Source organism: Lycium barbarum, chromosome 4 (genome assembly GCF_019175385.1).
Source record: "Lycium barbarum isolate Lr01 chromosome 4, ASM1917538v2, whole genome shotgun sequence".
Classification (NCBI taxonomy): domain Eukaryota; kingdom Viridiplantae; phylum Streptophyta; class Magnoliopsida; order Solanales; family Solanaceae; genus Lycium; species Lycium barbarum.
Genome location: NC_083340.1, coordinates 3,927,203 through 3,994,542, shown reverse-complemented (window position 1 = coordinate 3,994,542; position 67,340 = coordinate 3,927,203). Strand labels below are relative to the sequence as shown.

Here is a 67,340-nt window from a genome sequence, read left to right as displayed (position 1 = left end):
TGTTGTTTGGCCATGAGATGGGACTGTTTTGAATGATGTAAGGACTGTCCAAAGTTCCCTTAAGTCATGTTTAAACAAGTTCGGATTGGTACTTGAAAGTATGACTAGCAATGTTAGCTTGTAGCACTAGTTGGTTTGAATGCGAACGAAACGTCGTTTAAATGTTAGAAAGGGATTATTAACGTTAAAATACGTATTGAATTCCCTCGTAGACTAATCGTAGCTCTTGATATCTTGATATAGGATAAGTGTTTTTGGGCAGCAAGTACAAGTTATAATACGACTAAACGCTAAAGGTATGTAAAGCCTATTCCTTCTTTCTTTTGGCATGTCCTAGACGTAAGTATGAAACGATATGAACCTTGGGGTAAATTCTATTCTCTAGTTCCATGCATGACTTATGATTCTATATTTCCTTAATGCTATTGTCACAAGCCTACTATATGATTGACTAATGAATGATGTATAGAAGTTTCTACTCTTAAAGAATTGCACAAATAGAGGCATACTTGACTTTCAAAAGCTACACCATGTTAAGTTGGTACATGTACACGAAATCTGAAACGTTTCTTGTTATAGTTTGTTATGAGACTTAAAAAGAACTGAATATGAATATTATTTTGACACTTTAGAGCTGGTTAGTGCTTGTCCATTGAGTCTCAAAGAATTAATTGCATATATGTGGTTGCTATTTATTCTGCTCGTGCTTACCGCTATATCCTTCACTGAGTCCCGGGCCAGGACACGTTCTCGTGCGCATATTTACTATATTAATCACCGAGTCCCTCACTAGAGGGCCGGGACACGTTATATATATATATATATATATATATATATATATATATATATATATATATATATATATATATATATATATATATATATATATATGATATGATGATGTGATGATATGATGATATGGAGATGGTGGCCAGGAGGGCATATTCCCTATTACCGAGTTCCTTATTAAAGGGCCGGGACACGTCTATGTTTATGTTTATGATGCTATGATTTTAATTACCGAGCCCCTTATTAAAGGGCCGGGACACATTATATATGTTATATACAGAATGATTATGCAGCTTTGATTACAAAACTCTATAACGATATTGATATGAGATTTATACAGATGAAATATGTCCAAAGGCAAGTTTTATGAATTTCTGATTGTTGCATTGGGTCCTACATACTTTGTCTCCTTATGAGTCTATTACTACATTTCATGCTTTACATGCTCAGTACATATTCCGTACTGACCCCCTTTCTTCGGGGGGCTGCGTTCATGCCCGCAGGTACAGATGCTTATGTTGGTAACCCGCCAGCTTAGGAGTCCTATCCAGCTATCTTGGAGTGCTCCCTTGTCCTGGAGCCTAGCTTTTTGGTACAGATTCTCCTGTGGTATATATGTGGCTATTCAGGGGTACGGCGGGGCCCTGTCCTGTCATATGATACTGTTGTTATTCTTAGAGGTCTGTAGACATATGTGTGGGTTGTGTATCAATGTTGTTCAGTTGTGTCTATATTATGACTTATGTTTGGGGCGTACCCATTCGTGATGGCAGCCTTGTCGGCTTGCATATATATGTATGTTTGGTATGTTGCATATCGTGGCAGCCTTGTCGGCTTGCGTAGAAATATATATGTTGTTGTTTAAAAATTTTAACTCCTCAGGAGACAGGTGCCTACGACATACAAAATTTTGACAACTTTAAAACAACACCCTACCTTTTTATACAAATAAGTTCATGACATGCTAGTTATAAATGATTACAGTTAACAGGCACTATGAGTGTCCAACTCGGGCACTAGTCACGGCCTACGGGGTTGGGTCGTGACACAGAGTGTTGGGTTGTCTTAGAGAAAAACATGATACCGTCTTAAGCTCGGCTCTGTTGGTATAGCTGGTTATGTGGTTCTGTGATTTGCAGTGAGGCTTCTTTTTTTTTTTTTTTTTTTTTTTTTTTTGTGATGAAGTAAATGAAATAAGTCGGGGCTATTTACAGGGGAAAGATTAGCCCAACTAAAGAGGTTAACTAAACATCTGCCTTTTCAAGCTATGTTGCTCGGACTCTCCAAAATTGTTGCCGCACTCTTGTCGGATTCTCCAAAAATTTACTACTTTTGGGGGATCCCACATGCACCCGTTGACATTCCTAAAGAGTCCGAGTGACATAGCTTTCTAGCTATGTACGCCCAAAAATACAAGCAGGTACCATACTCCAGATTTTCTTGATGGCTTTGTCAACTTCTGAAACCCCAAGATTCATAGACCCTCCCTGACTTTAAAAGGCATAGACCAGTAAATAAAATGGTTAAGAACATGCATATTCCAGATGTCTGCTGCAACTGGACAGTGGATGGACTCTAAACTGGAATGACACATGACATCTGTTGACAAGCTGCATGTTCCTCCTGGAAAGGTTGTCTTGGGTTAAGCATGATCCATTTAAGACTGTCCAGCTAAAGGATACTACTTTTGTAGGGAGTTTGGTTCTCCAAATCAACTTCCAAGGCCACAAGTCTAGCAGTGCCTTGCTCGAGCTCATAGGCTATGTTGCCCGGACTCTCCAAAAATGCTGCCGCACCCGTGTCAGACACGCACCCATCGGCATTTTTGAAGAGTCCGAGCAACATAACTCATAAGTGCATAGGCTGCTTTGACCGAGTATAACCCGTCTCTAGAGCTGCCCCACTTCAGTCTATCTACAGTTTGAGTGCTCAATGAGTGATTCTCTAAGGATCTTAGAAGAGCCATAAGATCCTCAACTTCCCAGTCTTGAAAAAAATATGTAGGGGAAGGTTTCCTTAAGTGGGGAGTTCCCTCGCCATGTGTCCTTCCAAAACTTTATGTTAACCCCATTCCCCATTTGGAAAGATGTATTAGAGACAAATCCTCCCATAGGGCCCTGATACTCTTCCATAATCCAGTGCCATGAGGTGTTGTTACAGGTTTGGAACAGTGAGTTTTCCTCTCTAATCAATTTGAGAAACCACCTGGACATCTTGGATCAGTCTGGAATCTGGTATTACCCACTTCCCCTCTTCCGGCCATTTGATCCTTAAAGGGGATATTTAGAAACCGTTTATGTTTCCCCTTCTTTGCCGAAAGATCACATTTTTATTTTGATGTGCACTCTCTGTGCTTGGATATGTAAAATAAAATAATGGCGTTTATCAACTATGAAAATAACCTCTAATGTTTGAAAGATTGGTGTTTTCTTTTCTCTGGATAAGTGTATGAAAGTTGGTGCTTTTTTTAACTGTACATAGAGTAAGTTATCAATTGTTTTATTTGTTGCAGTGGTCTATGCTTTTTCTGATGTTATGTAACAATTGCTCACACAAAAAAGAAGAAGATTTTTATAGCTTTATTTTTCAAAAGATGTTCTACTAATACATGGGTCCTGATAATCTTCCATAATCCGTGTCATGAGGTGTTGTTTCAGGTTTGGAACTCCAGTGAGTTTTCCTTCTAACCAACTGTTGCATAAGGAGAGTGAAATGTAGAAAACTTTGATTAAAAAAAGACCAAAAACTTGAAACAAAATAAATAGAAACGAAAGCATGACTTCTCCTCCTCCCTCTCACTTCTTTCTCATTTCCTTTACATGCATGCTTATCAGTTTCTTCAAGAGAGTATTTAACATTGTTTATTCTGATATGTTAAACCAAACTGTTAATATTGTTAATGTGACAGCATCAACAGAAGCTCCAACAGTTCCCTCACCTCCTGTGCCCCCAACAAGATCAAATGCAAATACTCCTTCCCGACTTTTGACGAGCACATATGCTCCAGAGCTAGTTCCCCCACCTCATGTGCCACCAACAAGATCAAATGGAAGTACTCCTTTGCGAGTTTCGACGAGCACAAATGCTCCAGAGCTAGTTCCCCCACCTCCTATGCCACCATTGGGGTCAACCATTGACACACCTTTGCTAATTCCTTGTGATGAAGAGGAAGAAGAGAGAGAGAGAGAGACAAAGTTAAAGATAGATCCTTTATCAAGACTGAAAGTAGCAAAAGAAACACATACTAGTACAAAAGGATATTCTTTCCAAATGCATGAAAAATCGAAGAAAGTGATCACCGATGAAGTCAAGTCTGTGTTGGTGAAAGAGCTCACTTCTGGGACGATTACTAGCGTGGATGACATGGTTACTTTAGCCAATCGTTCTTTCGTCAAGTTGAAGTGGTTTGGTGCTGATTGTGGTTCATTCCACAAAGATGTCAAGGACTTCATTGCTTATAAATATGATATACTCACTGAAGAGAGAAAACTAGATATGTTGTCTGTTGTCTGTTGTCTGTTTTAGAATTGGAGAAAAAATATGAAGATGTTGTTCTTCATGCAGATGATCTTGAAGGGGAGATCGAAAATACTCTAGAAAAACAGAGTATGGTAAAGGAGAAAAAGGAACCTCTGAAGAGGCAAATAGAAGATGCAAGAGAGCTGATTCACAGATTGGAACGAGAGGTTGCTGATATTGAACAAGATGAGAAGTGCTTGAAAGATGAAGAGCAAAAACATAAAGCAGCCCATAAGATTGCACAAGCTGAGGTAGAAATGCTTGGTACACAAAAGGAGGCAGCTAGAGAGGTGCAGATGGAAATTGAGCGGCGCAGGAATGAAGCTCTCCAAGGGATTAAATCCGCCACACGACGCCTACTGTCTTATAAATAGCATTTGGATACCTCTATGATTTTGATGATTTCTATTAGTAGGGGAAAGTCCTTATCATATACAGATTGTTCGTTCATGTAATTATTTGCATGCATTGGATTCTCCTTAAATTTCTTGTTCAGCCTTTTAGCACATACAATTTGGATTTAAAGGAATCAGAATGTTGTTTTCTTACTTCAGTTTGATATCAACTTTTATTCTAATATGAGTATTGACTGTTTAAATTGTTTGATGGTAAGGCTTATTCATGCTCAGTTGCAATACTTTTACTGGTTGGGAGTATGGAAAAATCTGAACATCTAATCACTTAAAATTTTCTATACTGTAAAATGAGGTAAAAACAGCACTTGGGAGTAGTTCAATGAAACCATTGAGCCAATTAACATAGTTTCTGGTGACTCCCAATTGAAGAGTTTGATGTTAGCTCTGTGCTGTTATTTTAGAGCCTCATTCTACTGGTTTAAATTGATGTGAAGAAGAATTAATTTGTGGAAGTTCTAGTATGTGTGTTGGCTCTGCTTGTATTAGTGACCTTGTTCAAGATATCCAAGGTGGGCATAACTATGTGACTTCCAAATGTTGGAAGTTGGAACTGCACACAATGAAAACCTTATATGCAACTTAAGTCAACTGTTGTGAGTTCTACCAAAATTAGCAAAAAGCCAAAAAATAAATAAATAACCTACTTGAATTAATATCTCTAACTTTTTTCCATTCAATTATTTGTACTTTTGATAATTCATTGCTACTTGAATCTTGATCCTTGCTCATCGATCACTAATTTTTTTTTTCTTTTTTAAAAAAATTTGGAAAGATTAAAGAGAAAGAGAGTGGACGCACATTTTTCATTGGGACGAAAAGTCTCCCATAGACCAATTAATTCAAGGCACCCTGAAGTTATTGTATTACATACAAAATATGAAATTCAAATAATTATTAGTACTTCATGTTAGTGATTAACAAATCTTTTTAACTAGTTGTTATAAGCGTATCGTCAATCATTAACATTACACATGATTCTTACTTTATACTACATCACTACTTTTAGGGGCTTAGTTATAGATGAAAGTGCTGGATAATTAAGAATGCAATCAAATTTTTCTTCATACATCTGATTCAATGGAACTTATTAATTGAATCAACTCTGTTACCATCATTGGCTTAAAGTTTCTTCTTTCAAGGTCTCAGTAGACCCGCTTCAAGCTAATTAGATGGCGATACACAACAAATTGGATTTAAAAGTGACTGGAGAATTGTGCAAGTCAAAAAATTGAATTACTTTATTTAATATACTCAATTAAATACTCTCACCATTTACTTTTACTTGTCCAGTATTCTAAAAATAAATTTTTTCTTTTACTTGTCATTTTTAGCATATCAAGAAAAGACTATTTAGTTTTTTCTGTTTTACCCATAGTATTACATAGGGAAAAGGGTCAAACATATCCCTCTAGTTTAGTTTATTGGCTAACTTTGCCCTCTGTTAGCCAAAGTAGTTAAATATACCTCTCCCGTTACAAGTTGGTTGCAAAGTTTCAAAAAAAAAACCTTCATTTCTAACATATTTCAACATAAACAAGTTTAGTCATTGCAATTGGGTGACATGGGCGTCATATGACATATAAGTTATTCTATGTGGTGCTAATGTGGAAATTAAAAAAAACAAATCAGAAAAATTGATTTTTCTAATACCAAATTTGTTTAAAATGGCTTTTATTCAAAATCTGTTTTTTTTTTTAATTTTATAAAACCTGCTTCTTAAAAATTAATCTGGAAAATTGGATATTTTTATTAAAAAATCTGGAATTTTTTTTAAAAGTTTTTTAGTTTTTTTAAAATTAATCCAATTTAAAAAAAATTAGGACACTTTTTTTTAAAAAAATGCTTTATAGTTTCCCAGATTTAAAAATAATCATTTTCCAGAATTTTTAACTAGAATATCCAATTTTTGAGAATATATTTTAAAAAAGGGGATTTTATTAAAACAAAAAAAATTCAGATTTTTAATAAAAGCCATTTTTTTAGATTTGTTTTTAAAAAAATAATTTTCTAGATTGTTTTTAAAAAAATTGCCGTGTAGGCACCATATAGAATAAGTTAAATGTCATGTGGCGACTATGTCACCCAATTCCAATGACTAGACTTGCTTATGTGGGAATATTTAGAAATGAGGGGTATTTTTGAAACTTTGCTAACAGTAGGGGCATATTTAGCCCCAACTTGTAACGGGAGGGGTATATTTGACTACTTTGGCTAACGGAGGGCAAAGTCAGCCAATAAACTACAGTAGAGGGGTATATTTGATCCTTTTCCCTATTAAATAATCACTTCAAATAATTTTTCAAATTCAATAAAAATATGCACCAATTAATATGAGTATATTGGTAAATTATGCACTTCATTTATTATTTCTTAAATAACGTGAAAAGTCTAAAGTGGATAAGTAAAAGTGAACAGAGGGAGTAAAGGACTTCATTTAATTTCAAATGTCTTTATTGGCTATAAAATAATGTTAATAGTTGCTTCAGTTGGAACAAGTTTTTAGAATTTAATAAAATCTTAAAATCAACAACGTTTCAAGAAATATATATGTATGTTATTATAACTTGAACTCATTAGAAACTTTATATCCTTAATTTTAATTTTTCGTTTAGCATTCTATTTTAGTATACTTAGCTACAAAATTATACCTTTTATCACCTTGTAAAATGAAACATTATTAAAATAATATTTGTATAAGATTTTCAAAAAATTACAAAACGTAGCTACTGTATTCACGAAATGTAGCTATTAGCATTGATACAGTATGCTCTGGTACAACTCTTTCGCACGATTTCAGTTAATACAATGTGCGTTGATACAAATAATACGACTGATACCTGTCTGATACAATCATACAACTCTTTTGCTGATACAGTTGATATCCGCCTGATTTTGTCTTACATTTTGTAAATAGGCGAACCGAGTTGCGTTTCGTAATTACGCTCTAAGCTATAGTTATTTATGAAATTTTCTCATTATTATATGAGAGTTAAGTGTTATTTGTCCAAAATATTTAATACCCATATTATTAACACGTTTGATATGGGTAATCAAAGGTTAATGAACCATATTACTTACTTATACTTTCTCCATCGAATAATAAGTGCCACCTTAGCCAAATTTTTTATTTCATAATAAGTGTCACCTTAGGAAACCAAGACATAAATTGACTAGTTTTTTTCAATTTTACCCTTAGATAATAAACTAACACCTAAATGATGATTGAAAAAACCACATAGTAACTTGATATTGTTAGATTTCTAATATCAAAAGAACCCTCAGGGGTTGGCCTGGTGGCAATTGGCTTGAGCCTTGGGGTGCTCCCTTTCAAGGTCTCAAGTTCGAAACCCACTGGGTGCAAATAATTTCTGAGGGCCATCGGACTGGGTAAAACCTGAATTACCCGTGGTGCACTTGCGGGAAACTCCTTGCCGAGGGCCTGTGCACCGCCGGGATTAGTCGGGGCTCTAAGAGCCTCGGACACCCGGTGCTTAATCAAAAAAAAAAAAATATCAAAAGATTTACTTCTTGTGCATGCTCTACTCAAAAGGTAAAAGTAATTTATTTTTATTATATAAGAATAATTTGATAAATTTCATACTGAATTATTAATTTGTTAATATGAGTGTTTTTTTTTTTTTTTTGTATCTTTTAGTGTAAAAAATGGTTTCTCCTCTCTCTTCTTTCACTTAAATCCCAAAGAAGCAAAAGCTATTTCCTTTTTTCCTTCCCAATATCTGCATGTACTACCTGTGCAACATTTCTCTGTTATGAAATATAGTAAATATAGAGTATGGATGTCCACTACACAAATATAATGCCTCTTCCATTATCTTCCACCATTTTAATGGATCTTCCACCATCTTAATGGTTCTTCCATTATCTTCCACCATCTTAATGGTTCTTCCATTATCTCATATATTGAATGCATATGTAGCACTATAAATAGAGACATAAGTTTTCATATGGGATATACTTGAACACATTTGGATGAATAAGAAATCTCTCCTCTCTTGTCTCTCTATTTCTATTGTGTTCATCCTTTACTATTGTGACTCTTTTAGCTTCATTTTACAACACGTTATCAGCAAGAGTCTCTAACTTCATTACCGTCGCTCCAATCACTCCAAGTTGAATCTACTTTTTCATCTGGTATGCGTTTTTACCACCCTTCTAATATAAGTTATGCAAACAGAAAGTTAATTAGCTTCTAAGTCATCTGCCAATTCTATTTTTATGCAAATATTTTTGTACCATACATTTGGTCTGTCAATTGATATTCCGCTGCCAATTCGCTTTTAGTATTCTCATGAAATAATAAATCTTTATGTGCTATAGTAGTAAACATTTAACAGTTAACAACACTAATATGGTAATTTTTATAAAACAGTACTTTAAATATATATATTGGTTGGTGGTTGTGGATTAGTTGTTCTTTTAATAAGACCATGATTATATGTTACTGTTAATTTGATTGGGTTATATTGACTACAAGTTTGAGAGAAGAAACAGGTTGTTTTGTGAAAAAATAAAAAAAAAAGTATTGTTTGAAAAAAAAAAAATGTTTTTGTGAAAAAAAAAAGGAAGGTACTGTGTTTGTAAAAAGGTATTGTTTTGTGGAAATTAAACTTACTATTTTTGAGATTATGTTGTTTAACTGTATCTAACTCAAATATTTCTATGATAGTTTTGATCATCATGTCGAATTTGTCGAAGCTTGAGTTTGTGGCACTTGATATCTCGGGAAAGAATTACCTATCATGGGTACTTGATGCTGAAATTCACCTAGACGCCAAAGGTCTTGGTGCCACTATTACTCAGGATAATACAACATCAAGTCAGGACAAAGCGAAGGCAATGATTTTCCTTCGTCATCATCTGGATGAAGGATTGAAGGTTGAATACCTGACAGTGAAAGATCCACTTGAATTGTGGACTGGTTTGAAGGAAAGGTATGACCACATTAAGGTAACGGTATTGCCCAGGGCTCGTTATGAGTGGATTCACTTACGGTTACAAGATTTTAAAACTGTATGTGATTATAACTCTGCTGTCTATAGAATTACTTCCCAACTGAAATTATGTGGGGATAATATAACTGACGAGGATATGTTGGAAAAGACTCTTACGACTTTTCATGCCTCCAATTTGGTATTACAACAACAGTACCGTGAAAGGGGTTTTAAAAAGCATGTTGATTTGATATCATGTCTTCTTGTGGCTGAGCAGCACAATACCCTTTTATTGAAAAATCATGAAGCCCGTCCCACTGGAACTGCTCCATTCCCGGAAGCGAATGTGGTAGCAACACATGGCCCAACTGAAAGAAGACAAAATAATCGAGGCCATAATAATGAGCGTGGGCGTGGCAGGGGCAAGGGACGATATAATAATCGTCGTGGTGGTGGTCACCATAAAAGGGAGAACAATATGGGTTATCAAGGCAATCCTTCAAGGAACAACTGTCATCGTTGTGGTTTGAAAGGTCACTGGAAAAATGAATGCCGGGCGCCTGAACATTTTGTCAGGCTTTATCAAAATTCCTTCAAAAGAAAGGCAAATAGAGGTGGTGCCTCTTCTGCTAATGCCCGGGTGGAGTCACACATGACTTTTAAAAATAACGATGAGGCAGGGCCTTCACGAAAATATGATGATAATGTTGAAGCTAATTTGGCTTTGAAAGATGATGATTTTGATGGGCTTGATGATATTACTCATTTGGAAGTTGAAGACTTCTTTGGAGATCGAAATTGAGATTTGATCGTTTCACTGGGGAATGTGTTATGTTATTATTTTTATTTATGTGTTTTAAGTTGTCTTTATGTTGTTTTATTTTCGAGAAGTACTTAAATTCTCTATGTTGTTTTATCTTCTGGATTAGTAATTAAGTTTTATATTGTTAGTTTCCGTATTTCTTACGATGTATTTTTGTTTTTATGAAGATAAATAAAATTCCCCAGTCTTTAATTGGATCCAAGATGAGTAATAGAGATATGTGCCTTTTGGATAGTGCTACAACTCACACTATATTAAGAGAAAAGAAATATTTCTCTCATTTGGTTATGAAAAGGGCTTGTGTTAATACAATATCTGGTAGTACAAAATTAATTGAGGGCTCTGGAAAAGCGACCTTATTACTACCTGGAGGAACAATATTGGCCATTAGTGATGCACTATATTGCAGCAAGTCTCGAAGAAACTTATTAAGTTTCAAGGTTATTCGCCAAAATGGTTATCACATTGAGACTGCCAATGAAGGAAAAGTTGAGTGCCTTTATATTATTACAATGAAAGCTGGGGAAAAGTTTGTGCATGAAAAATTACCCGCACTTTCTTCCGGGTTGTACCATACAAGTATTGGTGCGGTTGAAACACATGTTGTAGTAAATAAAAGGTTTAATGATTCTAATGATTTTATCATTTGGCATGACCGGTTGGGCCATCCCGGTTCTAGTATGATGCGCAAAATAATTAAGAATTCACATGGGCATACTTTGAAGAACCAAAAGATTCTTCAATTTAAGGAATTCTCTTGTGCTGCTTGTTCTCAAGGAAAATTGATTATTAAACCATCAGCAACTAAGGTTGGGATTGAATCCCCCGCATTTCTGGAACGTATACAAGGTGATATATGTGGGCCAATTCACCCTTCATGTGGACCATTTAAATATTATATGGTCTTGATTGATGCATCTACAAGATGGTCACATGTGTGCTTATTATCAACTCGCAATATGGCTTTTGCGAGATTGTTGGCTCAAATAATAAGGTTAAGAGCACAATTTCCAGATAATGCGATAAAGAAAATTCGTCTTGATAATGCTGGTGAGTTTACATCTCAGGCCTTTAATGATTATTGTACGGTCACGGGAATAACAGTTGAACATTCGGTTGCTCATGTTCATTCTCAAAATGGTCTGGCAGAATCAATGATTAAACGCCTACAATTGATAGCTAGACCATTGCTAATGAGGACAAAACTTCCTGTTTCGGTATGGGGACATGCTATTTTGCATGCAGCAGCACTTGTGCGTATAAGGCCAACCAGTTATCATGAATTCTCCCCATTACAATTGGCTTTTGGTCAAGAGCCAAATATTTCCCATCTTCGAATTTTTGGATGTGCGGTATATGTTCCAATTGCTCCACCACAACGCACAAAGATGGGTCCCCAAAGAAGGTTGGGGATATATATTGGGTATGAATCTCCTTCAATTTTAAAATATTTAGAACCGATGACTGGAGATTTATTTACAGCAAGATTTGCCGATTGTCATTTTGATGAATCAGTATACCCAACATTAGGGGGAGAACATAAGCAGTTGGAAAAGGAGATAGATTGGAATGCATTATCACTATCTCATTTAGATCCTCGAACAAATCAATGTGAGCAAGAGGTTCAAAAGATGATTTATTTGCAAAATGTCGCAAATCAACTGCCAGATGCATTTACTAATCTTCCAAGAGTTACTAAATCTCATATTCTAGCTGCAAATACTCCAGTTCGAGTTGATGTCCCGGTAGGACAAACGGTTAATGCAAATGATTCCAGGCCACGTCTGAAACGTGGTAGACCAATCGGTTCCAAGGATAAAAATCCTCGAAAAAGAAAAGAAATAAATGATCAAGATGATCATCATGTGAGGGAAATTGCTCAAGAAGAGGCCCGAGACATAATAAATGATAAGCCCACAGAGAAGGTCCAGATACTTCAAAATAATGATAGTGAAGAGATCTCGATAAGTTATGTCTCGGCGGGGAAAAGGTGGAACCGAAATGATATTGTGGTCGACAATACTTTTGCATATAATGTTGCTGTTGAGATAATGCAACAAGATGAGGATCTTGAGCCAAAATCTGTTGATGAATGTAGACAGAGAAATGATTGGCCAAAATGGAAGGACGCAATTCAAGAAGAATTGACTTCACTTGAAAAACGTGAAGTTTTCGGACCAATAGTCCGAACACCTGAAGATGTCAAGCCAGTGGGGTACAAATGGGTGTTTGTGCGAAAACGAAATGAGAAAGGTGAAGTCGTAAGATATAAAGCACGACTTGTGGCACAAGGATTTTCGCAAAGGCCTGGCATTGATTATGTGGAGACATATTCTCCTGTGGTGGATGCAATTACCTTTAGGTATCTAATAAATCTGGCAGTTCGTGAAAAGCTTGATATGCAACTGATGGATGTTATCACAGCCTATTTATATGGCTCATTGGACCAAGAAATTCTTATGAAAATCCCTGAAGGATTCAAAGTGCCCGAAGCATACAAAAGTTCGCAGGAAACCTGTTCAATAAAACTTCAGAAATCTTTATATGGATTGAAACAATCAGGGCGGATGTGGTACAATCGTCTTAGTGAATATTTGCTAAAGGAAGGATATAAAAATGATCCTATTTGTCCTTGTGTTTTTATAAGAAGATATGGGTCTGAATTTGTCATAATAGCTGTGTATGTTGATGACTTGAACATCATTGGCACTCCTAAAGAGCTTTCAAAAGCTATAGAGTGTTTGAAGAAAGAATTTGAAATGAAAGATCTAGGTAAGACAAAATTTTGTCTTGGCCTACAAATTGAGCATTTGACAAATGGAATATTTGTCCATCAATCAACATACACTGAAAAAGTTTTAAAGCGCTTTTACATGGATAAATCACATCCGTTGAGTACCCCGATGGTTGTGAGATCGCTTGACATAAATAAAGATCCATTTCGACCTAAGGATAATGATGAAGAGCTCATTGGTGATGAAAGTCCATATCTCAGTGCAATTGGGGCATTGATGTATCTAGCCAATAATACCCGACCAGATATATGTTTTGCAGTAAGTTTATTGGCAAGATTCAGCTCCTCCCCAACAAAAAGACATTGGAATGGTGTTAAGCATATATTCAGATATCTTCAAGGAACAATTGATCTGGGATTATTTTATTCTTATGAATCCAAGTCAGATATGATCGGTTATGCAGATGCAGGATATTTATCTGACCCACATAAAGCCCGATCTCAAACAGGCTATTTATTTACATATGGAGGTACAGCTATATCATGGCGTTCAATGAAACAAACAATAGCTGCCACTTCTTCAAATCATGCGGAGATAATAGCCATTCATGAAGCTAGTCGGGAGTGTGTTTGGTTGAGATCAATGACTCAACATATTCAGGAAATGTGTGGTTTTATTTTGAAAAGGGATATTCCAACTATATTGTACGAAGATAATGCTGCATGTATTGCTCAACTGAAGGGAGGATACATTAAAGGAGATAGAACAAAACATATTTCACCAAAGTTCTTTTTTTACTCATGATCTTGAAAAGAAAGGTGAGATAGATGTTCAACAAATTCGCTCGATCGATAATTTGGCGGATCTGTTCACTAAAGCATTACCAACCTCGACATTTGAGAAGCTGATATACAAGATTGGAATGCGTCGTCTTCGAGAATTAAAGTGATCTTTTCATCAGGGGGAGAAAATACGCGCTGCACTCTTTTTTCCTTGGTCAAGATTTTATCCCATTGGGTTTTTCTGACAAGGTTTTTAACGAGGCAGCAAATAATGTGTAACGAGGCACATATATGGACATCCAAGGGGGAGTGTTATGAAATATAGTAAATATAGAGTATGGATGTCCACTACACAAATATAATGCCTCTTCCATTATCTTCCACCATCTTAATGGTTCTTCCATTATCTTCCACCATCTTAATGGTTCTTCCATTATCTCATATATTGAATGCATATGTAGCACTATAAATAGAGGCATAAGTTTTCATATGGGATATACTTGAACACATTTGGATGAATAAGAAATCTCTCCTCTCTTGTCTCTCTATTTCTATTGTGTTCATCCTTTACTATTGTGACTCTTTTAGCTTCATTTTACAACATTCTCGTCTTTATTGTCCTTTTTCCCACACTTTTCATTACTTCCTCTGCCCCCCTGTAACTTTCTATTTCTTGTGTGTTTCTGCAACCAACTTTTTCAAAGAAAATCACGCCATTTTTGTCATTATCTCCTACTCTCTTGACACCATCCTTAATCCTGTCAAAGAAATACATACTCAGGCCTCCTCTGTGCATGAGAATTATCCACTTTTTTCCAATTTTTATTTTTATTTTTTTCACTTTATATTATTTGATTATAAAAATTTCAAATACAACTTAAAATTATACTCTCTCCGTTTTAATTTATATGAACTCATTTGATTTGGCATGATATTTAAAAAAGAGGAAAAACTTTTAAAACTTGTGATTCAAAATAAGCCTTGAAAATTTGTGTGACTGTAAATCATTCATAAACTAAATTTATTTCTAAATTAAAAAAAGAGATAGTTTATTTTGATACGGACTAAAAAAACAATAGTTTCAAACAAATTAAAATAGAAGGAGTATTTGAATCAAAACTTATTTTTCACTTTTAATACATTCAAAAAAACCAAATATTCGTTACGAAAACTATAACCAAACCCAACTCCATCTTCAATTTCAACTCTAAAATGACACATAAAGTGAAAAATATTTGATTTCATGGCCAAACGCCTGCTTAAACATCTTTCCTTCTTTCATTTGCTTTAGAGCTAAATCACTCATTTTTGTGTATCTTGAAGAAGCCCCCTTTTTGTTTAAGCACAAGGAAGTAAGAATGTGGTCAGAGCAAAAAGAAATACCACCTCCACCTGGTTTTGAACCTTTGGACCAAATTTTACCTACTGAAGATAACTCTGATGATCATGACAAAGGTGAAAGGACTACTACTCCTCCTGATCCTGTTATTAAGAGGTGCAGTTCAAGAAAAAGGACTCGTCCAAATTTCTTTGTTCCAAACCATTCCCGACCTTCTCCACGACCACATGATCAAGGTTTACAACGTGGCCGGGGTCGTCCTAGGAAACAGAGATCACATGATGGTGAGTACTAACCTTCTTTTTATTTGGTTCAAGGTTACTGTTGAGGGTGAGTAACATTCTCTTTATTTAGTTCAAGGTTTATTTGTTGGGTTACTGTTAAGGTAGTTCTAGTGTGAGTCTTGGATATGCATTTTATGAGTTACTGAGTTCAAGGTTTATCTGTTGGATTACTGTTTAAGTAGTTCCAATGTGGGTTTTGTATATGAATTTTATGAGTGTAACTGAGTTCAAGATTTATTTGTGGGCTACTGCTAAAGTAGTTCTAGTGTGGGTCTTGGATATGCATTTTATGAGTGTAACTGGCTTCAAGGTTTATGCTCTTTTTTTTTCTTTTCTTGTGGGTGGGTTCAAGGTTTATTTATGAGGTTACAAATTTTGTGAGTATAACTAGGTTCAAGGTTTATTTGTGGGGGTTACTGTTAAAATAGTTTCAGTGTGAGTCCTGGATATGAATTTTATGTGTAACTGGGTTATGAGTTTCATTTTTGTACATATATAGTGATTTCTTAACACCGTATTTAGAGTTTGGGCCAAAGTTTTTATTTGTGGGGTTAATGTTAAAGTAGTTCCAGGTCTTGGATACTAATTTCATGAGTGTAACTGAGTCCAAGGTTTATTTGTGGGGTTACTATTAGAGTAGTTCCAGTGGTCTTGGATATAAACTTTATGAGTGTAACTGTGGTATCAATTTCATTTTTGTACATATTTAGTGATTTCTTAACACATATGTAGGGTTCGGGTCAAAGCTATTGAGTTCTTCCGGACCCACATGCAAGAGGCGAAACTAGGATTTTTCTGTTATGAGTTTTGGACTGCAATTTTTGCTTTTTGGTTACTGGGTGCAGCATATATTATTTTTGTACTACATATATATTAAATGAAAGGGTTTGAGCCGAAGTTATTAGGTTTTGCCGAACCCGTAAACTACCACTGTGACTTGGCCCTTTCCATATGTTAAAGCCTACCTCCACCCCTTGAGTAGCAGATCCATTTTTCAAGTTCGTTATTACGGTAGTTCTTACAAAGGATCGGACTAATGGCGTATACAATACTTGAATTCTCGATGTAGATGCTACATAGTTGGTTCTCACCCTTCACTATATCTTTCATCCCATGCACTCATGTAGTCGTCCCGACTTGTTAGGAGGTGTAGTTGTTGTATATAAATGATAAAAGTCGAATTGCATATAATGGTATTGGTTTGCCATTTATAGAGCTTTGATATGAAAAAGAAAAAAAAAAAAAGCGGAAATAAGTGAGTACGAAATACACTAGTTGAGACAACAAAAAAGTGTTCTCCACTGTTAGCTCTATTTTCATTTTAGCAAGTTTTTTGTAAGTTCTAACTTTAAAGCATATATGAAGTTCTTCCTTATCAAAAAAAAAAAAAAAAAAAAAAAAAAAGGGAAAAAAAAAAAGAAGAAGAAGCATATATGTTCATGCTTTGAAGCTCAACATCTTCATAAACTAAAAGCTTACTTAGTTTTCAATAAGTTCACTTTAAAGCTTACATATTTAAGTTTAAAGCATACATTTGTAGCTAAGCTCTAGTAGGTTTCAATAAGTTCTAACTTTAAAGCTTACATCTTTTTTTTTTTTATACTAATGGTTTAGTTCGTTTTCAAGAATTTCTAACTTTAAAACATCCTACATCTTCTTAAGCTAAAGCTTCAGTAAGTTCTATCTGTTATGCATATATCTTATTTCCTTTACTTCTTCCAATATCTTAAACTAAATCTTTCCATGTTGTTGATGTAGAAATGCCATCCACGGCAACAACAGAAAATCCAGGCTCGCAATCTTCTTTACGTCGTGGCCCAGGTCGCCCTCCGAAGCAGAGATCAAATGGTGAGCCTCCTCCTTTCCCCATTCTGTACTTTTGCCTCATGAACATTCTGTTTTAGTTCAAGTTTTTTTTTTTTTTTCCTTTCTCTGTTGGTGTTACTATTATAGTAGCTCCCGTATTCTTGAAATTCCTATATAAATTATAAAAGTGCATGAGATGAATTTTTAATGGGAGAAACATGACCAATGATGGTTCATATAGCCGACCCCAACTTAGGCGTTATTGTTGTTGTATACAAATGATAAAAGTCAAATATATATCATCGTACTGCTGCTAAAGCTATTTCTTTTGTTTCTGCACAATATAAACCACTGAAAGGAGAAACAGTCACCTCAGTTTTCATTTGTCTTCCATCAACTTTCTGCACCATCCTTTCAGTCCAAAAGTCATTTTCAGTCATCCTTTTGTTTTCAACTGCTAACCTTAAAGTCATATTCCCACCCTTTTAACAAATGCAGAGAAAAACTCCAATCTACAAAATCCTGTTAAAAGGCCGTGTACTTTAAGAAATAGAGCTTCCTGAGATGTCAGTCCAGTTTTGTTTGACGCCGTTCCTTAACTTATAGAACGTGGCAGAGGGCTAGGCAGAGGTCGCCATCGGAGGAAACAGGGAACATACTTACTGTTAGCTCTTATTTGTGTTTTGAGCTTGAGTCATCTTCAACTTTCTGAGAGCGTTATCTGTTAGCAATTTTTCACGAGTTATAAAACTTAACAATTTGCTAATATGAATGAGAATTGTGTCATAAAGATGAAATTTTACAGTTTGGTTAGTAATATGTAAGCTAACAAAAAGATATACAAAAAGTTTCATGTACATCATGTTAAATAAAACAAATTCATTTCTTTTGTATCTTTCTAAGCATATATATATAACTTCAAAGTATACATCTTTTTGAACTTTAAAGATTTAGTATGCTTTCAATAACTTGTAAATTTATAGCATATATCTTCTAAACTAAAGCCTTAGTTAGCTTTAACTTTAAGTAGTTATAGTTAATTGTTAATGTGGCTGCCACTATCAGTTACAGAAGCTCCTGCAGTTTCACCACCTCCAGCATCACCATTGGGGTCGACCGGGGATAGGCCATTAGCTTTGGCGACCACAAATACTCCAGAGGCAGTTGCACCAACTCAATTGGGGTCCACCAGAGATAGTTCATTAGTTTCGGCGACTGCAAATAATCTAGAGGCAGCTGCTTCAACTCCATTGGGGTCGATTGGAGACACTCCATTAATTTTGGCGACTGGGAATACTCCAGAGGCTGTTGCCCCAACTTCACTGGGGTCAACCAGTGATAGGCCTTTGGAAGTTCCCTCTGACGAAGAGGAAACAAAGTTAAATGTAAAGTCGTCTAGAGTACTGATGCATCCCCCAAACGCAAATTATAGACCCCAGATTCCAGATGAAGAATCGAAGAAAGTGATTCTTGGAGTCGGGTCTTTATTGGTGAAGAAGCTGCTTACTTCTGAGAACGATGTTGGTGACATGGTCCATCAGGCCAATGCTACCTTTACTTGTTTGAAAGCGCTTGATGTTGATTATGCCTCTTTTTACAGAGAAGTCACAGAATACATTTCTCATCGCTGCAATTTGCTAGACGCGCAGAGAGAAGAAACCATGTTGTCTTTGCCAGCATTGCAGGAAAATTATGAAAATGCTAAAAGTACTGCACTTGATGTTGAGGAGGATTTTGGTCGTACTCAAGGAGAATGGGCGAAGGCCAAGGAGAAAGAGGAAACCTTGAAGAGGCGAATCGAGCATCTGAAGCAAGAGTTAGCGCAGATCGAACATAAAAAGCAGAGTCTGAAAGAAGCCCATGAAGTTGCAAAAGTCAAGGAGCAAGAACTTGGCACCCAGTTGAAGGCAGCTCAAGCAAGGCGCACAGAAATTCAGCAGCGCAAATATGCAGCTCTCGTAGGGATTGAATCCACCACCCAACGTCTAAAGTCCACATATCATGTTGATTTCGATTAGTTGGATACTTGATAACTCATTAAATGAGCTCCCTACAAGATGAACTGAAAGTCCTCGTGACTATCTTGAACTGTTTTGGGGTTTCATCCTTTCTTGCAGCAGACTGGTTGTTTTTTCATTGAGTTATCAACATGTAGTAGATTCTCCTTAAAGTTTCTTGTCATGCTTCCAATCTTTTAGCGTGTACAATCTTAACTTGCAGCATCAGATTGTTTTTTTACTTCAGTTTCATGTCAACTTTTATTCTAGCATGAGAATGGGACTTTACATATGTCTTTTGTTTCAAGGGAACTAAGTTATAAGTAGGAAGTTTTTTAGAGAAAGCTGCTTAGATCGTTTGTTGTAAAGAAAAAGTTGCTACGATATAATGTCAGTCAGTTTTTGTTAATGTTAACTTATAGTTTCATGTAAACGAAAGATTTAGGCCTACTACGATATGGCTCTTTAATTAACTATTGAAAGCAAGCTTTTGCTTCTGTAAAGAATTTTGGACCTCTTTGTTATTGCCTTTAGTTTTTGATACTCGAAGTTAAATTGACCTCGTTGCCCTTACATTCCCGTAACTTTTGTCTTTGATTATTTAATATTTGCTATTGCAATGAGCAACGACTTAACAGTTATATACTATAATGTTTCTTACCTCGTCTCTGCGGTTTTCTCCGAATATAGTTTACCTCACTGTATGAGTTAGACAAGGGCTTTCTTAATCGACTTTCAAATAAACAGAGAAAAGGTGGTTTATTGGAATAAACTTTTTGGATGGATTTTTCAGAAACATTTTTGGTTCATTTGAGAAGAACAAAAATATCGTATGCCAAAAAGAACAAAAGTCTTTGGGCATGTAGTGGATCTAGATGTACTATTTCTGCATCTCTCTGTCTAAATCTGCATAAATTAAGAATTAGTATTGTTTGTAGAAAAATAATGCTCTCTGGTAATTCATTGTTGTAGTAACCTCTGTTTATTTTTACCCATCTAAAAAACTAAGTGAAAAAGAATCATTTATTTAAGAAAAAAACTATAGTAATGTGTAGATCTTTGCCTATAATTACTTGCTTGTTTGCTTTTGTTTTTTGTTTGGTTAGGACATTTACATTTATAATAACTACTCTAGTTCACTAGTAGTTCATATTTCACGATTTGTTCAAGTCTTAGTTTCCTATTTCAGTTAGATCTATATTAGGATTTAGCTTTGCCTTTTCTCATTGAGTAAAAACAATAGAGCAAATTTTGGTCTTTCTGAAGGCTTTGCATGCTGTTGATACAATAATGTTGTGGTTTATGGCAGGGGTACCTCGACTTTGTTAACAGAAACAAAGGTTCCAATCTTCTGAAGAAGACTCTTGTTAGCGTGGTGCTAAAGCAGTAACATCCGAGTAGACATCGAAAAAATGAGTTTTAAGTTATAGTTGTAGTTTGTAGGTTAGTGTCTTTTGTAAAACATATTTAGGAGTCTCTATTTAACCTCTGTATAAATTGTAACACTGTATTAAAGAGCACGATTGTAATCAGTGACGAGACAGGTTTTTTTCATAAAAGCGGTTTATCATTTATTACATATACATAAAGAAAATCAACCTCGTATATTATACAGTGTAAATTTCCGATCGTAATAGTATGGACCACAGTGCAAATAAACTACTATTTCAAATGTCTTTACACTTTTTTGCAATAACTCATTTGAGGAAATATGAAAATTTGACATCTAGTTATGACCACAACTGCTGAATGTTTCCTCACAAGGCTAAAGATAATTTATAGAGATGAAAACTCTGAAATTTCCATTTGTATCATTTGCCAAAATCTGAGTTTTAAAACTTTTTGCTGTTTCATTTTCTTCCTTTTCATGTAGAGTATACAGTACAATTAAAGCTAAAGCTATTCCTTTTCTACCAATCAGTATTTATGAAGAAATTTATTATAGGTGATTTGGTTGTGTAGATATATCTTACACCGTCAAATATAGAACTTAAATTATTTTTCTGGGAGGAATGACGTTATACACAACAATGTAAAGACTTGATTTTAACCTGTGATAGTAAATTACTTCCAATTTTTAAAACTATTTCTGAATAGGATAAATTTATCTACATTGATTTATCTATTTTTTTTTTTTTTACCCCATTGTTAATTTTAATCTATGATAGCTTACCATTTTTATCAGATTACTAATCAGAATACCAAAAAAATTACACATAAACTTAAATGACCGGATAGTGCAAACTTATTTGACCAAACTTTTAGGGGAAAAAATAGCTAATACTTATTTATCAGAAATTGAATTTTTTTCCCGAAAATACTTTTGTAACTTTGACCAAGCAGAAATTATTGCTTTGTTATAATCTTAAATTGAGTAACCTATCACAATTGGCTACTCCTACACAAAAAGTACTTTTAAAGAAGCAAATTTTGGTAGGTGGGCCAAACAGACTGTTGTTTTTTTTTCGTAATACTATAATTCTCCTATTCATCTTCTTTTGGTCTATCTGTACTTTCTTAATTGCATGCTCTGCACCTTCTTTCTATTTTTGTGTTTCTACAACAAAGATCCACTGAAAGAAACATCCCAACATTTTTGTTATTATCTCCACCTTTCCACCCTTTTTTCTTCAAACAAAAATATTACTGTATATCATTTTTCAGCCATCTTTTTTCCGTCCCATTTCTTCCTCTACACTTTTTACCATCTTTGCATTCCAAAAGTCATTCTCAGTCTTTTTTTTTCTTTTCAAGAATCACTAACCTTTCGTCAAAAAAGAACTCATTTAATCAATAACAATGACAGAGGAAAACTATGATTCAGAAATACCACCTGGTTTTGCAACATGCATGAACAAAAAGGGTCAAGTTGTAGGGAGGATTTCGGGTTGTGGGTCAAGAAAAAGAGCTCCACCACAGTCATTTGACCCGACCCATGATCAACATCGGCCTTCTTCACACAATCACAGACCATCTGGTGAGCAACCCCCCACCCCTTGTTCCGACTTTTTTTGTTCATTTAAAGGTTTTATGTATTTCTTTTCTTTGAGCGGAGCGTCTATCGGAAACAACCTCTCCACCTATCTTAGGGGTAAGGTCTGCGTACACTCTAACCTCCCCAGACCCCACTTTACGGGATTACACAGGGGTAAAATAATCTACTTACAATGGCATAGTCGATACATGTGTTGGTGGAAGGTAACCCTGAAATTAGTTAAGGTGTGTGCAGACCCAAATGTTCTAGTCAAAGTTTGACTTCATGGTCTCATTTTGTTTGACATGTTTTTTTTTTTAGAAAAGTAATGAAATAAAAAGCTGGATAGCCTGCTTTTATAGAAGAAAATATAAAATTAGTGGTTGAAAACGTAGTTTGATAGAGCCCCACGGCTTAGTTCAAGTGGCAAAGGTTGAAGGAATTTAAGTGGAGAAGAATAGAAGGGGCGGGCTCATTATCCCCGAGTTTCGAATGTTGCGAGTTAGACGGATTTTTCGGTCATAAAATAAAGTTCGGCTAATAGAGAAATTATTTATCAATTTTATGTCTTAATCACTTACTCTGATAGTAGAATTTTAAGGATACTTTGTTGGAGTTCATTTTGTTTATTTACTAATGGAAAATGACAACTCCAGTGTTCTGTTTTAACTTGGATGGTTTGGTGATTAGATCCCTTTTAATTTGGTCCTTACATGTGTAATGCCCATGCAGTTGGTCTTCACGATCGTGTGGCATCATTGAACCCACCAATTCATCAGTCTGAAGCATCAACCAAAGCTAAAGGATGTCAGATAAGTGCTGTGGCGAAAAGTCATTTTGGCCAAACCAATATTTCACAAGCTATGCAGCCAGAGTCAAGATTACTAAAAGAAGTGAAGACAGAAATTGAAGATGTTGCACCTGATATTATTCAAGGTGGTATCGGTGAAGCTCCTCCTCCTTTTACTGCTGTCATTCAAGAGACAGATCTAAGTAATCAGCCAACTTGCCTCATTGATGTCAATTTCCTTCAACGAGTGGCAGTTGCTTTTGAAGAAGTAAAAGCAAATCAAGAAGAAAGCACAAAATCGGCAAAACAATCAATTACCATGAATCCGAGTCTTGAGCCAACTTTTCTGGCCATCCGCAAAAAACACGGAGACATTACAAAGGATTGTCCTATGGAGTCGGGCGACATGCTTACTTCTGTTCTCGAAGTTATATGTAAGGCTGCCCAAGGGCTCCAAAAGAAACGTTTGATTGAAGTTGATCGTAATCTCTTGGACTCCTATTACTTGGTTGTCAAGGATGCTGAGAAAATGGAGGTGAATGTCAACTGGTTAAGAACTCGGGTTGATGAGATTAAAGATGCGATAAATTGTATTGTTGAGACAAAAAAGATCAATGATGACATGAATATGCTTGCAGAACAAAATGAAAATGAGAAGAAGAATCTTGAATCAATGAAAGTAGAATTGGAGAAACTCAAATCTGAAATTCAAAGAAGGGAAATTCAGCTTAACTTGGAAATGCTGCTGACTGAAGAGCTGAGTAGTATGATTAATAATCAGGCACTCAGAATTCAGCAGTTTCAAAGCATGCCGTTGATGGAAGCATTTCCATAGTTCTACTGTGTCAAAATCTTTTGTCTTCCCTTTGTCCATTCTGATGTTTTAGGATAGATTTCCCCTCTAGCTTATTGTTACTTACCCAAAGTGTCATTTGATCTGGCACAGGCTGATGATGAATTTTACTCTTAGTTATGGTTCAGATACCTCATCGGATCTAACTCTCACGTCTTATTAGTTTGTGGGAGCTTTTTTGTACCGGATAAAGTAAAATGTTAAAGGGAAAAATATAAGTGTTTTTGCTGCTACATGCTTTCAAATTGGAAATTTGCCCCTATTTATCTTCTCTAAACTAACTGCAGTTATGACTATTATGCTGCCTATGCATTCCTTAGCAGTACAATTTTTTTGATAAGTGCCTTATAAGGAGATTATGTAAAAATGAAGTCTTATATTTTATGACTAACTTCCATCTTTGGAACTTTTTTTTCTTTTGATTGGTCAGCTTGTTTGGCATATAGCAAATTTAAAGTGGCAAAACATGTGTGGGTTCATACAGGTTTTGTATAATGCACACTTTGAAACTAAATCTCTGTCATAACTTATGTAGTTGACTACGGTGATGAAATAAAGCTGGACTTGATTGACTTAATAAAGTTCAAACTGATAAACTGGCTGAAGATAATTTCTAATGACTTGCGCATACAATTTGTCCCTTGAAAATGTGCAAACACATCACAACTGTTCATGTGTTAATATGCTTCAGTAGACAGAGTTGCATTCAGAGAAGGTGGATCTGCAACTGAGAAAATTTACTTTTCCACTCAGGTAAGATGAAACCTATATCAGTAAAAGCTGTATTAAAGCATTTGTCACTGTCAGTAATTTTTTAGATACTACTGAATTTCTATGTCTTGTAAAATGGTGTGGTTACTTGCTTTCAACTATGTGAAAGCTTATAGGAAGATATTGGGATTTCCTTTTGTATGTGGTAAAACAGGAGCATCCCAATACTTTATGCACTCTCCGACGAGAAACTTGTTTCATTAGATTCATGTATCCAAAGAATTTAAAAGCAAGTGCCAGACCCGATAATTTCATCTGCATAAAAGCATTTCCCTGAAAAATGTTGATGAAAAGTGACATTGTTTTTCCAGTGTTCTGGTTTGGAAGGTGAAGAATGAGAGGATCTTCTAACAAGATTAAAGAAACCTGCAACATTTTAGAGTCTAATGCTCTTATACTCGTTTTGCTGTGGCTTTTTGCAGCTTTATAGTACTTGCCTTAGTAAATTACTACCATATCATTAACGATTCATTCCAGTGATGATAAAGGTTCACTCAAGAGTTATATTCTTGATGATACTTTCTGCTGCTTGGTGTGTTTTATGCCATAACTGAATGATCACTGAAAGTGAAAAAATAAGTTGGTTATTTTATACTGAAGAAGCTCCTCTGGCTGTTGGGAATACGTTGGTGGCTGAGCTGTGGAAGGAAATAACAGCATAAGTTATTGTCTCTGCCTTTTAGAAGTTTTACCGTGTATGCTAACCTAAGAGTTTTCCCCACTATGCCAATGCTAGGATATGCTGCAATGCATCAAGTTTAAGTTACTCTTGGAATGTAGAAGTACTTTTATACTGCAAGCTTCATCCCCATGATCATTCAGGTGACTCACTTTTGGTGAAACTGTTTCAATAGCACATTTGAATGTGTGTTTGAACTTTCTTTTATGTGCTGTTGTATGATTTCGTTTTCTTGAATGAACAGCTGCTCTTGGAATCATGCACTGTAAATAAGTTCATCGGAACATATGTTTCCTCCCCCGATAAATGTCAAATTTGGCAACTGCTCTGTGATCGTGGGAGAGAGTAGGTGCCTGATGGATTAGTCAAGGTGCATGCAAACTGTAACAATTTTCTAGAATCACTTCTGTTACAAAACTGCAAGTTTTCAGTCTGTGTTGGCAGATGAAGAAATCAACGGGACAGGATAATTTGGGAAGCCAAGTAACCAAGTTATTATCGTCATAACTAATTTCAGCATTTGTTTTTAACCTTTATGCAGGTGTTGTCAACATTATCTCAAAACCAATGATTAGTTCACTATTCCTGTTACTATTGCCGAGTATGCTGTTATGAGAACAACTTTCAGTGTAAGTTCTTCTAAGATGCTTCTGTTATAAGAGAAATTATGTTTCCAATTAATTACTTTCGCTAAGCAAATTCTTTCCAGAAAGGAAAAAAGCACATTGTTGTACAAAGTATTCACTAAGTAAAAATGTCCAATTTGGGTGTGACTTATTTATGTTGGTTGGTCAAAATGTTTTGGAAAACATTTCCTGCTAGAAATTAAGTTACTTAAAAATGAGGAAGCTGACTTTCCTAATGAAAGGAGGGAAACCACGTTCCATAAGTGAAATTTCAAGTTCATTGTCTCCTCCCCACCCACTGAAGCCACCAACCCCAACCCCCGAACCCCTACTCCCCACCCCATCCAACTCGATAGTATTTTGGTAGATTACACATAAATGTTCAACAACAACAACATACCCAGTGAAATCCCACAGTGTGGGGTCTGGGGAGGGTAAAATGTACGCAGACCTTACCTCCATCTCGGAAGATAGAGAGGCTGTTTCCGGAAGACCCTCGGCTATTACACATAAATGTTCATGGGATAATATTTTTTGCTTACTTACCAATCACTAGAAATAAGTAAGAAACCAACTTGTTTTCCAAGAAAACATTCTCCTTCCTGCCAAACACACCGTACATCTTTTTAGATTGGCGCAATCGGCACCTAACTTTTTCTTAAAAGCACTTCTCATTGTTGGTCAAACAAAGTAGAGACGGGAATCGAGCCTAGGTACAACCGATTTCTATTGAATTAGCCCCAATTTCTATAATAATGCGTGTCACAATCGTTAATGAGGATCCTATAATCATGGATGACCATGATCAGAGCGAAGGTGAAAGGGCTCATTCTCCTGTTAAGAGGCGCGGTTCAAGAAAAAGAGCTCGTCCAGATCTCTATGTTCCCACCCATTCACACCCTTCTCCACGACCGCACGGCCGAGGTTTACTATGGGGCTGGGGTCGCCCTCAAAAACAACATTCAGTTGGTAAGCTAGGGCTAGCCTTTTAATTTCTTTTGTTTAATGATTCTACATGAGTAACATTCTTTTTTGGTTCAAGGTTTCTTAATTTGTGGGGCTTACTATTAAAGTAGTTCCAGAGGCGGATTCTACGACAACGACCTCAAGTGTCATTAACTTGTTTTTTTAATTAATTTATGCATATTTAGGGGTTATTTGGTTGGTGGAATAAGGGATAACAATCCCGGGATAAAGTGCGGAATTATTTTATTCCGTGTTTGGTTATTGGTATTAATTAGTTTGGGGAACCATTTTATACCAAATTGGTGAGATAGCTAATCCCATGGGATATCCTTGTCTATCGTATCCCGGTAACCAAACGACTCCTATTTCTTATCACTTATCGAGGGTTTGAGCCAAAGCTACTGGCTCTGCGAACCCACATGTTAAAGCCTATCTATGTCCCTGGACCTTGAATAGTTCACTATATGTTTCATCCCTATATAAATAAGGTGAATTTAAAGCAGCAGTGTTGTATATAAAAATGATAAAATTCCAATACATATCATCGTATTGGTTAGCATTTTTACATTTTTAAGTTTAAAGCATGCATTTGTAACTAAAGCTCTAGTAAGGTTTCAATAAGTTCTAACTTTAAAGCTTACATCTTTTTAACTAAAGTTTTCAAGAAGTTCTAACTTTAAAACATCTTGTACCTTCTTAAGCTAAAGTTCAGTAAGTTCTAACTGTTAAGCATATATCTTTTTCCTTTGCTTCTTCCAATTTCTTAAACTAAATCTTTCCATGTTGTTGACGTTGAAATGCCATCCATGGGAACAACAGAAAGTCCAGCCTCGCAATCTTTACGACGTGGCCCAGGTCGCCCTCCGAAACAGAGATCAGATGGTGAGCCTCCTCCTTTCGCCCCTCTTTACTTTTTCCCTCATGAACATTCTGTTTTGGTTCAAGGTTTCTTTTCCTTTTTTCTTACTGTTATAGTAGTTTGTATTCGTTAAATTCCTATAAAATGATAAAAGTGCATGAGATGAATTTTTAATGGTCGAAACATGACCAATTAGGGTTCATATAGCCGACCCCAACTTAGGCGTCATTGTATATAAACGATAAAAGTCAAATATATATCATCGTACTGGTGCTAAAGCTATTTCTTTTGTTTCTGCACAATCTAAACCAGTGGAAGGAGAACCAGCCACCTCTGTTTTCATTTGTGTTCCACCAACTCTTTTCACCATCTTTTCAGTCCAAAAATCATTTCAGTCATCCTTTTGTCTTCAATAACTAACCTTAAGTCATAAATACTGTTAGCTCTTATTTATCTCTTGAGCTTGAGTCATCTTTAACTATCTGAGATTGTTATCTGTTTTAGCAATTTTTCACGAGTTATAGAACGTTACAATTTGCCAATATGAATGAGAATTGTGTCATAAAGATGAAATTTTACAGTTTGGTTAGTAATATGTAAGCTAACGAAAAGATATACAAAAGTTTCATGTACATCAATGCTAAACAAAACAAATTCATTTCTTTTGTATCTTTCAAGTATATACACATCTCTTAAACCAAAGATTTAGTAGGTTTGCATTTTCCAGTATGTTCTGACTTCAAAGTATACATCTTTTTGAACTATAAAGATTTGCTATGCTTTCAGTAAGTTGTAAATTTAAAGCATATATCTTGTAAACTAAAGCCTTAGTTGGTTTTAACTTTAAGTTGTTATTGCTAATTGTTAATGTGGCTGCCCCTATTAGTTACAGAAGCTCCAGCAGTTTCACCACCTCTAGCATCACCATTGGGGTCGACCGGGGATAGTCCATTAGCTTCTTTGACCACAAATACTCCAGAGCCAGTTGCCTCAACTCCATTGGGGTCGACCAGAGATAGTTCATTAGTTTCGGCGACTGCAAATAATCTAGAGGCAGCTGCCTCAACTCCATTGGGGTCGATTGGAGATACTCCATTAATTTCGGCGACTGGGAATACTCCAGAGGCTGTTGCCCCAACTTCACTGGGGTCAACCAGTGATAGGCCTTTGGAAGTTCCCTCTGACGAAGAGGAAACAAAGTTAAATGTAAAGTCGTCTAGAGTACTGATGCATCCCCCAAACGCAAATTATAGACCCCAGATTCCAGATGAAGAATCGAAGAAAGTGATTCTTGGAGTCGGGTCTTTATTGGTGAAGAAGCTGCTTACTTCTGAGAACGATGTTGGTTACATGGTCCATCAGGCCAATGCTACCTTTACTTGTTTGAAAGCGCTTGATGTTGATTATGCCTCTTTTTACAGAGAAGTTACAGAATACATTTCTCATCGCTGCAATTTGCTAGACGCACAGAGAGAAGAAAGCATGTTGTCTTTACCAGCATTGCAGGAAAATTATGAAAATGCTAAAAGTACTGCAATTGATGTTGAGGAGGATTTTGGTCGTACTCAAGAAGAATGGGAGAAGGCCAAGGAGAAAGAGGAAACTTTGAAGAGGCAAATCGAGGATCTGAAGCAAGAGCTAGCACAGATCGAACATAAAAAGGAGAGTCTGAAAGAAGCCCATGAAGTTGCAAAAGCCAAGGAGCAAGAAATTGGCACCCAGTTGGAGGCAGCTCAAGCAACGCAAACGGAAATCCAGCAGCGCAAAGATGTAGCTCTCGTAGGGATTGAATCCGCCACCCAACGCCTAAAGTCCACATATCATGTTTGATTTCGAGTAGTTGGATATTTGATAACTCATGAAATGAGCTCCCTACAAGGTGAACTGAAAGTCCTCATGACTACCTTGAACTGTTTTGGGGTTTCATCTTTTCTAGCAGCAGACTGGTTGTTTTTTCATTGAGTTATCCGCATATAGTAGATTCTCCTTAAAGTTATTGTCATGCTTCCAGTCTTTTAGCATGTACAATCTTAACTTGCAGCATCAGATTGTTTTTTTATTTCAGTTTCATGTCAACTTTTTTTCTAGCATGAGAATAAAATATGGCTCTTTAAACGAACGATTAATTACAGGAATAGACTCCTGTAGTTTATGGGGTGAATTAGTATTGGTTGCAGAAAGATAAAGCTGTCTTGCAATTCATAGCTGTAATAACCTCTGCTTATTTATAACTAAGAAACTACAAAAAATCCATTTATATTTAAGAAACATGCAATAATGTGTGGCAGGGATACCTCGATTTTGTTAACAGGAAACAAAGTTTCCAATTGTCCGAAGAAGACTCTTCTCAGCATGGTGCCTAAGTAGTTACATCGGATTAGGTTAATAATGTCTTCAAAAGGTGTGTGTGTCTATGTTGTAATTGTATTAGACATCGAAAAGATATCAGTTTCAGTTATCACTCCAGTATGTAGGTAAGTGTGTTTTGCTAAACATATGTGGACTCTCTATCTAGCCTCTGTATCAGTTGTAACATTATATTCAAGAGCAAGACTGTAATACCTATGTTGGTGGGAGGTAGCAGCTACATACCCCATCAGGTGCGTGCAAGTTGACCTTGACACCACGATTATTAAAAAAAATATAGAGCACAACTTTGGGGTTTTTGTTGGAGAATATTTTGATGTATTGATGACATTTTCATCTACTTGCAGATTAGCTACTATTTCCAGTTTCATTTCAAATCTACTTACAGCTTTGTGCATAGCTTATTTGAGGAAATATGAAAAACTTGACCCTTTGATGTGATCACCACCGTTGAATGTTTCCTCACAAGTCTAAAGATAATTATTTACTAATAGAGATGAAAAACTCTGAATTTTCCATTTGTATCCATTTGCCAAAATCTGAGTTTAATCTTTTTTTGGTTTTTTTTTTTCCTTCTCAGGTACACACAGTAGCGATCAACTGAAGTTAAAGCCATTCCTTTTACCAATTAGCATTTATGAAGAAATTAATTTCTGATTACCTAATATAAGTGATTTGGTTGTGTAGGCATATATATTTTACACTGTCAATTGTAGAACTTAAACTTTTTAAAATTATCTCTGAATAGGATAAAGTTATCTACACTGGTTGCCTAAATTTTTTACGCTATTGTTAATTTAACGTATGATAGCTTACCATTTCCATCAGATTACTAGTCATAATATAAAAATTTACACAAAATATCTAAATGTCCAGTTTGTACAATAAGTTTTCTTACACTATCAATAGTAGGGAGTTGAGGTGTTTGACCAATCTTTTAGGAAAAAAATAGTGTTTTGAGTAATACTAGGAGAACTTGTTTCTCAGAAATTGATTTTTTTTATTTTTTTTTAGAAATACTTTTTAAACTTTAACCAAGCACAAATGGTTGTTCTATTATCATCTCAAATTAATTAACCAATCACAATTTACTACTCTTCCATATTATTTTTTTAAAAGTGCTTTTAAGTAAAAGCAAATTTTGGTTGGTGGGCCAAACTGTTAACCTGTCTATGAGCTCTTGCTCATTCCCTGTTCTCACTTTTCCCACACTTAACCTGTAATAGCAAATTATTTGGAACATTAAATTTAAACACTATTTCTGAATAGGATAAAGTTATCTACATTGACTGTGTACAGATTTTTATCCAATCAGTTAATTTTAACGGTGATAGCGATCATCAATTTTTTTTTTTATTATGTGCGAGGTACAAGTATGATGTGAAAGACAAAACTTGTGTAAGTCTCCTTTCATAGTTGGATTTTAGGAAAATTGGCCAAAGAATCGTCCTTGCATAATTACTTGTGTGAAGGAGAAATATAAAGATGACAAGGGGGTTCACTGTCAGCACAGTCTCTTTCACTTATTTTCCTTCGTTCTCTTCTTTTGTACTTATCACTTGTATGCTTCTCTTCTTCTTTTATTTTTTTATTTTTTATGATCTTATCTTCTATTTGTAAAATTATAATATTGATACTAGCCAACGCTTTTGATTTTTCTCTTATTCTTCCCAGTGTTATCACTGATTGTGATCCCAAATATATGCAAAAGACTGAGCTTTGTTTATATTTTTGGAAAATTAAATGAGGTTCTAGATTTGACAAGGCCAGTTTGGCCACGAGAATTTTTCACTTTATTTGAAAATCAGTGTTTTGTCATAATTTGAAATTTGAAAAACGTCAAAAATCTTGTTTTCACTTTTTTCACTTTCATTACATTCAAAACAACCAAATATTCTTTGCAAAAATTATAACCAAACACAACTCCAACTTCAAAATCCCAAATAAAGTGAATAATTTTTTGTTTTTATGGCCAAATGCCTACTAAATATAGAACCAAAGAGTTTCTAAATTTCTCACTGGAATTTTGCTTCATCATTGTCATGTTCATTATATGAGATTAACAATCATCTTTATTGTTTTTTTTTCTTTATGTAATTTTAATTTAAAAGTAATCAAGTTTTAGAAACTAAAACTTAAAACTCAAAGTAATTTTAATTATTCCATTGTATTTATTTTTATTTGTTAAAGGGAAAACTCATTAAAACATACCCTCTTTCGTTTGTTTTGGAGATGATTCATTTAAAAAAAAAATGCGATAGGGGAAGGGAAAATCGGGGAGCGGATTACAACACGGGGATTTGAATCCCCACCAACAAGGTGAAGTTCAGGTAGCTAATCAATTGAGCTATTGGATCCCTACGAGACGACTCACACTGAGTTTTTCTTCTATCAACACTTAATAGATTTAAGAGTGCAGTTATCTATTCAAAAAAAAAAAAAAAAAATTGCACGCAATGAGTTGGAGACAATTTCTGTAAGCACACCGATTGTATAAGAATAGGAACCCGAAACAGCAAAATGAAATTCGTTTATAGAAATTTATTTTGTTTGCTTATTTTTGAAGTCTAGAACCCAATTTAGTTTTCAGAAATAAATTAAAATTGAAATCTTAACAGTGTGCACTTATTAGCGAATGTTAGGAACAAAATTCAAGAAACACAGAAAATTGAAAAAAGAAATTTGAGGTAGTTTCAATCCATTTTTTCTATTTTATTTTAGAGGTGAAGTTATCATATCATGTAAAAGTGAGGAGAAATATAGTACTTAGGAAAGCATAAATGGGAATATTGAAGAGACGAAAGAAAAATAAATAAATAAATAAAATGGAAAACCAAAAGAAATGTAGATAAGAGAGATAGAGCCCGTTTGGATTGGCTTATAAGTTGGCTTATAAGCTGTTTTCAGCTTTTTTGAGTGTTTGGTTGGCTAGCTTAAAGTCATTTTATGCTTAAAATAAGCTCAAAAAAATAATTTGACCCATTTGACTTAGTTTATCTAAAGCAGCTTATAAGCTGAAAACAGCTTATAAGCCAAAAAAAATAAGTTGGACTACCCCAACTTATTTTTTTCAGCTTATAAGCTGCAAATAGCTTTAAGCTGTAAGCCAATCCAAACGGGCTCATAGTGCTAACAGAGGACTCACCATATTCCACGTGGCAAATTTTGAGAGGAATATAACACAACTAGTGTCAGCCCAGTAGGTGTGCCTCACCCATGATAAAATCTCTTGAGGGGTGCGGGGTGAGGGGGAGGGCTAGGGTGCGGGATGAGGTGGGGGTGAAAAACTAAAAGTCAACTTTTTTTAAAAAAAAAAAAAAATTTTTTTGCAGGGGGAGGGAGGGTGTAGGATACGAGATTTGGATGGGAGTGCAAAAAATTAAAAATAATGTTAACTTTTTTTCTAAAAAAAAAAATATTTTTGGGGCGGGGGGTGGTGGTGTGGGTGGGGGTCTTCTTGGACTATATATTATATCCTTTTCCCACACCTAATTATTGTATCCTCTGTACTTGCTTTCTATTTTTGTGTTTCTGCAACAAAACATCATTGAAAGAAAAATCCTAACATTTTTGTTATTACTTCTGCACTTGCCACCATCTTTTCTTGCAAGAAAGAAAAAAGAATCATTTTTCACCAACGTTTCTTCAAAAAAGAACCACAACAATGACAGAGAAAAACTTTGATTCAGTTATACCACCTGGATTTGCTACATCTTTAACCAAGACTGTGTCTAGAAGCATTAGTCCTACTAGTTCTGAAACTCAAAATTCAACAATAACTCATCAAAGTGAGAAGTGCATGGATGATTTTGTAAGACGTGGCCTAGATCGCCCTTGGAAACAAGAGACATCAGTTTCACCAGATGGTGAGTTTCATCACTAGTAGTGTTCATTCTGTTTTTGGTTCAAGTGTGTTCTCTTTTTTCTCTTCTTGTGGAGGAGGAGGAAAAGAAGGGAAAAAAAAGGTGGTTGGGTGGATTGGGGAGGGGGTGGGTTGATAAAAAACTATTCTTTCGTGAAAAGCGTATTTTATCTCTATAAGAAGGGGTAATGCTTAAAAAAGGTGGTTGGTGGGGTGGGGGGGTTGATAAAAAACTATTCTTTCGTGAAAGCGTATTTTATCTCTTTAAGAAGGGGTATTCCGAGGTGTGAACTAGAAGAGGTGGGATGATAAAAAACTATTCTTTCGTGAAAGCGTATTTATCTCTATGAAAAGCTTTTTATCATCCTTGAGTCGAGCTATTTTTCTGCTGTAATTGTGGAAGGCGGGGAGCTCACCAAGTGCCTAACCCTCAATTTCGAGGGTTGATATAATAGTACAGTAATTCTTTAATTCCTATATAAATGGTAAAAGCCCAATATCTTCATAGTACTAGTTTGCAATTTATAAAGCTTTGATATGAAAAAGATAAAACCAAAATAAGAGAGTGAAATGTTTGAAACAACAAAAGAGTGATTTCCACTGTTAGCTCTATTTTTTAAGCCAAGTTTTCAGTTAGTTATAATTGTAACGCATAGGACGCAGCTCCCCTCCAGTACAGGGAGTGTCCAGTTTGTCAAGTGGGGGACTGATTTGCTGACATGTGGACACTTGCAGATCTAAGGGCCAGCAATTGTTTAACCAAAACAGCCACTTAAACCATGGTTAAACTAAAGTACCATTTATACTTTACTGTTTCCTTATTGACAGGCGAGAATCTGGCTCCATTTTGGTATCTGTTTCTTCCTTATCCGACGACAAAAATCGGAAATGTCTCGTTTCATGTTTTTTTTTTTTATTTTCATTTTCTTTCTTTAAGTTCCATTATTTTTACTGTCCAAGTCTCCAAAAATTGATTAAGAGCCCATTTGGATGGACTTATGATTTTTGACTTATAAGTTAAAATTAAAAAGTTAAAAATTCTAGCTTATGACTTTTGACTTATTTTTATCATTTTAATTTAAAAATAAGTGCTTATAAACACTTTTTTATTTACCCAAACACTTCAAAAAATGGTTAAAAGGTATTTTGGCTTAAAAGCACGTAAAACAAGCCAAATCTAAGCAGGCTCTAAGTTCCACCTCAAATGACACTGTTTTCAAATTAAAATACTCCATTATCTTTACAGCCTAATATCAATATTCTAGTTCAGAATTTTATATAGGACTTCATATAGGTGTTCGTTAATCTGAGACAAAAATTTCTATAGTATGTGTGTTCGCAATGGTTAGATTCCCAATTTTTTTCCAATTTTAATCTGTTCGATTCTCTTCTTAATTGGAGACTTGGACAGTGAAAATAATGGAACTTAAAGAAAGAAAATGAAAATGAAAAAAAAAAACATGAAACGAGACATTTCCGATTTTTGTCGTCGGATAAGGAAGAAACAGATACCAAAATGGAGCCAGATTCTCGCCTGTCAATAAGGAAACAGTAAAGTATAAATGGTACTTTAGTTTAACCATGGTTTAAGTGGCTGTTTTGGTTAAACAATTGCTGGCCCTTAGATTTGCAAGTGTCCACATGTCAGCAAATCAGTCCCCCACTGGACAAACTGGACACTCCCTGTACTGGACGCAGCTCCCCTCCAGTACAGGGAGTGTCCAGTTTGTCAAGTGGGGGACTGATTTGCTGACATGTGGACACTTGCAGATCTAAGACATTTCCGATTTTTGTCGTCGGATAAGGAAGAAACAGATACCAAAATGGAGCCAGATTCTCGCCTGTCAATAAGGAAACAGTAAAGTATAAATGGTACTTTAGTTTAACCATGGTTTAAGTGGCTGTTTTGGTTAAACAATTGCTGGCCCTTAGATCTGCAAGTGTCCACATGTCAGCAAATCAGTCCCCCACTGGACAAACTGGACACTCCCTGTACTGGAGGGGAGCTGCGTCCGTACTGGAGGGGAGCTGCGTCCGTAAAAGCATATATCAAGTTCTAACTTTGAAGCATACATCTTCTAAAATCAAAGATTTGGTTTGTTTTCATTGTGTTCTAACTTCAAAACATACAGATTGTAAATTAAAACCTAAGCAATTTCTCAAGAAGCTTTAAGTTTAAAGCCTGTATCTGACACTAAATTAAGCTTTAGTAAGTTTTCAATAAGTTCTAATATTAAGGCATTAATCATTTTGAACGTATTACCAAGATTTTTTAAGTTTCAGTAAGTTATAATTATAAAGCTTACATCTTTTTGAACTCAAGACTTAGTAAGTTCTCAATGAATATATGCATTTTCTTAAACTAAAGTTTCAGAAAGCACAACTTAATTGTTAAGCGTACATATTTTCTGTTACTTTTTCTGATTTCCTTAACTAAATCTTGTGAGTTTGTTGATGTTGAAGCGCTATCGATGACAACGAAAGAAACTCCAGCAGTTCCATTGCCTCCTATGCCACCATCGGGATCGAGCATAAATGCGCCTCTACTAATTGTAGATGAAGAACAGAGGGACACAAAGATAAATCTGAATCCATTGTCAATACTGAGTCCACCACCAAATCCACGCCTTCGGATTAATGAATGTTCGCCCCACATTAATGAAAAATCAAAGACCATGATCTCTCATGTCAAGTCTGTGCTGGAGTTCCAGCTCACCTCTGGGAGCATGAAAAACGTGGAAGCCATGGTTAAGTGCGCAAACAACGCCTTCTCCACCTTGGATTTTCTTGAAGCGGATTATACTTCTTTCTACAATGACGTTAGAGAGTTCATCGCGTATCACTATGATTATTTGCTCATAGCAAAGAGACAAAGAGAGATGCAATCTTTTCCTGCAGAGCTGAAGACGAGATACGAAGATGCTAAAATTTGCGCAAATAATCTTAAAGATGAGATTGTTCAAACTCAAGGCCATATCCTGATGGTCGTGAAAAAGAAGGAGTCCTTTGAAAGACAGATAGTGGATGCAATGGAACTAATTGGTAAGCTGAAAGAAGGTGTGGCTGTTTTCGAACAGGAGGAAGAGGCTCTGAAACAAGAGAAACGAAAATGCATCGTAGCCCATGAGATTGCACATCATGAGGTGCAAAAACTTTGTACACAGGTGAAGGCAGCTAAAAATGTACTCCAGAAAATTGATGAGCGCAAAAATGCAGCTCTCAATGGCATTGAGTCCTCCACCAAACGTCTGAAGTCCCACCAATCTTAACTTAATTTTAGTGTATTTATGGTGCTTTTTTTAGCTTCTTAGCATACTGAAATGTCCACAAATTCGAATAGCTTATTGAGGAATGCTCTAATAGCAGTCTTTTGCTTTCTTTAACGTAGGATTTCCTTTCCTCTTAAATATTTGTTGCTCTTGGAAGTTTATTTAGAAAAATAGATGCTATGGCGAATTCATGTGAATATGATTCTAGCTTCACTCATTTGAATGAGAAGTTGGATGCATTAAGTGGTATATATGAGAAATATGAGGCCCAAATTGAGAAGTATTACACCCCTTGAAATGAGTGCATGTACATTACACCTCCTACGGTTGTCGTCAAAGCTCCCAGTGAACCCAAAATAGGCCATGAAATGCACGGACTTGGTCAACTTGTCCAGAATTACCTAAAACTGCGTCAAACTTCCTCAAAGTGGGTGGTACACCTACCACAAAGTCCTAGATTTAAATGATACTAACATTGCTGATAATTTTTGTTGAAGTCTAGGGACCCCCAACTTGTCACGGTTTATTCAGTGTATACTCGGAGTGAGTAAATGAGGTTGAGCCCCCCTATTACAGTTCTTAACTTTTAATCTATATCGGCTAGACTGGGTGTTCCAACGTCTCTTTTTCACTTTTCTTCATTCTTCTCTTCTTTTGGATGTAATCAACAACTTAGTATAGTCAAGTTGTTCTTTATGTGTACTTAAACGACCTATCTACTCTCTCAGGTTCATTCTTTTCTTCTTTTGGATGTAATCAACATCTTAGTATAGAGTCAAGTTGTTCTTTATGTGTACTTAAAACTACCTATCTACTCTCTCAGGTTCACAATGCAAGTTATACTGGCAATTAATGAGGCCCAAAGATGAAGGTGCTATTTTTTCGAATTTAACTTATGTTGTCAGTGGCGGAGCCAGGATTTTCACTAAGGGGTTCAAATTACAAATAATTAAACCAAGAAGCCAAAGGGAGTTCAACATCTACTATACATAAATAAAAAATAATTGTAACCATGTATAAACAATGTAATTTTTCACCGAATGGGGTTCTGAACCCCATAGGCCTACTTGGCTCCGCCCCTGTCTGTTGTAACTAACTACTATATTATTTTTCCATATCTATAGAGCTGGTGTAGCTTGAGTTTCTAATCTTTTCCAGAAGCACTTTAACATTAATGATGTTTGTTCTATATGACTATGTATCCCCTCACTAAGCATTGTAGAATGATTTTTTAAAATTATGAAGAACGTGATCATAAGTGCTGAAAGAGAGAGATAAGGGACAATGCATTCAACTTTTAGCCCAGTTAAATTAAATGCAATTCCAACATCCATCGTATGATATGTAACTGAGGACAAAATGAAGCAATTTGGGATAGTTCAGGGAAAATTTGCACTTTCTTCTTATCTTAAAGATATTGATATACTATACGTTTCATTCGTTTCCTGAATGGGTTATGTTGGTATGTTTCTTTCATAATTTGGCAAGCCAAGCTCATGACTAATTTCACTATCTTGTTTATTAGAAGAAGTTTAGTCTTTACCAAAAATGAAAAACATACAATCTTTTGGATTGGCAATAATTGAAACTTTTATGACGCTCTATGGGAGGTAATGCTTGTTGAGAATTTGGACCATTATTTTGAAAACTATATTTTCCAAGCAAAAAAGTTCTTGGATGGTAAAATAATATATTTGTTCTACTTTTGGCTTCCTTGCTAACTTATTCTAATCTCATTTTTTTTGCACGGATTGCCCTTCAAAGGCGTTGGTATTTAATTTTTGACCCTCAAATTACTGATCTTTAATTTTTGTCCTTAGCTTAAAAAAGTAATCGAAAATATCCTGAAGTTCTGGATTCGAAACTCTGCTCAGTAAAAAAAAAATCACAAGGCAGATTTTTGTAGCAAAGTAGGCCTATTCAGGCAAAAGTCTGCCTTAAGTCTGAGGTTTGAGGCAAAAGTTTACTTATGGCAGTTTTTTTTTTTTTTTTACTTAAGTCCTAACTTTTGCCCGAATAAGCCTACTTTGCTATTAAACTCTGTCTTGCACATTTTTTTAAGGGTCAACTACGTATATATGCATCTTAAGGAGAAAAATTTAGGAAACGTGACGATAGTTTTATACTTACAAAACATAACATTACAAATCCTATACAAAACATGCTTTATATTTTTTTAAATTTTTTTATTTATTTTTTTAAAAATTATTTAAAAAAAAAAAATTATTTTTTAAAAAATTATTTTTTAAATTTAAAAAAAAAAAAAAAAAAATTTCGCTCAAAGACTTATGTATGAAAGTTGTATGAAATGTGTATATCTCGCTCAAGACTTAAAAAGTTTGCTCAAAATTTAGTGTATGAAAACAGTATGAAAAATGTATGAAATATGTATAGCTCGTTCAAGGCTTAAAAAATCCGCTCAAAATTGTGTGTATGAAAACAATACGAAATTTGTATCTTGCTCATGTCTTAAAATTTCGATCACATTTTCGTGTATAAAGTTCATGTTAGATTTCTGTAAAATTAATACAACTACAACAACATTGTATACAACTTTGATACAACATTCAAGACTTAAAATAATCGCTCAAATTTTTGTGTATGAAATATGTATATCTTGCTCAAGGCTTAAAAAGTTCGCTCAAATTTTATGTATGAAGAACGTATGAAATGTGTATATCTTGATCAAGGCTTAAACATTACGCTCAAAATTTTATGCATGAGAATGGTATGAAATTTGTATATCTCCCTCAAGACTTAGAATTTCATTCACATTTTTTGTATATAAAGTTCATATTAGGTTTCTGGAAAATTAATACAACTACAACAACATTGTAACAATTTTCATACAATATTCAAGGCTTAAAGTTTTCGCTCAAAATTTTGTATATGAAAATTATATTAAAAATTTCGCTCACACATACACATTTCATACATTTTTCATACAACTTTCATACACAGAAATTTGAGGTGATTTTTTAAGCCTTTGAGCAAAAAAAAAAAAAGAAAAAATATTTAAAAAATATATATATAAATTATTATTTTTAAAATAAAAATATTTTTTTTATAAAAAATATATATATTTTCTGGAAAAAAAATAAAAAAACGAAAAATATATGAAAATCCGTCATGCTTCGTAATATATCGTTATGTTTGTAAATAAGGAAAACTATCGTTACGTTTCGTAAATATTTCTCCTTAACATATATATATGTGTAGTTTACCCTTTTTCTAACTGAATTGGAGTTCGAACCTAGAACCTCGGAATATTTTAGGCGAAAGGCAAAAATTAAAGACAAGCAATTTGAACAATCGTGCAAATTTGCCCTTCTAATCTTTGACTTGTATTATTAAACTGTTTACAAGTTGTATGCCTACAAATACGTTGTACAAAGTAACTATTATCGCATGTAAAGGTTGTAATTTCCAATAGTATTTTTGTAATTTCCAATATTATTTTTGTCAAAGCTAGACTTCATGGTCTCATTTTGTTTGATATTAGTTGACAGGATTAGAAGGTTTGAAGGGGGTATGGAGGCTGGAGGGTCGTCGTTGGAGAATCGTTTGGTTCACCTATTTGCACATGAGCTAGAGCCCGTTTGGCTTAGCTTATAAGTTGCTAAAAATAGCTTATAAGCTGTTTTCAGCTTTTTTGAGTGTTTAGTTGTCCAGTTTATAAGTCATTTTGTGCTTAAAATAAGCTCAAAAAAATAAGATCTCATTCTCTTTTGTCCTAATTTATACTCCTTTCGTCTCATAATAAGTGTCACCGTAACTAAAAACACACATATTAAGAAATTAATAATGCAATATGAAATTTATCAAATTGCCCCTATATAATAAAGATAAATTATTTTTTCTCTTGATTAGAGCATGCACAAGTAGTGAACCTTTTGACATTGAGAATCCAATAATACCAAGTTATTATGTAACTTTTCCAATCATTGTTACTTTAATTTGTCTTTTGTCTGAGGGTAAACTTGAAAAAAAAAATAGTCAATTTATGTCTTGATTTCATAAGGTGACACTTGTTATGAAACAAAAAATTTTAGCTTATTTTAGACATAAAATTTAAAATTCTTCATTTATTCCTTAAATTCCGTACTCACTCACATAAATTGGAATATACTATTTTCAGTTTCAGTTCAAATCACCTTTACAGCTTTATGCATAGTACAGTTGAGGAAATATGAAAACGTCACTCTTGATTTGATCACAGCCATTGAATGTTTCCCCACAAGGCTAAAGATAAATCTGTGATCTCTGAATTTTCTATTTGTATATGAGTTTTAGTAGGAATTTGGCCATGATAACAAAAAATTATTCACTTTATTTGAAATTTTGAAGTTGGAGATGAAAAATGAGAGTTGTGTTTGGTTATAGTTTTTGTAAAGAATATCTGATTATTTGAATGTAATGAAAGTGAAAAAAGTAAAAATAAGATTTTTGGTGTTTTTCAAATTTCAATTACGGAATTTTCATGATCAAACGCCGATTTTAAATAAAATGAAAAAAAAAATCCCGAAAAAAAGTGAAAAATCCCTTAACCTTTTTTTTTCCCTACTCACGCTGGTGCAGTACGCAGTAGCAATCACTTAAAGCTAAGGCTATTCCTTTTTACCCCTTTAGGGGTCGTTTGATAGGAGGGATAGGATGGACTGCAGTGACGGAGCCACACCCATTGAAGGGTGTTCATATGAACACCCTTCGTCGGAAAAAATTATCGAATGCCTATGTTAAATATAGAATTTTGTGGATATATACTAGTAATGAACAACCTTGACATAGAAACGAAAGATAGCCTAGCGGCTAAGGGTGTGCAAACTATCGCTCACACATCCCCTGTCCTAAAATATGAACACCCTTCGTCGGAATCTTGGCTCCGCCCCTGATGGACTGGATTATTAATCTAATGGGATTGGAATTAATCCTATGTTTGGTTGGTAGGATAACTTTTTTGATATCTCATCCAATCCCAAATAGATGGATAAAAAGTGGGATAAGGTGGGATTAGTAATCCCTAGGGGTGTCAAATATGGCCCAAAAGATGATGGTCGGCCCAACCCGCTCAAAATTTTATGGGTTGGGCTCAAGATAATTTTGTATTGGGCTGATTTTAGCCTAACTCAACATAACCCATTTTAAAGTGATTTCAAACTTAGCCTAATACTAGCTCAATTCTAGCTCATTTTTAAAATTTACTCAAATTTGGGTTTATAGCTTGATATTTACTTTATTTTTTTTATGTATTCACTTTTCTTGTATCACGTATCTTATAAGTTTGTGGTGTGTTTGATATGAAGGAAAATATTTTCCAGGAAAAATGTTTTTATCGAAAATATTTTTCACGGAAGTATTTTCCTCAAAAATATTTTCCACGAATGAAAAATATTTTTCGCAAAAAATGTATTACTAGAAAATATTTTTCACGAAGTTTTTTTTTCTAGAAAATAGACCCTTCAATAAAACTGGATCAAGTTGGGTGGGTTATGACCCAGCCCATTTTTAGTCCATTTCAGCCCAAATAACTTTTGGGTCAATGTCAGCCCAACCCATTTATTACCTCAACCCATTTTAATTGGGTCAATTTCAGCCCAACCCGCCCATTTGACACCCCTAGTAATCCCACATAAAGGGTGGGATTAGTAATCTCATATTATTCCATTCAATCTCATCTACATGGATTGTGTAAATATTTCTATACCATCAATGTATAAAATTTAAACTCGTTCTAGCAGGAATTAAGTTATATCTACGATACTATAAAGATTTTTCTAAAAGAATTATCAGTGAATATTATTTTGTGATAGAAACTACTTGGAACAGGAGAAATGGTTTTTTGGTTCTTTACATTTTTTTTTTAGTTTTATGATCCTTTTGAAAGAGATCTTCATTTCATTTTCTTCTATTCAAATTGTAAGAGAGCAAGGAATCTTATTTCCTCACTTGGAACACCAATTTTTTAAACTATTTCTGAATAGCATAAAGTTATCCAATTGATTGTTTAAAGATTTTTTACCCTATCAAGTAATTTTAACTTGTCATAGCTTACCATTTTTACTATGTTATCAATCAGGATATTAAAATTTTACACATAAATACCTAAAAGGTCTGATTATGTAAATTGTTATTACATCATCAATATATAGAACTTATAACCTGTTTGGCCAAGATTCTTGGAAGTCAAAATTGTTTTTTTAAAGAGTTAAGTTGTTTGACCAAATTTTCAGAAAAAAATTATGGGTCATTTGGCTGCCGGAGGTTTTACGACTTATTGAGATTAATACGTATAATTAAGAGAAGTGAAATATTTTAAGTGGTTAACTTATCTATATAATGGGCAATTGAAAGATCAAAAGAAAGTCATATTAGATATTTAGTAAAAAAAAATTCATTTTATATAACTTACCTTATAAAATGGCATGATCAACATGATGAGATTCGAAGCTCAATTTAATTATACACTAGTGAAATTGTCCGCGCTTTGCGCGGTCCTGCAATACATCAGTCAATTTACAATCAGATGATATCTTTAAAAAATCAGAAGATCCTTAATCCTTGAAAGAAATTCAATAAAAGAGTAATTGTTGATTCATATTGAGAAATTGGTATAAATTAGATAATTTTCATCTTGCTTGAGAAAATGGAACAAAACTCAAAACCACAAGGATTACAAAATTAAAACATGTATATCCATATTTTAGTGAGCTAAGCAAATAATATGAAGTTATGTATATCCTTATTAAATATAAAGTGTGTGTGATTATAAATTTCACGTAGATAAGCAAATCAAAGCTTCTTTATCACCTCCCCCCTCAACCATTCTCTTTCTCTGCTGTCTCACTTCATTCCTTACCTTATAAATTAAGATAATCAATATGTTAATAGGATACATTTTGATTCTAAATTTCAGTCTTTAATAATATCAACACATTCTAGTTATTTAAATGACACTTTTTTTTTAATATTGTAAATCTAATGTCATGGCTTTCTCAAATCTCTCACACTATTCTCATTCACAAGTAAAGGAAGTAACTCAAACCACATGACTTGTTAAAATTTAAAACTTCTAGGAAGTTAATATTAAAAAATTTCAAGACACTTCACATTCAATCACTGAAAAATTGGAAGAAATGAACTCTTAGCTCTCCACTTTATTCATTGAAGACTCTTGTCACGTCCCAAAACACCCGCTAGACGTGATTGGCACCCAGCAAACACCACCCGCCAGGCGAACCATATATCATACTTTTAACTATTTACAAAAGCACTAAAAGAAAATAAGTACAGGTCCAACAACGTTATTAATGATAAAAGGCGAAATAGTCGCCAACCAAATCCATAATCGATTTATGAAAACCAATCAACGCTAAGGTAAAAAGAATCTCTAGCCCACATCCCACGCTAAGACCACGGAGCATCTAACAGAGTTACATGAGTTTGAGTGTCGGGCATGTAAACCCAAAATAAAAGAAATAACTAGAAATAAACTAGATAAAGCTGAAATGGCTGCCTCCACGAACTATGCGGTGGCTCACCTCAGCAACAGTGTCCACTCACGAAGTCTTCAATTACCAGCCTCGTTCTCATCAACAGTATCTGCATGGACATGCAGGTAAGGAGTGAGTTATACATAAATATAACCCAGTAAGATCCTCGACCTGCCACTTCAAATACCCCTGGAACAAGTGTTAGAAAATACAAACACACAACAAGCACAAAAATATTATGCACCTGAATATATCATTATATAATAGCAACCAAGGTCCAAACTACTGTTTATCAATTATATTATATATCTCAACACAATTTACACTACGAACCGTCATAAGTGACAGTTAAAGAATTAGTCAACACTATGAATTCACGGCAACATACACAATGTGCCAAATATGTCAGGAAGCATACACAATGCTAAGGGAAGCATACATAATGCCCCAATATCATCAAGAAGCATACACAATGCTAAGGGAAGCATACACAATGCCCCAATATCATGGCTCACAGCCGCATCACATTATGAAACAATTTATAAATAGAGTTTTAGAATATTTGAAAATAAAGTATATGCGGCTGGCCGTAAGAACCACCGATTCTGCCAAGCACACGCTCGCCCCAACACATGGACCAGGCAGACAAAATATATTTTTAAAACAGGTTTTGAAAAGCAAGTACCCAAAGCTTAAAGTCTCACTTACCTCAAATTCACAATTCAAGCACACTTCCCAAAAAAAATCAAAACTGCGTTCTCGGGTCTCCGGATTGCCTCAAACTACACAAAAACGGATTTAGAATGGTCAAAACCCTTAGGGTAAACCACTTCTATATTTTTAGAGGCTTAAACGGTTAAAGTCAAATTTTAAAGGACGAAAACGCCCTCTGGTCAAAGTGTTCAAAACCCGACAAGACTTATGTTTTCGGAAAGGCCTTAACGAGAGGATTCCAACGATATATAGAAGTCTAAAATCCGACGCTATTTGCCCTTTCAAATCAATGATTTTAGTTGAAGAACCCTAGAACTAAACTTTATCAATTCCTCAAAATATCCCCATGTTTCACCATAAAGATTCACCCATAATTATATAATAAAGTTAAATAAAAGATTAGAGTCATTACCTTAATGAGTTGAGTGAAGAATCTTTATTTTTCTCCTCTTTCTTCCTCTCTTTTCTCCCTTTCTTCTACTGTGTTTTTTTTTTCTCTATTCGGCTCTATTGCTTTTGCTTGTGCAAATTCACGTCTGACCCCTTTTACTCCCTTTTATTCTTTATTTTCTTTTTCTTTTCTTTTTCTTCTTTTTTTGTGGGCTTGGCCCACATCTTTTTTTTTTTTTAAAGGACCCTTTAATCCTCTTTTTCTTTTATTTTGTACCACTTAATTCTTTTATATATATATATATATATATATATATATATTTTTATTTTATTATTATTATTTAAATTACCAACTAAGCCTAAAAAAAATATGGGTTATTACAGCTCTGCAGTCTTTTTTAGAATAACAATAGAGCCTACCATTTACCCAGCAAACTTTAAAATAAGGTGCAGTGCATTGTCATACTATTAACAAATATTGCTGGTTCGAAGCAGTGGCGGAGCCAGAATTTTTATTTAGGGGTTCAAAAATTCTAAAAGGTAAATATACGAAGAAGTAAGGGGGTTCAACATCTACTATATATACATAATAAAATAATTTTAACTTTGAAAATACACTGTAATTTTTCGCTGAGAGGGTTCGAATGACCCCCTGGAGCTAACGGGGCTCCGCCCCTAGTTCGAAGAATATTATCTTAATCCTAATATCTGGAAATTCAATGTGCTACGTCACACCTGACATTGAAAATCAATTAGAAACTAACACTTTTTTTTTGTGTGTTTAAAAGTTGTTCATGTTACTCCTTAGAAAACCCCAACTCATAAGAATTGTAGGAGGCCAAAATAGAAACGATTAAATGGGCGACCAAAATGTGATGCCATTTCGGTGAGTAGAAAATAAAGAGTTATGAATATTACAAGAGAAGCAAATCTGAAAAATTATGAATATTACAGGAATAATAAATTTAGACAAATTAAAAAAGACAAAGAGAAGGGAGGCAGGGGAAGAGTAATGTTATGTGGCTTCCAGCAGCTTTTAAAAGCCTACCTATGGTACAGCAGATCCATGCAGCAACGATCTTATTTTCATTTATCCTTACGAAAATGTTATAATCCCTTTTTGGGTAGTTCAACACAATAGTAAATGGCTTGAAAAATGATTTTCCCTTAAAAATCTAACATTGAAGCAAAACAACATACATAAATTAGAAATACACCAGACAGACATCAAATATATATTGTAACCATAATATATAAATTTATTGCAAAAGCAAGGTTTTGACTGTTACAACATTAAGGGAATAACCGTTTTGAGTTGGGAGAATATCTCCAGTCTGTAACCAAAGCTATGGAAGTCCTAATGGATTCCTGTTACAAAACAGTTTTAGGCTTTATTACATAGACATTCAATGTATCACTAACTACTGATTTTACGTGGGCTAAATCAGATAGTTAATTAGCCTTTATTGTAAAGTTCCACGCGGGTTAACTCTTGCAAAAGCATATATATTTAGTGGTCGTTTGGTGCATGGCCAAAATTGTCCCGGGATTATAATCTCGGGACTAATTTATCCCATATCTTGGACTATTTATAAAATGGTCCCAGGATAAGTGGTATAAGAAGATATGTCCCGACTTATACCATGGGATGCATTTTATACTTTGTTTGGTACAAGGTATAAATTTATCCCAGAATTAATTTATACCTTCTACCAAACATGGTACAAAAAATTAGTATTAGGATATCCCAGCTTATACCATGCACCAAACGACCCCTTACTATTTACTTTATGAGGTTTTTGTTAATTCAATTAATTAGTAGATTGTGCTAAGAAGTAAAGGAAGAGTGGCAAAAAAAAGGAGAAAATAGATAAATAGAAATGATAGTCATAGAGAGGTGTCATATCACCTTATTTATGCCTAACTTTATATGATATATGGATTCATACCTCTAATAAGATCACAAAATTCCAAAATCTTTTATATTCACAGGTCAAATTAAGTAGGTGTTTTGACACGATAGATTGTGATATGAAAAAAAAATAGTTTTTGTCGCTCAATTGAAAAGAGTATTTGCTCTTATCTGGACAGAGAAATAAAGTGGAAGTTTTATAAGTAATTTTTTTTTTTTCAAAGCTTATCCTTTAAATTATATATTTTAGTTTGGACTTGAAATGACGAGTCAATTTAGTACACTTTTTATCCTAATTTATGTCATACATTTTTTTTAATATTTTAAAAAAATAATATATTTTTTATATTTAAAAATACATTCTGACTTAAACTTTTTTTTACCTTAATGAAATAATTAAGGGTCACACAAATACGGCGACTTATCTTTACACCATAAATTTTGAAAGTATTATTTTTTGTCTAAACTTCGTGCCTAATCAAAGGACGAGGGGAGTAAAAAAAAAAAAGGTACTCTTTCACGCTCTTTGAAACAGAGTACTTTGCGCCATTTTTCCTCTTTCCTATTTTATTGTACAAAAAAGCAGCTTGAGATCAGCCATGAAGATACCTCCAAACACTCCTCAAAGTTTGCCACGCGCCGCCGCTAACGCCCCCCCATTATCACCACTGGTATTTTCTCCGGCCAATGAAAAAGGTCAAGTTTCGGGTAGTGGGTCAAGAAAAAGACCTGCACCACACTCATTTGACCCGACCCATGTTCATCATCAAGGTTCTTCACACAAACACAGACAATCTGGTGAGCAACCACCCACCCCCACCCCCAAAAAAAAAAAAAACAAATCCCACATATTTTTTTTTTTTTTTTGGTTTTAGCAGATGTATGGTAAAATAACCTAGTGTTTTTGAGGAAAAAAAAAAGGTTTTTACTACCTCCGTTCTCAGTTCACTTTTATTTGTCCTGTTTGGATTTTGCACGTACTTTAAGAAATAACTATTAATGTATACCCATATTAATTATGTTTAGTTCGGAAATGATTTGAGAAATAAGTATTAGTTATTAATTTTAAGGGTAAAACATGAAAAAATATATGTTGTTCTCTTCATATACTAAAAGTCACAATTAAAAGTTAAAACATGAAAAAATATACTTATTTTTCTCTTTATATGTTAAAAGTGACAATTTAAAGTTAAAATATGAAAAATAAATATTTTTCTCTTTTTATGCTAAAAGTGACATGTAAAAGTGAAAATGTATTGGTAGTATAGTGTACAAGTAAAAAGTGAAAAAGAATAGTATTTTCAACTAACAATGTTTTAGTCAAAGTTTGACTTCATGGTGGTCTCATTTTGTTTTAACATTAATTGACATCATTTGACGGGTTTGGAAGGTTCCAAGGTTATTCGAGGCTGGGAAATTTGTTTAGTCGTAATGTAAAAAAAAAAAAAAAAAAAAGTTTAAAGTAATGACATAAAATACTGGTAGCCCCACCCCATGGCTTTAATATAGTGGTAATCGGATGGGTTAAACAATTATATCCCCTGGGTTGCGATATCTCGATTATTTTATCCCATCTTCTAGGGTAGTAGTCTCGCCATTTTAGTACAAATGGTGGGATAAAATAATCCCGGGACTAATTGATACTCATAACCAAATGCGGGATAAAATAATCCGCCATCTTTTTCGGGAATTATTATTTTTATTCCACCAACCAAACGACCTCGAAGAGCACGACATGTTATGTGTAGGTTAGATGCAAGTCACCAGTTTGAACACTATCTCTGAGACAAAAGCATAGTATTTAAATGGAGGAAAGTAGAGGCAGACCCATATTCACCGAGTTTAGAACCGTGTGCAATTGGTCTCGGGGACTTCTCGATTATGTAAAAGAATGTCTGCATATCATGCTTTTGTGTCAATAGTGGAGGAGAAGAGTAATACCCTTTCAATGAGTATTAATAGTTTAAGTAGTTTGACTAGTGGTATCTGCCTAAGAAAAGGAGTCAAGCCCTAGGTGTGCAGTCCTTCAAGTAGGAGTTGTAACATGAAATGTGGAGAAATATACTCTCAGTACATCAGTCGTATGGGAAGAAAATATAAATTTTACATCAGTCGTATGGGAAGAAAATATAAATGTAGCGGTCGAAAAGTAATTTTTTGAAAGAGAAATTATGGATCAATTTTATGTCTTAGAGCCCGTTTGGATTGGCTTATAAGTTGCTTATAAGTTGTTTTCAGCTTTTTTTGAATGTTTGGCTGGCCAGCTTAAAGTCATTTTGTGCTTAAAATAAGCTCAAAAAAATAATTTGGTTCGTTTGACTTAGCTTATCTAAAGCAGCTTATAAGCTGAAACAGTTTATAAGCCAAAAAAATAAGCCCATCCAAACAGGCTCTTAATCACTCACTCTGATAGTAGAATTTTAAGGATACTTTGTTGGAGTTCATTTTGTCTATTTACTAATGGAAAATAAGAACTCCACTGTTCTGTTTTAACTTGTTGGTTTGGTGATTGGATTACTCATAATTTGGTCCCTTACAGGTAACGCCCCTGCTGTTGTTCAAGATCGCGTGGCATCATTAAAACCATCTATCCAACAGTCTGAAGCATCGACCAAAGCTAAAGGATGTCGGACTAGTGCTGTGGCGGAAAGTCAGTTAGGCCAAACCAATACTTCACCAGCTATGCAGCTAGAGTCAAGATTACTAAAAGAAGTGAAGGCAGAAATTGAAGATGTTGCACCTGATATTATTCAAGGTGGTATCGGTGAAGCTCTTCTTCCTCCTCCTCCTTGTACTACTGTCGTTCAAGGGATAAATCTAAGCAAGCAGCCAACTTGCATCATAGATGTCAATTTCCTTCAACGAGTGGCTGTTGCTTTTGAAGAAGTAAAAGCAAATCAAGAAGAAAGCACAAAAATGGCGAAACAATCACTTACCATGAATCCGAGTCTTGAGCCAACTTTTCTAGCCATCCGCAAAAAACACGGAGACATTACAAAGGATTGTCCTATGGAGTCAGGCGACATGCTTACCTCTGTTCTAGAAGTCATATGTAAGGCTGTCCAAGAACTCCAAAAGAAACGTTTGACTGAAGTTGATCGTAATCTCTTGAACTCCTATTACTTAGTAGTCAAGGATGCTGAGAAAATGAAGGTGAATGTCAACTGGTTAAGAATTCGGCTTGATGAGATTAGAGATGCAATAAATTGTATTGTTGAGACAAAAAAGATCAATGATGAGATGAATAGGCTTGCGGAACAGAATGAAAATGACAAGAAGAATCTCGAATCAATGAAAGTTGAATTGGAGAAACTCAAGTCTGAAATTGGGAGAAGGGAAAGTAAGCTTAACATGGAAACGCTGGTGACTGAAGAGCTGAGCAATATGATTAATAAACGGGCACTCAGAATTCAGCAGTTCCAAAACATGCCGTTGATGGAAGCATTTCCATAGTTCTACTGTTTCGACATCTTTTGTCTACCCTTAGTCCATACTGATGTTTTAGGATCGATTTCCTCTCTAGCTTATTGTTACTTACCCACAGTGTCATTTGATCTGGCACAAGCTGAGGATGAATTTTACTCTTAGTTGCTGCCATGGCGTAACTGGTAAAGTTGCTGTCATGTGACCAGGAGGTCACGGGTTCGAGCAGTGAAAACAGCCTCTTGCAGAAATGCAAGGTAAAGCTGCGTACAATAGACCCTTGTGGTCCGGCCCTTCCCCGGACCCCGCGCATAGCGGGAGCTTAATGCACCGGGCTGCCCTTTTTTTTTTTTTTTTTTTTATGGTTCAGATACCTCATCGGATCTAACTCTCACATCTCAGTAGTTGGTGGGAGCTTTTTTGTACCGGATATTATAAAATGTTCCAAGGGGGGAATATAAGCATTTTTGCTGCCACATGTTTGCAAATTGGAAATACCCCACCCACGCCTTCCCCCTCTCTTTCTTCTCTAAACTAACTGATTTATGACTGTTGTGCTGCATATGCATGCCTTAGCAGTAAAGACTTGATAAGGAGATTTAGGAAAAACAAAGTTTGTTTTTTGATACTAACTTCCATCTGTGAAACTTTTTTACTTTTGATTGGTCCATTTTTTAGCTTGTTTGACATAGAGCAATATTTGAAGTTTCCAAGACGTGTGGGTTCATATAAGTTGTATAATGTAGGCTTAAGTCATTAACAGATCCTCCAACTTGTTCAGAAATTTCATTTAGACACCTCAATTAAGATCCGTACCACTTGATCCCTCCAAGAAGATGTTTATTGTGCTAGTTGGACACAAAAATAATAGGCATCCAAACATAATAACTGCGTGCATTTCACACGCAATGACATGGCAATTAAACCAATAAAAAAGAGACACATAGCCTTTAATACCAAATAATCAATTAAAAGCTTTGATTTATAAAAATATATTTTTAATCCACACCCATTCTTCTTTCTTCTCCCCTCATCCCTTTCCACTCATATTTTCCGGCGAATTCATCAGTCACCATAATCAACTCATTGTTATCTTCCTCCATAAAAATGCACGCACTCACAAATAAAGTTGAAAGAATCATGAAATTCCTAACATATCTCTTTTCCAAAAATGAAATTTCTAGAATCTCAAAAATGAATTTGAACAAAAAAAAAAAAAACTCGAGTTCACATTAACAGTTAAACGGACAAGCACTTGTCCACGACGACAGTGGTAGAGCTAATACCGTGGTGGTGGTGATCGATGGGTATGGGTTTACTCGAATGTGTGGGAATGAGTATTTTCTAATTGATGGTGGTTGCACTGGTGGGTGTTATAGCTGTGGATGAAAAGACATACTACTATATTAGCTAGAGATTTTAGTCTCTAGAGCATAACATTGCCGGCAATGGAAGTGGCGGCGATGTGCTCGGTGGTGGCGGAGGCAGTGCTCCTATGGTGGAGGTGGCAGGGAAGTGGTGATGGAGGTAGTGGCTATGGTGGGGCTGGATGCAACATGAAGGAGAAAGAGAAAAAATAAAAAATAAAAAAAAGTTATTTCTTTGTTTTTTTCCCTGTTGATACGTGTCCTTAGGGACCCACGTTAGTAGCAATTATACATTTCTTCGCGCTCCTATGAGATGTGGGAGACGCACACTGATGTGTGTCCAACTGGAACAATAAAAATCTTTTTGGAGGGTTCAAGTGGTACGGGTCTCAGTTGAGGTATCCAAATGGAATTTTTGGACAAGTTTGAGGATCTGTTGATGACTTAAGCCTATAATGTACACTCTAAAACTCAGAATAACTTATGTAGTTAACTATGGTGATGAAATAAAGCTGGACTTAATTCACTCAATATAGTTGAACTGATAAAACTGGCTGAAGATAATTTCTTATGACTTGTACTTACAATTTTTCTCTTGAAAACGTGCAAACAGGTTGCAACATTTCATGTGTTAGTATGCTTCATTAGACAGATTTGCATTCAGAGACGGAAGATCAGCAAGTGAGAGAATTTACTTTTTCCACTCAGGTAAGATGAAACTTTTATTAGTAAAAGCTGTACTGAAGTATTTGTCAAGGCCAGTTAGTGTTTTTTGGGAATATAATGGCATTCTGTGTGGCTTGTGAATTGGTGTGGTTGCTTTCAAATATGTGAAATCTTAAAGGAAGATACTGGGCTTTCCATTTGCTTATGGTGAAACAGGAGGATGTAAGCACTTTATGCGCTCTCCGACAAGAAAATTGTTTCATTAGATTCACCTATCCAAAAAATTTGAAAGCAAGTGCCAGAGCTGATCTATTTCATCTGGAAATAAGCATTCCCCTAAAAAGTGTTAAAGAAGATTGGCAATTGTTTTTCCAATGTTCTGGTTTAGAAGGTGAAGAATGAGGTGATCTTCTAACAAGATTAAAGGAATCCTGCAACAATTTACAGTCTTTGTCCCTGCTGGTGCTTTAGGTTAGATCCAATTTTCACATCTCATTAGTTGGTGGGAGATTTTGTATAGGATAGAGTAAATGTTAAGAGGGGAAACATAATATTGCTTGGTTCCACATGCTTGCAGATCAGAAACTTAGCAAAGTCAGTGAAGACGAAGTTTGTGTTTTTGATCACTAATTTATATGAATTATGATCCATCTGTGAAACTTGTCGGGCATATAGCAAAGTTTCAATTGTCCAAAACATGTGTCGATTGGAGTAGGTTGTGTAATGTAAACTTCCAAATTATTTGTGCTTTGAAAACTAATAGCATCTACTAATCACGGGACTGTTACATAATTATTTAGGCGGAATAAAGAAATTATCCGCATACTATTATAAAATAAAACTATGAAGTAAATACACAGGAGAAATATGTAGAGAGAATATGTAGAGAGATATCAGATTATATTACTTCTGCTCTTTCAACATTGCATCTGTGCATCCTATTTATAGGAGCAACAGGACATGGGATATTTTGAGATATTTTGGGATATTTTGGAATATTTTGGGATATTTATAACTTAATGGATATCCACTACTTGGGATATTTATAACACTCCCCCTTGGATGTCCATTAATAGATGATGTACCTCGTTAAAACCTTATTAAAAAAAAACCCTGTGGGAAAAAGTCCTAATGAAGGAAAAAGAGTGCACATATCTAGAAATACGCTTTGAGAGCTGCCTCATTAAAAACCTTACCAAGAAAACCCAATGGGACAAAACTTGGTTAAGGAAAAAAGAGTACAACGCGTATTTCACTCCCCCTGACGAAGACCAAGATTCAGATGTCGGAGTCTTCGCATTCCAATCTTGAATATCATCTTCTCAAGAGTTGAAGTTGGCAAAGATTTAGTGAACAAATCTGCAGGATTGTCACTTGAACGGATTTGTTGCACATCAATATCACCATTCTTCTAGAGATCATGTGTGAAAAATAACTTTGGTGAAATGTGCTTTGTTCTATCTCCTTTTATGAAACCTCCTTTTAATTGAGCTATGCATGCAACATTATCTTCATATAATACTGTGGGTATTTTTGTATCACACTTCAAGCCACATCTTTCTCTGATGGAATGTATCACTGATCTCAACCACATACATTCTCTACTTGCTTCATGAATAGCGATTATCTCAGCATGATTTGAAGAAGTAGCAACAATGGACTGCTTGGTCGATCGCCATGATATAGCAGTACCTCCGCATGTAAACAGATAGCCCGTTTGAGATCGAACTTTATGTGGATCAGATAAATAACCTACATCTGCATAACCAACAAGATCTGTACTACCTTTGTTAGTATAAAACAGACCCATATCGCTAGTTCCCTTCAGATATCGCAATATATGCTTAATCCCGTTCCAATGCCTCCGTGTAGGAGAAGAGCTATATCTTGCTAGCAAATTAACAGAAAATGCTATGTCAGTTCTTGTAACATTAGCAAGATACATAAGTGCACCTATTGCACTAAGATATGGTACTTCAGGACCAAGTAGCTCTTCGTTTTCTTCCTGAGGTCGGAACGGATCTTTGCTCACTTCAAGTGAGCGAACAACCATACGAGTACTTAAAGGATGCGCATTGTCCATGTAAAACCGATTTAAAACTTTCTCAGTATAGGCAGATTGACGTATAAAGATCCCTTTTGCGAAATGTTCAATTTGCAGACCAAGACAGAGTTTTGTCTTTCCGAGATCTTTCATCTCAAATTCTTTCTTCAAATATTCAATCGCCTTTTGGAGCTCTTCTGGAGTTCCAATGAGGTTTATGTCATCAACATAAACAACAAGTATAATGAACCCTGATTTTGTTTTCTTAATAAAAACACATGGACAAATGACATCATTTATATATCCTTCATTTATCAAGTACTCACTTAGGCGATTATACCACATACGCCCTGATTGTTTTAAACCATATAATGATCTTTGTAATCTGATTGAATACATTTCCCGAGACTTTAAACCAAATGCTTCAGGCATTTTATATCCTTCAGTTCATATAAATTTCATCAAGTAAGCCACATAGGCCGTGACAGCATCCATCAGTATAATTAATGTGACATCTTCTGTTGTTTGGACTGCTGACCCAATAAACATTACGTTTACCAAGATGAATCATTTTACTTGGTAATTATTCTACGTCAACATGCTTTAAGAGACGTAGAAATCAAATCCTCACAACCTTATACAATATTGCGCGCTATATTGTATATTGTCGACAAGATATCATGTTGTATCGGTTCGCAATTCGACATAACTTACTGAGATCTCATCACTTCATTATTTTCAGGTACCTGAACCTCCTATAAGGTTTATGAAGTGTTATGTCGTAGCTCTTCAAGAGCACATTGCCTCCTTATTATGATCATTTGCTCCTCCCTTTTTCAAGGATTATTATATTTGGAACCGATTGGTCTACCATGCTCCATGCACGCTGTAGACTTTGTCCTTCAGGGACATTAAGAGCATTTTGCAGATGAAATATGAAATAGTTGGGTCAGCAAATGCTTCCAGCATATGACTTGAATTATCTGAGGATCATGATAATTCACAATATATTTCTTAGCTGCTTATTCTCTCCCCCTTATTTTAGTGACATATGCCCCCATTTTCTTTGGGAAAATCCATCTGTGTGCATCATGGTATATCCATTAATCATGTACCGCACATCAAATGCTAAAAGATGAAAATATCTAGTTCCTGACCCTGAACCAAATATGAGGGGAGAATTTATCAAAATTTATTGATCTGAAGCATACAAGTGCTGTTGTATGCAATATATCATATCTCAGACCAACATCTGAAACTTTGTTCTCATAAGCAATGGTTTAGCTGTATTATGGAGGCATCCAATGCCAAACCAACTTAGATATAAATCAGCATTATCAAGATGATTGTCTTTGATTACATATTCTGAAAATTGTGCTTCCAACTCAATTATTTTGAGCAAGCAACTTTGTAAATGTCAAACTGCCAGTTGACAATAAACATACATGTGACTGTCTTAAATAGATGCATCTATTTAAGACATCACATTGCAGGTGAAGGGGCCCACATTCACCTTTTATATTTTTCAGAATTTTGGGGATTCAGTCCCAACATTAGCTGGTGTAATCAACTTATTATGAGAACAAGCAACACAAACAAATTCTTGAAGAATCTTCTAGTTCTTCAATATGTTTTTTTAATACTCAATTAGCACATCAGATTTAAATCAGGACGATCAAAATGGTCTTGTCAACTGATAAAATTATCTGTACCCGTAAACTTCAAGTTTACTATGACGAGTGTTATTTCTTTTAATAAACTTCTGGTTTACTATTGCATAAAATTTTATGTCAAAACTTCTGGTTTATTGTGACATGCGATCTCATCATGCTCGGGTAACGCTTTACACACGTGACCCTACCCGTAATAAGTTGGAGATATTCAATCTTCCAATCATCTGTAGTCTCAATATGATGACCATTTTTCTCGCTAGTAAACTTCAGGTTTACTATAATTTATTTTCCGATCGAAATAATTATGATCTCAGATGAATGGCACTATCATATATAAGCTCTTCGAGAGACATCAATTTGTTCACCATAATCATATATTATTTGGACACTGCTAGTGTCATGATACTTGTAAATAAATAATTAGCTCTTCTGGAGCCTTTGATCATTAATTTCTATTACCAAATATTTCTTAAATACTTCTGGTACCATTAAAGCAAATTTCGACACTACTGGTGTCACGAAATAAACATTGAATTCTAAACTTCAATATTTCAAACATCTCCTTCAGGGAGATTCATCATTAACTGAGAATTTTGTATCTAAGCTCAAACACATAATAATCAAATCCTTCATAAAGAAATACATTAATTGTTATTTCCTTCAAGGAAATCAATAACAACTAACCATAATGTATTAATGTGGTTATAGGAGAAAGCATTCTACTCTTCTTCCTTTTGCCTTAGAAATATGTTTCGACGTACGACAGGTACATATAGCAATGTCTGACTTTCATACCGCCAGAATATAACATCTACATTCCTTGTATTTTATCCCTCCAGGAGATAAGTTGTGGTATTTGTTCATTCACTTCGGGGAATGAAACCTGATTATTTAAATGTGCTTGAAATACGACGCTCATCAATAGCTCGTTATTTTGCTCAAACACAAGAAAATATTGCTTCAAAGTATTTCTCAGATATTTTGGTAATTCTTTCTGCTTCAGGAGTAAAGTTTCAGAGTTTTACTGCTTCGGGAGTAAAGTTTCAAGTTTTACCACTTCGGGAGTAAAGTTTAAAGGTTGACTAATTCAGGAGTAAATTTCTGAATTCTACTACTTCGGGAGTAGATTTCAGAGTTGTTTCAGGAGTAGAATTAAAAACCTTACTACTTCAGGAGTAAAATACATAGGCTTACTACTTCTAGAGTAGAATTGAAAGTTTGCTACTCGTGGAGCAAAATTATGAGTTTAGTACTTCGGGAGAAAAGCATATAATATTCAGAATATTTCTTTTCAATTATTCTACCTCTTCTGGAGATGGATCATGATATTTTCACAATCAAATGCATGTTTGTATTTATAGGCTTTACTACATATTATCACATTCACTTCAGGGAATAGATCTATATTTATAACATTTATCAAAAGTTTTAATTCTTCAGGAATAAAACATAATTATCTGAACGCGCCTTAAGCATATCAAATCGTGATAGCTTATAGCCTCTTTTAAGATATTGCTACTTCAGGAGCAAATCGAGGCATACATATAATGTGGAGAATTTTTCTCTAACACATCTTCAATCATAAACACAATAAGCCTGTAAAAATATTACCACTTCTGGTGTTCACGGATATAAACTCATTTAATCAATTCATATTTGCGAACTAACCTTCCAGTAGAATATTGGCATAAGGCCTTCAGCAACTTTGGTTTCAAGATATTTTGGCAAAAAGAGGCCGAAGTGCTATATTCCATAGTAATATTTAAAAAAAGAAAGGCCATGTTTTTTACTACATTGATGGTGAGCTTCTCCCAAAAATCAGTTTAAAATTTTCATAGTTGTTAAAGTCAACAACAATCAACCATCAAAACAAAGATAGAAAAATACTTGGAACATGTTACCTGAACTGTTTAGACTAAATAAGTACTGCAAGTCCTTTACTTTATCTCCAGGAGGCAACGACTTGTACTCAGTGTAATTCCAAGAATTGCACCTTCGAGGCTTTCAAAGTATTTGCTAAAGATGGCTGAGGCTCGTGCTGATAACGTATTATAAAATAAAACTATGAAGTAAATACACAGGAGAAATATGTAGAGAGAATATGTAGAGAGATATCAGATTATATTACTTCTGCTCTTTCAACATTGCATCTGTGCATCCTATTTATAGGAGCAACAGGACATGGGATATTTTGAGATATTTTGGGATATTTTGAAATATTTTGGGATATTTATAACTTAATGGATATTCACTACTTGGGATATTTAAAAATTCTCCAAACATCACGTATGAATGAGTAAAAAATCAAGCTACAAGACTCATCTATATGAGACGCAGTGTTTTTTTTTCTTTTTTTCTTTTGGTTTCATTGATAACAAAAAAGACTTACTGTAAAGGGCCACTAGCAATTGCGCCCACGCCGCAAAACTTTTATCGCATGTAAAGGTTGTACTTGCCAATATTACTTTTGTCAAAGCTTGACTCCATGGTCTCATTTTGTTTGACATTATTTAGTAGGGTTAGAAGGTTTGCAGGGTATGGGGCCTGGATAATTATATTAGTAGTAATCTCAAAGAATATACTAATGTAATGAATGAAAACTTAGTTTAGCAATGAGAATAAATTTTAAATTTCGGCTGGTGATAATTATCAAAAATATATTGCTTACGTCATTTCTTGTGCTTGTGAAGAAATGTGATTAGTGAGGATTCATATAATCAATTCAATTTACTCGGGTTTGAGGCATAGTTATTGATATCATCAATATCATTGTGATTCATACGTTTTAATTTATTAGTTTATCTGCACTTGCATTGCAGTGTATGCCTCATGAAAGGAAAACAAGAAGAGAAAGGGAAATCAATACATTTAGTGGTCGTTTGGTTGCTAGTCAAAATAGTCCCGGGATTACAATTTCGGACTAATTTATCCCATCTATTGAGATTATTTTATATCATCTGAAAGATGGTATAAAATAATCCCAGTATAAGTGGGTTAAAAAGGTATAAGTTGAGTTATTGCAGCACTAATTTTTATACCACATTTGGTACAAGATATAAAATAATCCCGGAATAAATCTATACCTTATAACAAACGTGGTATAAAAATTAATACTGGCATAACTCATTTTATACCTCAAACCAAACGACCACTTAGGGCACAAAGAAAAGGGAAAGAGAAAACTTAGGACTTATTGAGGTCCTTTCTGTGTCTAGAGGATAAGTGGCCTGGATCATAGCGGTTCAAAGTAATTTGTGATAGATTGGATCTGGACCGTTCATTCCAGCCCAATAATAGCTGTAAATAGAAGCTTCTCAACTCACGTGAGAAGCACACAGTAGAAACAAATTCGGTTATTTGGTTATTAGAATAGCAAATAAGAATAGCACAAATATGTATAGGATTTTGATTTTCTTTAATAATTTGTTCATTACATACTTGTATAAATAGAGTGTACAGATACAAATTTTAATACATAGAAAAAAATTTCAATACATTCATTTTCTGTGTGAAAAATATGTTGCACATAATGAGAATAGATTATTTACTCAAAATTTTATTTTAATACTATTTTATAAGATCGGGATTCCATGACTTGGCACATATACGTGCAATGCACGTGCCGAGAAACTAGTACATTTTAATTTATGTGCCTTGTTTCTCTTTTTAATTTGTCTGAAAAGAATGTCATGTTCGAGATTTAGTATAATTTACATTACAATATTTTTTTAAATTTTATATACTTACCTTATTAATCACATTGTTAAGATTACGAGATTCAAAACGCAATTTGATTATATTATTAAAATCTCTAATTTTTTATCATAATATTCCAAAGTTTTGTACATCCGTCAGTCAACTAAGTAGTTGTTTGAACATGAAAATAAAGTTGACGTTTTGTGAGTCAAGATGAAGTCATATAACAGGACTGTTTGAAGTGAACACCGTTACATATTCTGAAGATTGCCTATTAGAATAGACTTTAGAGGAGATTATAAGTGAAACTCTCCATGCATACAAATATAATGATACAGCTATATATAATACAAGGAATTGGAGGTGTTCCAGAGGAAACCAACTACTAGGAGAAATATCTGTAGAGGAGTCCTAACTACTTCCGATTGCTGGCAATCCTTTATGCTATAGGATAGGTCTAATACTCCCCTTGCAAACCAAAGGTGGGTGTTTCACCTTGAGTTTGTCCCTTAAGAATTGGAATCTGGCTGTGGACAGTGGCTTCGTGAGTATATCAGCTATTTGATCTTTAGTAGAGAGAAACTGAATCAGCAGGTCACGTCGGGCAACTTTATCACGGACAAAGTGAAAATCGATCTCAACATGCTTGGTGCGAGGGTGAAAGATGGGATTAATAGATAGATATGCAGCACCAATGTTATCACACCAGAGAATAGGAGCACGAGACAACTGAATACCAAGCTCAAACATCAGAGATTGAGTCCATGTCAATTCGGCAGCCGCATCTGCCAATGCTTTGTACTCGGACTCCGTAGAGGAACGTGCCACTGTCCTTTGTTTCTTTGAGGACCAGGAGATAAGTTGCAAAAATGAGGTACTTTTATTAATGCGAAGGGGAAGAGACAGTTTATGGGACTTGCCAAGTTGGCAAGCCGTACATAAATTTTGTAATCTAAAACTAGAACTAGAAAGCTGATGTCTAGATAACACTTGACTGAGAACTTTTTGATGCGGATGACCCAATTCCGAAGATGCCAACAGGAGGATGATGCTTTTGTGGCTGTGAGAGCTGAAGGATGGCCGGAGGATTGTGGCTTGATGGACATGGTGTAAAGACCATTAGCACTCTGACCGGAAAGAAGCAGATTCCTGGAGACTCGATCCTTGATAAGAAAATAATCAGGATGGAATTCAAAGAAAGCGTTCTTATCACGAGCAAACTTTTGAACAGAGAGAAGGGACTTAGTTATAGAGGGAACATGAAGAATATTATTTAAGGAAAATATACGATTAGAGAGATTTGAGAAAGAGGCACTACCAGTGTTTTGGATTGGCAAACCTTGTCCATTACCAACATGTAGTTGATCCGAGCCTTTGTATTCCTCAACATGTGCAAAGCTTCATAGGTCAGGTGCAATATGATGAGTTGCGCCTGTGTCGGGACCTCTTTGAGAGTTGTTATTCATCTGACCAGGGTTTTGTTTATCACCATGAGATGAACGCTGAGCAATATTAGCCGCCGGTGGATGAGGTATATCGCCTGAAGCAAGGGATAGGGAGGACGTGGACGAGCCATGAATAAACTCATGGTTCAGCAGTAGACTATGAAGCTCAGAGTATGAAACTGGTTCAGGTCGTGCGGATAACGTAGTAACAATATCCTTGAAATCAGGTCGTAGCCCTTTAAACACATAAATATTGAAATCTGAAGCCGTCAATGTTCGCCCTGCGGCTGCTAACTCATCAGACAAAAGTTTCACCTTTTGCAGGAATTGTGTGACAGTAAGGTCACCTTGTTTGAGGTTTTGCAACTGCATTTGAAGGTTAAGGACTCGAGTATTGGAAGGCTGCTTTCAAAGCATCCCAAATATCTTTGAAAGTGTTCAATCCAATGATAATAGGTATCGTTTCTTCCGAAAGAGAAGATATGAGAAGACTCATGATAATTTGATCTTGTTGGATCCAAGTCGTATATTCTGGGTTGGGTTTAACATATCCGAACCTTCAACAGGAAGAAAAGAAGATGGGCATGGCTTTGATCCATCAATGAAGCCATGAAGATTTTGACCTCGCAGGAACGGCAACAATTGTGTTGTCCAAAATAAGTAATTGTGGGAAGTAAGTTTGATGGAAATAAAGTGGTGAGCATGGGTAAGAGGGTTGGAAGAGGGAGAAGACATGACGGGAACTGTTGAAGAGGGAACAACGTTGGTTGGAGGAGTGGAGGACGAAGAAGAGTCGGAACCGGCTTCTGATACCATATTAGAATAGACTTTAGAGGAGATTATAAGTGAAACTCTCCATGCATACAAATATAATGATACAACTATATATAATATAAGGAATTGAAGGCGTTCCAGAGGAAACCAACTACTAGGAGAAATATTTGTAGAGGAGTCCTAACTACATCCGGTTGCTGGCAATCCTTTATGCTATAGGATAGGTCTAATATTGCCAATGTCTTACATGCAGCGTTTAGCGACAGATTAGAGTCCCTATTGGAATTGGGTCATAGTACCTTTCTTTTGTGGGTTTTTCTGTAAAGGGCAACCCCCTTATGCTTCTTTCACGTAATTTATGCATGTTACTAGAGGTTCCAGGCTTTATGTACCCCCTATGTAATCTTTATTAGTAATATACATGACTGATGACTTAATTTTTTTTCTCTAAAAAAGCAACAGACTATGCACAAGGACATATCTCCTAGTTGTAGAAGGCTTGTTATCTGAGTTTATCACATTTGAGTGTGCATGATAAGAGCTTCTTCAGGGAGAGTTTCTTGAATTTTCTACTCGTGTATGCTCAGCATGTTAGTTTACAAAAGTTCAACACCAACCTTGTGGTTCAATATATTTTTATAGCAGGGGTACCTCGATTTTGTTAACAGGAAACAAAGGTTCCAATAAAGGTTCCAATCATCCAAAGAAGACTCTTGTTAGCGTGGTGCCCAAAGCAGTAACACCCGATTGTGTTAATTAAATGTCTTCAAAAGATGGACTTGTATCTATATTGTAATTGTACGGAAAAAATGAGTTTTAGTTATTGCTATAGTATGTTGGTTAGTGTGAAACTGTGAATTGTTAAAACATATTTAGGACTCTCTATTTAACCTCTGTATATATTGTAATGTTGTATTAAGAGCAAGATTGTAATAGTAACAAAGTTATGCGCTAATTGGGCAAGTTATATTGAATACATTTTCATCTATTTACAAAATTGCTACACACTATTTAGGGGCGGTTTCAGTTCAAATTTCCTTCACAGCTTTCTGCATGACTCATTTGAGGAAAACAATGTTCAAATTGTATCATTGGCCAAAATCTGAGTTTTAGCCTTTTTCGGTTTTGCTTTTTTCCTTCTCAAGTACAGTACACTGTAGCAATCAAGCTAAAGCTATTCCTTTACTCTTACCAATCAATGTTTATGAAGAGATTTATCTCTTATTACTGAATAAATAATTTGATTGTGTAAAATATTTATAGAACTTAAAACTTTTTCAGGAAAGAATTAAGTTATATGCACGATAATATATTTTTTTATTATATTATCAATGAATTTAACCTATGATAGCAAAGTATTTGGAACACCAATTTTTAAAACTATTTCCGAATAGGTATTAACTTTTCTATGCTGACTGTGAAAGCAGTATCATTTAATTTTAAGTTGTGATAACTTTATCAGATTACCAATTAGAATATCAATGTTATACCCCGTATATTTATACGTCAAATTATTCGCAAGCAAGTCGAATCAAGTTAAAGGCGGAATTATTTTCGGACACGAAATAGAAATCTTTAATTTTTTTTAATTTTAATTAAAACATAAATTGTTTATAAATTTTATTGGTATAAAGATATTATTGGAGATTAGGGGTAAATTAACTATGATTAGATTATTAAGTGGGATTAAAATTTAATCACTTCATTAATTAATTAAGCCTAAGGGGCCATGTGGGCCCCACCCGAATAAAAAAAAAAGAAAAAAAAAGGGGGGGAATCAAATCTGAAAATTAAAGAAACAAGGTGCAAAAGTGAGTCCTCAAAAGAGGGAATACGTGTAGCAATATGGGGAATAATATATAAAATAAGGCATAGTGCAAATGACACTTTCCAACTCCACTTGTTGAAAAATCAGCTTTCAAGAACTAAACAAACCAAGAAAAAGAAGAGTTGAAAGAGAAGGAGGTCACGGCTAGAGTGGAGAAAAAAAAAATCAGTTTTGTGATTTAATAAAATTCTAAGGAGAAGACAAGGAGAGGGAGGTGGAGAAGCAAGAATAAGTATAAGAATTTAAGACACAAATTGGAGCCAAGTATTCAAGGTAAGAATTGGTTATTTCTTTTACATTTATAATGAGTTTGGATACATTATGAACATGTATAGATGATGAATTGAATGTATATAATTTTTTTTGCATGTCGGTATTGGATTGTTGTTGTTGAAGTTGAAGTGAGCCGTGAGTGATAGGTTTAGATGGAATCATGCTTAATCTTTTTGTACATGTATTGGGAGTAAATTGAATGTGTTGTGGTGTGGATAAATGGATAAAAAAAAATCATGAAGTTGTCGTAGTTGTGTTGAAGCCGTGTAGGGGGCTGTTTTGAGGCTAGTTGTGCGTTTGACGTAAATTGTATATTTTATGAAAATCATATCGTTATATTGTGGATTGTGATACAAAACATGACTTAAAAATAAGGAAAGCAACGAGAGGGCTGCTCACAGTTTAGGGGACTGGTTTCGGCCAGCTTTGGGAAAATTTTTGGATTGTTGGAAAAAAATTATGTGAATGGTTTAGAAGTCCTCTAATGTTGTTAGTATGGATTTGGGTTAATAATCGAATGTACGAACGATATTGTGGCTTGAAAGTAAGCCGTTGAAACGAATATTTGGAAAGTTGTTGAAAGATGTAAAAGAGAGCTATTAATGTTGTTTTGCCTTTCGAATTGATTATTGATGTTGCTAGGTTGGTTATTGTGGTTGTTGTTGATTTTGAGCGAGATAAATTCTCGGGATGGCCTATTTATAGGGGAAGTGCTGCCGAATTTTCTGTAGAATTTAATGATTAGTTGGAAAGAATGGCTCAAGTGTCCTTAACTAATGTTTGGTATTCGTTGGCGTATTTGTAGACCTTGGGGAGCCCGAGGCGTAGATTGGAAATTTACTTTAGATTGGCTATTTTGGAAGTGCGTAAGAGGTATGTAAAGCAACCTTCCTTCTTTTGGCATGCCTTAGTTTCACATAGGCTAGATTAGAGCTTTAAGGGAATTCCAAATTCGAGATCCGAGCATGTTATGATCCATATATATATTCTTTGACACTCTTATGTATGTTTTTATGAAATATGAACCATGATGTATTTGAAGTAATCGCTTTCCGAAATTCGCATAGAAAATGTTCACTTTAAGAAATTTTGTAATCTCTGAATGCCATATTTTTCGCATAGAGGCTCGGATCGCTCCAATAATTTTTATAGGAGTTTGCTTGATGTATAATGGGTATGTTTTTCATAGGCGGGCTCAGTTCGGGTCTATACTCGTCCGTGGGTCCCACGACGCCCTTTATGTAAATTCGACAACTTTGAATCAAAAAGTGATAATTATTACTCCGATTTCGAATATGACTATTTTACTTATCCTTCGGATTTATAATAATGATTTTATGCATATGATTCCTCACTACTCCGCTCGTGCCTACTATGATATCGTTCGCCGGTTCCCGGGCCGGTTCTGTTGTCGTGCGCTTTTTGATACATTCCGGTGTTATGCTGTGTTTATGGTTCACCGTACTCCTCGCTCGAGGGCCGGGTTCCACTTATGTTTGGCGTTATGCTGTGTTGTGATGTGTGACGGGAATTCGGAGATTTGAAACTTTCTGGTGTTATGCTGTGTTGTGGCGCCATCGACAGGCGGGCGACCACATTTTCCAGTGCCCTATGCATAATTTATACTTTGGAAATAAACATTTTGATATGTATTATTTTCTATATATCTGATTCGATTATTATTCAGATTTATTTCTGTACCTTCTGTTTTGCATACTCAGTACATATTTCGTACTGACCCCCTTCTCCGGGGGCTGCGTTTCATGTCCGCAGGTACAGACGCACAGCCTGGTGATCCACCTGTTTAGGACACCCTTTCTGCTATTCGGAGTGCTCCTCTCTTTCCGGAGCTTATACTTTTGGTATATATATTTTTATTAGTGCATTTGTATATATTCGTTCATGGGTACGGCGGGGGCCCTGTCCCGTCATATGATTCTGTCGGTCTGTTTAGAGGTCTGTGGACATGTTTGTGGGTTAGGGTCTTTCTGTATGGATGTATGTACATGTCGTTTGGGCGATCCCATACGCCGAGGCGGCCGGTCCGCATATGTTGTTTGGGCGATCCTATACACCGAGGCGGCCGGTCCGCATATGTTTATATATTGCTTGGTTAGCCCTGTGTGGCTTTTGTTGGTATTTTCTGGGTGCAGGGTATATTGGATAGTCCGTAAAATAAAGGAAACT

The 67,340-nt window shown here is 35.1% G+C and overlaps 6 protein-coding genes and 2 long non-coding RNA genes across 9 annotated transcripts; 7 read left to right on the top strand and 1 right to left on the bottom strand.

Annotated features, from left to right (window-relative positions):
• Positions 1-9,422: 9,422 nt before the first annotated feature.
• On the top strand, positions 9,423-10,478 carry LOC132637087 (uncharacterized). Its single transcript, XM_060354234.1, has one exon. The coding sequence runs from the start codon at positions 9,423-9,425 to the stop codon at positions 10,476-10,478; it is 1,056 nt and encodes a 351-aa protein (XP_060210217.1).
• Positions 10,479-15,157: 4,679 nt separating this feature from the next.
• On the top strand, positions 15,158-19,907 carry LOC132634892 (uncharacterized). The gene is made up of 3 exons (XM_060351034.1): positions 15,158-15,639; positions 17,398-17,487; positions 18,511-19,907. The coding sequence occupies exons 1-3, from the start codon at positions 15,375-15,377 to the stop codon at positions 19,461-19,463; spliced, it is 1,308 nt and encodes a 435-aa protein (XP_060207017.1). The 5' UTR covers positions 15,158-15,374; the 3' UTR covers positions 19,464-19,907.
• Positions 19,908-21,805: 1,898 nt separating this feature from the next.
• On the top strand, positions 21,806-24,304 carry LOC132638078 (uncharacterized). The gene is made up of 2 exons (XM_060355065.1): positions 21,806-22,419; positions 23,149-24,304. Exons 1-2 carry the CDS (start codon positions 22,242-22,244, stop codon positions 24,039-24,041), a joined length of 1,071 nt encoding a protein of 356 aa, XP_060211048.1. The 5' UTR covers positions 21,806-22,241; the 3' UTR covers positions 24,042-24,304.
• Positions 24,305-26,600: 2,296 nt separating this feature from the next.
• On the top strand, positions 26,601-31,021 carry LOC132638077 (uncharacterized). 2 transcript variants are annotated; one of them, XM_060355064.1, is made up of 3 exons: positions 26,601-27,104; positions 27,921-27,983; positions 28,853-31,021. In XM_060355064.1, the coding sequence occupies exons 1-3, from the start codon at positions 26,891-26,893 to the stop codon at positions 29,788-29,790; spliced, it is 1,215 nt and encodes a 404-aa protein (XP_060211047.1). In that variant the 5' UTR covers positions 26,601-26,890; the 3' UTR covers positions 29,791-31,021. The 2 variants fall into 2 exon arrangements, with proteins under 2 accessions (XP_060211047.1, XP_060211046.1); XM_060355063.1 differs by having other exon boundaries at positions 26,604-27,104; positions 28,847-31,021.
• Positions 31,022-33,798: 2,777 nt separating this feature from the next.
• LOC132634891 (uncharacterized) lies at positions 33,799-37,596 on the top strand. The gene is made up of 2 exons (XM_060351033.1): positions 33,799-34,193; positions 36,653-37,596. Exons 1-2 carry the CDS (start codon positions 33,992-33,994, stop codon positions 37,456-37,458), a joined length of 1,008 nt encoding a protein of 335 aa, XP_060207016.1. The 5' UTR covers positions 33,799-33,991; the 3' UTR covers positions 37,459-37,596.
• A 6,986-nt stretch (positions 37,597-44,582) lies between these two features.
• Positions 44,583-46,310, bottom strand: LOC132638076 (uncharacterized). Its single transcript, XR_009581597.1, has 3 exons — positions 46,075-46,310; positions 45,657-45,730; positions 44,583-45,057 (listed from the first exon to the last, which is right to left on the bottom strand). It is a non-coding gene; the product is annotated as an uncharacterized LOC132638076 (long non-coding RNA).
• A 2,136-nt stretch (positions 46,311-48,446) lies between these two features.
• LOC132638075 (uncharacterized) lies at positions 48,447-51,886 on the top strand. Its single transcript, XM_060355062.1, has 2 exons — positions 48,447-48,762; positions 50,504-51,886. Exons 1-2 carry the CDS (start codon positions 48,564-48,566, stop codon positions 51,415-51,417), a joined length of 1,113 nt encoding a protein of 370 aa, XP_060211045.1. The 5' UTR covers positions 48,447-48,563; the 3' UTR covers positions 51,418-51,886.
• A 13,463-nt stretch (positions 51,887-65,349) lies between these two features.
• Positions 65,350-67,140, top strand: LOC132638074 (uncharacterized). Its single transcript, XR_009581596.1, has 2 exons — positions 65,350-66,026; positions 66,927-67,140. It is a non-coding gene; the product is annotated as an uncharacterized LOC132638074 (long non-coding RNA).
• The last annotated feature ends 200 nt before the right edge of the window (positions 67,141-67,340 follow it).

What these genes read in the sequence shown, in the direction of transcription:
- LOC132634891 (XM_060351033.1), top strand. Translation starts at nt 33,992, where the DNA reads ATGACAGAGAAAAACTTTGATTCAGTTATACCACCTGGATTTGCTACA. An exon ending in GACATCAGTTTCACCAGATG is followed by an intron (nt 34,194 to 36,652) that starts GTGAGTTTCATC and finishes TTGATGTTGAAG; the next exon opens with CGCTATCGATGACAACGAAA.
- LOC132634892 (XM_060351034.1), top strand. Translation starts at nt 15,375, where the DNA reads ATGTGGTCAGAGCAAAAAGAAATACCACCTCCACCTGGTTTTGAACCT. An exon ending in GAAACAGAGATCACATGATG is followed by an intron (nt 15,640 to 17,397) that starts GTGAGTACTAAC and finishes TTGTTGATGTAG; the next exon opens with AAATGCCATCCACGGCAACA. An exon ending in TCCGAAGCAGAGATCAAATG is followed by an intron (nt 17,488 to 18,510) that starts GTGAGCCTCCTC and finishes TGCCACTATCAG; the next exon opens with TTACAGAAGCTCCTGCAGTT.
- LOC132638077 (XM_060355063.1), top strand. Translation starts at nt 26,891, where the DNA reads ATGCGTGTCACAATCGTTAATGAGGATCCTATAATCATGGATGACCAT. An exon ending in TCAAAAACAACATTCAGTTG is followed by an intron (nt 27,105 to 27,920) that starts GTAAGCTAGGGC and finishes TGGGAACAACAG; the next exon opens with AAAGTCCAGCCTCGCAATCT. An exon ending in TCCGAAACAGAGATCAGATG is followed by an intron (nt 27,984 to 28,846) that starts GTGAGCCTCCTC and finishes TGCCCCTATTAG; the next exon opens with TTACAGAAGCTCCAGCAGTT.
- LOC132637087 (XM_060354234.1), top strand. Translation starts at nt 9,423, where the DNA reads ATGTCGAATTTGTCGAAGCTTGAGTTTGTGGCACTTGATATCTCGGGA.
- LOC132638078 (XM_060355065.1), top strand. Translation starts at nt 22,242, where the DNA reads ATGACAGAGGAAAACTATGATTCAGAAATACCACCTGGTTTTGCAACA. An exon ending in ACACAATCACAGACCATCTG is followed by an intron (nt 22,420 to 23,148) that starts GTGAGCAACCCC and finishes ATGCCCATGCAG; the next exon opens with TTGGTCTTCACGATCGTGTG.
- LOC132638075 (XM_060355062.1), top strand. Translation starts at nt 48,564, where the DNA reads ATGAAGATACCTCCAAACACTCCTCAAAGTTTGCCACGCGCCGCCGCT. An exon ending in ACACAAACACAGACAATCTG is followed by an intron (nt 48,763 to 50,503) that starts GTGAGCAACCAC and finishes GGTCCCTTACAG; the next exon opens with GTAACGCCCCTGCTGTTGTT.